This window comes from Coptis chinensis, chromosome 2, assembly GCF_015680905.1.
Source record: "Coptis chinensis isolate HL-2020 chromosome 2, ASM1568090v1, whole genome shotgun sequence".
NCBI classification, from domain to species: domain Eukaryota; kingdom Viridiplantae; phylum Streptophyta; class Magnoliopsida; order Ranunculales; family Ranunculaceae; genus Coptis; species Coptis chinensis.
In genome coordinates, this window is record NC_141457.1 from 66,989,930 (window position 1) to 67,061,581 (window position 71,652).

General features: G+C 36.9%; 7 protein-coding genes and 1 long non-coding RNA gene across 8 annotated transcripts in view; 5 read left to right on the plus strand and 3 right to left on the minus strand.

Annotated features, from left to right (window-relative positions):
• The first annotated feature begins 10,919 nt into the window (after positions 1-10,919).
• LOC147517296 (uncharacterized) lies at positions 10,920-15,937 on the plus strand. The gene is made up of 7 exons (XM_086589586.1): positions 10,920-11,339; positions 12,343-12,414; positions 13,673-13,788; positions 14,673-14,770; positions 14,858-14,995; positions 15,128-15,528; positions 15,600-15,937. The coding sequence occupies exons 1-6, from the start codon at positions 11,210-11,212 to the stop codon at positions 15,189-15,191; spliced, it is 618 nt and encodes a 205-aa protein (XP_086445712.1). The 5' UTR covers positions 10,920-11,209; the 3' UTR covers positions 15,192-15,528; positions 15,600-15,937.
• Positions 15,938-18,355: 2,418 nt separating this feature from the next.
• On the plus strand, positions 18,356-19,965 carry LOC147517297 (uncharacterized). The gene is made up of 3 exons (XM_086593549.1): positions 18,356-19,108; positions 19,340-19,518; positions 19,809-19,965. The coding sequence occupies exons 1-3, from the start codon at positions 18,356-18,358 to the stop codon at positions 19,963-19,965; spliced, it is 1,089 nt and encodes a 362-aa protein (XP_086449675.1).
• Positions 19,966-22,484: 2,519 nt separating this feature from the next.
• LOC147517298 (uncharacterized) lies at positions 22,485-24,712 on the minus strand. The gene is made up of 5 exons (XM_086593550.1): positions 24,686-24,712; positions 23,879-23,985; positions 23,736-23,802; positions 23,284-23,391; positions 22,485-22,517 (listed from the first exon to the last, which is right to left on the minus strand). The coding sequence occupies exons 1-5, from the start codon at positions 24,710-24,712 to the stop codon at positions 22,485-22,487; spliced, it is 342 nt and encodes a 113-aa protein (XP_086449676.1).
• Positions 24,713-29,474: 4,762 nt separating this feature from the next.
• Positions 29,475-30,488, plus strand: LOC147517299 (uncharacterized). Its single transcript, XR_015213832.1, has 3 exons — positions 29,475-29,648; positions 29,744-29,802; positions 29,919-30,488. It is a non-coding gene; the product is annotated as an uncharacterized LOC147517299 (long non-coding RNA).
• A 4,624-nt stretch (positions 30,489-35,112) lies between these two features.
• LOC147517300 (SEC-C motif protein) lies at positions 35,113-38,058 on the plus strand. The gene is made up of 5 exons (XM_086589587.1): positions 35,113-35,356; positions 35,441-35,589; positions 35,674-35,835; positions 36,379-36,494; positions 37,559-38,058. The coding sequence occupies exons 1-5, from the start codon at positions 35,158-35,160 to the stop codon at positions 37,593-37,595; spliced, it is 663 nt and encodes a 220-aa protein (XP_086445713.1). The 5' UTR covers positions 35,113-35,157; the 3' UTR covers positions 37,596-38,058.
• Positions 38,059-41,540: 3,482 nt separating this feature from the next.
• On the minus strand, positions 41,541-43,152 carry LOC147517301 (putative F-box protein At4g38870; the record flags this gene model as incomplete). The annotated part of the gene is made up of 2 exons (XM_086593551.1): positions 41,541-41,920; positions 42,021-43,152. A coding segment is annotated over one exon (1,077 nt), but the record flags the coding sequence as incomplete, so codon positions are not given.
• Positions 43,153-43,560: 408 nt separating this feature from the next.
• APC7 (tetratricopeptide repeat (TPR)-containing protein) lies at positions 43,561-54,366 on the minus strand. The gene is made up of 18 exons (XM_086589589.1): positions 54,210-54,366; positions 54,065-54,136; positions 53,944-53,994; positions 53,582-53,707; positions 53,386-53,448; positions 51,616-51,731; positions 49,862-49,946; positions 49,525-49,584; positions 47,788-47,833; positions 46,843-46,916; positions 45,977-46,027; positions 45,700-45,900; positions 45,558-45,602; positions 45,336-45,429; positions 45,042-45,187; positions 44,356-44,585; positions 44,136-44,196; positions 43,561-44,073 (listed from the first exon to the last, which is right to left on the minus strand). Exons 1-18 carry the CDS (start codon positions 54,276-54,278, stop codon positions 43,990-43,992), a joined length of 1,674 nt encoding a protein of 557 aa, XP_086445715.1. The 5' UTR covers positions 54,279-54,366; the 3' UTR covers positions 43,561-43,989.
• Positions 54,367-69,650: 15,284 nt separating this feature from the next.
• Positions 69,651-71,652, plus strand: part of LOC147517303 (Ankyrin repeat family protein) — a 3,649-nt gene continuing 1,647 nt past the window's right edge. Inside the window, exon 1 of the mRNA XM_086589590.1 lies at positions 69,651-71,370. Coding sequence (XP_086445716.1) covers positions 70,015-71,370 — 1,356 coding nt within the window. The 5' untranslated portion in view covers positions 69,651-70,014. The remainder of the gene's footprint in view (positions 71,371-71,652) is intronic.

The following is a 71,652-nucleotide window of genomic DNA, read 5'->3' on the forward strand; positions in this document are numbered from 1 at the left end:
CGACTTCGTGCCCAGAACGTCTCGTAAAGGTCAGGTCGAGGACATCAACAGGGAACCCGAGCCTATCACTTCACTCCATCAACAAGCCACCCGATACATATGGCACCTCTACGTAGATAGAGCGTGCAACAATAATGGAAGTGGACTGGGGGCAGTGTTAACTTCACCAAAAGGAACCCAGCTACAAAAATCAATCAAGATCGATTTCGCAACGTCCAACAACGAAGCGGAATACAAAGCATCACAGGCCTCCGCATGGCACAGGAGCTACAAGTCCCGAAGCTTAAGGCTTATAGCTACTCCCAGCTAATCGTCAAGCAGATCACCAAAGAATATGTCACTAATGGAGCAAACCTGGCAAAGTACGCTCAGGTCATTAATGACCTCATCAGATCGTTCAAAACGTTCTCATTGGAGCACATTCCCAGGGAGGATAACAGACATGTTAACAGTCTGGCTTTCCTAACCTCAAAGACACAAGAAACATGTCCGACCACAGTCTACATTGACATCCTAGAAAGACCAGCATACCAAAAAGAAAGTGTCAACAGCCTCACTGACTTTCAGCCTTCATCCGAAGAAGAAATCACTCAATCTTGGATAGGCCCATTCCTGAAATACATCTTACATGGCGAGCTCCCATCAAAGACAAGGAATGCTCATGCCATACAATTTCGAGCTCCCAAATACACCGTAATCAACGGACAATTATTCCACAAATCTGCAGGAGGGCCCCACCTAAAGTGCATAATGTCACGCGAAGGCCAGCTCATTTTCGACGAAATCCACAAAAGTGAATGCGGCAACCATGCAGGTGCAAGATCTCTGGCACATAAAGCAATAGCCCAAGGGTATTATTAGCCAGGCATGCATATAGAGGCAAAAAGGTACGTTCTTAAATGCCTCCAATGTCAAACATTTGGCCACAACCACCTAAGTCCAGCAAGGGAGTTGATCAACATAGCCAGCCCATGGCCTTTCCACATGTGGGGGCTAGACATCATGGGACCATTCATCCCACAAAAGAAAACATGTCTCAAATACGTCCTAGCAACCACAGATTACTTCACCAAATGGGTTGAAGCAATCCCATTAGTCCAAGTCAAGGAGGTCAACGTCATCAACTTCATATGGACCAATATCATCACAAGATTTGGTCTACCCCACACCCTTATCATGGACAACGGAACCCAATTTGCTGGCACACAAGTCAAGGCTTTTCTACAGAAATGGCGCATCACTCAAGCATTTTCTACACCTAGATATGCACAAAGCAATGGCTAAGCAGAAACCACAAACAAGGCCATCAAAGAAAACCTCCAAAAGAAGTTGGAGAGCAAGAAAAGCCAATGGCCAGAGCAGTTCGAGAACATTCTATGGGCATACAGAATAACAGCCAGAGCTAATACAAATGAGTCTCCTTTCACACTTTGCTTCAAAATAGAAGTAGTAATACCATCAGAACTCACACTCACAATAACATGTTCTGACATCGTCAAGTCAGGAGACAATGACAACATCTTGGCAAAAGAAGTTGATCTCCTAGAAGAACGAAGAGAAACAGCTGCAATATCCCTAGCTCGGTACTACCAAACAATCCAACGACCTTACAACAAGAAAGTCATCCCAAGATCTTTTCAGAAGGCCCCTACATTGTTGACAAAGTCATTAGAAACTTAGTTTTATTTTGGGTATGGTTAAATCTGAGTTTAAGAATGATTGCTATAAGTTTTAAGATGATATAAATGGTTTCTTATAAAGGGTGTTGCATATTGGGCATATGATACAAATGATACAAACTAGAATGAGAAATACAATATGCAAAATGCGAATAATGCGAAATAGTAGCAATAGGGTCATAGAATGTTGGATCTGCATAATGCCATATGTGGTGCTCTCATTGTCAGTAGGTACAAGCTAGTCAAAATATTACGGGCATCGTGTATCTTGTGATACCAAACGAGTCTTGTGCAACTAGAAGGGTTAACGTTCAGGTGAGCAACACATTTCATTACTAAATGGGGTTTTCTCTACCGTTGAATTTGTATAAAGATTAGGCGATAAAGTAGGGACTGTTCTTGGTACCGGTAATGGACTGCATTCTCATTCATCTTGGGGGTTGGAATACGGTCATTTAGTAGACTTAGATTTAGTAATCTTTCCGACTGAAATTAAGTTGTCCAATGGATTGCTTTCTATGCAGTTTTCTTGCTGCAGTTCAGGCTATCCGTTATTTGCATCGACATCATCTATTTGACTGAATTGTATTGGTTTTTTGGACCGAGAATTTGGTCGTACGGCGTGCTAAATTTTTTGGTGGAAAGTAGATCAAAACTTTCTGATTGGACTCTTACATTTTGCAGATTAGTCAATGCTACATAAAATGGTAATCTTGTTGATACAATTGGAAATATATATTTTGAGGATGAATGCAGAGATAGGTATTTTATAGTCTTTTGTTGTCCTTTTATTTATTAAGCCCCTACAGTAAAGGCTTTAAGAGTGTTTTTTTTTTTTGCAGATTAGTCATTATATCAACAGTAATATATATTCATACCAAGAGAACATCTAGTGAATTGAATGAGCACGCCATTGGTTTCTAGAGTTTCCTCAAGCAAGGAGTGTCTTGTTGGATGCCGATGATAAATTTAAGGTGTTCTGTACTTGTGTAGTATGATGTTCATTTTCATTAGTCTTGCATGTCTAGTTATTTTAAACTGTGTTTTTTTTGTGAAACTTATTATTGGTTAGATGCAAATGCTAAAATGCATAGAGATTATTTCATAAATCATTAATGCATTAGAGAAATCTGCGGTTGAACTCTTGCTCTTCAGCAACAGTGACAGATCGAATCACACCGACATACTCGTATGATAGATAGAACACATACTAGATTATTATCCTTCTCTAGTGTCTAATATAACACTTGATTCCTCATCTTAGGTGAAACACTTCTTGTTACTGCTGGTATTATTCTCTATCTAGGTGACATGCTAGTTTATTTTTGAAGTCAGTGGTTGCCTTTAAATGATCTGTTTTGTATTCTTCGATTAAGTACAGCATATTCAAATAATTTGGGTGATGTCCTTGTTATTACAGATCAATACGTCTTTACTCTCTAAGCTCACCCAAATTTGTTTCTTCACCATATGGAATGTCAAGAAGTGACCGTCGTTCTCATAGAACGACTTGGTGAAGAGTCTAGTGCTCGAAAGAAACTTGAGGAAGAAGTAGCAACAATGCAGCGAGAATCTTCTACTAGGGGCAGTTTATCTCAGGTAATTTATATATTATTTGTACTGCTAGCTTAATTTTGTCATAATTAAAGCTTATGTCATTAAGAACATTTCCAAACTATTTAATCACTAGTTATGAGATAAAACTGCTTATGTAAGATATTGTTAGATAACGAAGGTGACAGAGAACATCATGCGATAAATCTTCTACTAGGAGCAGTTCATCTCATGATTCTAGACGTACTAGCATAGTTACCTTGGAAAGTGTGAGAGCAAGGGTGCGAAAAAAGCTAACCATTTTATTTCTGCAACAAAGTACTATAAAGCATCCAGGATCGACATTCACGAGCCTTCTACTTGGGTTGGCAAAGGTGTTCTTAATCAACTTATGCTCTGAATTTATATTTACAAGCTTGGTCACCGTAGTCTCTTGCATCAACTTATGCCAAATTTATATTTATATTCACATTGAGAGCCACAGTAACTCAATAAGCATTAGTTACATTGATTTAGTCGGGGACGCTACTCAGATTCTTTAGAGCTGTACAAGGTGTGTTCCTTAACCTATTATGCAACTAACCTGACACCTCCTCTAGTATGGGAAAACCTTATTTGACGTGGTTTTGTGTGAACGTTTTTAAGAGGGCATTGAAGGTGTATCCTAGTTGTCCTGGAGCTGTAAGGCTTGGAATAGCTCGTACCTTAGTTTTGAAGGAAGATATGTCTCCATGGTGGTTTGTTTAGTTTTTAGGCCATGGTGGATAACAGTTATTGGGATATGGTAATTTAAATTCTTGTTTCTGCTCTAGCATGTTGGGTTGCCACGTGATTTTTGCATGTTAGCTTGTTTGATATTTCAACTCTTTGTTTCATAGGTAACTGAGATTTGTATGTTGAAAATCTGATGACCAATGAGGAGGAGGATATTTAGTTTCTTGCCAGATCGTTCACATCTTTATGGCTTTTGTGCAGTTATTTTACCTATCATACTTTTGAATGTGGCACTGAAGAGAAAGCCTTGTTTACTAAGCAAATATGTTTGCTCATACTGCAGGCATTTCTAGAGCTGGGTGAATTGCTAATATCGTCTGATACAGGAGTTGTACTAGATGCCTTTAAAACTGTAAGTTGTAAGTTGTATCTTTGTTATGCTTGCCAGATTGCTTGGTTCTGCTTAATCATTTTGGAACATCTTCTAGTTGCATCTTATATACTTCATTGCTAAAGTTGCACTTCACCTACACTCATCATGAGTCCCATCTTCTAGCCTCTGGTAATCATTTTATGGCAAGTACTATTTCTTTTTCTTCTTTAATCTCAATATAGTCTTAGTTATCTATAAATTAAACAGTTGAATAGTTTTTACGTATGATGTCTCTGACTGATTTATGATCATATTTTAACTTTGCAGGGAAACTAGAACTACTTTGCTACCGCCCGTTCGGGATTGTTTGGAAAATTGTATAGAAATTTGTAACCAATAGTAAATCTGAATTTGTAACCCTCAAAACTCTTTTGAAGTTATATATATGGTTCAATAAATATAATATTTTTTTCGGGCGTTTGTTTGTGTTTATTTTACTTATCAAATGGTATGAAAAAACATTGGTAATTTTATTTGCTTCTATATGAAAACAGGAGGTGCAGGTTTAGGGCAGGAAAAAAATTAAAATAATTTTTTTTACCATATCAACACATTAGTAACGGTTATAAACCATTGCAAAGCAAAATATAAATATTAAAGTATTATCAATAATCGTTACAAATTAAACTACGCAACGTTTTTTAACCGTTGGAATATTTGGTTTGCAACGGTTGTTAACCGTTAGTAATTGTCACTCTGCAACGTTTAATTACCATTAGAAAATTTGGTTTGCAACGGTTTTTAACCATTAGTAATTGTCACTCTGCAACGGTTAATAACCGTTGGAAAATTTGGTTTGCAACGCTTTTTAACCGTTGCAAACATTTTCAACACTTTACCCCCACGTCCTATTTACAACGCTTTTTAAGCGTTGCGAAAATTATTCGCAACGGTTTTTTGCCGTTAGTAATAACCTCTTATGATGTAGTGCAAAATTGGCCCACTAGATTTAGCAAATACAATAATTAAAAAGAAAATGATATCGAAACCTGCTGACACAAGAAAGACAAGCAACGTTAGGAGGAGACAAGACTTCGAATGCAGAGCAGATGATTTCATCTGGAAGAACTTGTCTTCGAGAGCTTCAAGTCTGCGATCTTTTTACCAAACTTCTAATTTGTCTTCGCTGTCACGTTCCTCTTGTCTGACATACTTCAGGCTTTCGCCCCTCTCTCTTGTGATCTTGTGACCAAGCCTTTAAAAGATCAATTTCTTTCAGAAATTTAATCAAACAGTCAACATTCATTTTCATGAAGACCTTTTAGAAATCAAAGCTGCGGATTGAAATAAAAACACACTGGCTTAATTCGAACCTGATAATAGATTGAGAGAGTGATAACCAAATTGACTCATAATCCACATCTAAATACCAACCGATAGTTAATTGATCGTCTTTGACAATGAAACAGGATATAAATAATTAAATACTAAATTGTCAGAGAAGTAAAGGTTTTATGACTTGAAAAACATAAGATAATTGGATCAATAACAGTCTACAGCAAGATATGACTACAATATACAACATAGAACCAAAACAAACTTTATTGCTAAACAAGGTCAAACATGATTCTATTGATTGAGGGTGACTGCAATGAGTGAAGATGAATGAAGATGGTGCCATACAGATGTAGAGTATATATCTAACCTTTTCCATGTACATATTTCTTAGCCTCCCAGCTTCCTCGTCCATAGGCTGATCAAGTTTTTGGTCCAACACCCACATACTCCCTCTATTTCTCTCCTCTTCATCGATAGATGATGTAGAAGCCATTGAAACTAGCAATCCACCAACTTGAAACTACTTCTCTAAATAAAAACAAATAACCACTGATTCAATTACAACTTAAAAAACAAACAAACAAGAACCACATCTATCCGCTAACTCAAACAATCACCACATCCCCAAAAAAACAAAACCACCAAACTTGTTTTATTTTCAAATTTACGGTCAGTAAAGCTAAATTCATTAAAGGTGGAAAAATTCACGTCAATTAGCTGGAAACAAAATGAAAATGGTTACAGAAATTAAGACACATATAGAGGCATACCTTGATCAATCCAAAGCCTTCCACTGCTATTGTTTCAATATGTCACAAACTCGAACAAAAACTCAGTTATAATAACCAATTAAAACCAGAATTTGAGAGAAAAGGAGGCGCCTTTTCTCCTTGGCCATATGAGAGGCTAAAAAAGATTCATTGAGATGTCCTAGATTTCATATACGGAAATGGAGACATTTGGAGAGGACGAAGAAGAGAACATAGGTTTCCAGGAGAAAAACTTACTTTTTTTTTTCTAGTTAAACGACTGAAAAATAAGAAGATGAAAAAGAAAACCATTTGTTCAAAGTATAAGTCAGGGAAAAATAGAGCCCTTGACTGCTTTTTCTCTTTTTTGGTTGCTCTTTTTGGTTTAGTACAAGTATGCAAACCGTGCTACGCATCGAGGTTTTTTTTTCCTGAAGTCTTGAAACCCGTCATTCGAGATCGATAATTAGCATGGTTTTTTTTTTTATTCTAATTGTAATTACATAGGGGAGGCACATCTAATTTAATATAAGGGATAATTATGTTATTTAAGTGACATTAGAGAGTGTTTTTTCTAAATTATTAATAAAAGAGGGATTATTCTAAATTCAGGGAGAAAATAGAGAATAATTATATAATTTAAGTTACATTAGGGAGGTCTTTCTAAATTATTAATAAAGGGGGGGCTTCTAATTTTTGTGAGGGAGGTGTTTATAAATTGAACAAATAGGGAGATTTCAATTTGCCTACTCGATAGTGGAGAGTGGGTTACTCAAAACCCGACTATCATTGGTTTAGTATATGGTATTTCTTTTCTTTTTTTATGGTATTATATGGTCTTTCAATTCTAACTAGGGACACCAAAATATATTCAGCAGAAAAAATCCCAGTTTTTTATTTTCTAATTTTCGTTTAAGGGAGGCTAGTTTAGCAAACCAAGTCGCGCCCCTCTTTCATTTCTATTTCACCTAGTTTTTCGATAGTCTTTTTCTAACTAATTAACTTAATTAAGATGTATATTAATAATAACACTTTTGGAAGTCACATTATAAGTGATTTTGAAAACTTAGCAAAGACACTTTTAAAGTTATGTTCAATACATAGATATTCCATCACTTTATAAGTGACATGGTGAGTGACAACACCTTTAAAGTGATGTTGAATACATAAATATTACATCACTTTATAAGTGACACGGCGAATGACATAAAAAAGTGTTACTACATCACTAGCACGATATCACTTATTAAAATGATGTTGTACAACTCTACTACATCAGCTTCTGAAATAAGTTATGTTAAAAAACAATTGTGATAATTATTACATCACATGCTGAGAAAAGTGATGTCTTAGTTTTCTTATGACATCACTTCGCTGAAAGTGATGTAAAATTAGTGATGTCATATGTCATATTTGTTGTAGTGAAATAAAAAGAAAAATGAGAACAAAAATCCTACAGATGAGGTCTCACCAACAAAAAAGAATCGGAAAGCTCCAGAATCACAATGAACAGATGGGTAATAGGATTTTATTGTTTTCGTAGGTATAATTTTCTTCAATGAACAATGGAGAAAATAATTTGACATTTTTATTTGCTTATAAATTATGTTTTTACATGTCTTTTACAAATTAATTTGGTTTTTCTTCATTATGTGAATGCTATTACGATTTCAAATTTATTTATGTCAATTTTATTACGATTTCAGATATCTAATAGTTGGAATAACTGGAAAAAAAAATAAAAGAGGATGAATCAAATCGGATAATGGAATGATAAAGAACAACATAATTCAGACTAGAAAGAATATACTAAGAAATCTAACCTTTCTCCCTGTTAAAGCATAAAATAAATTAGATCCTCCATTTCATTCTTGCTCCAACCAAAATATGAGAAAGTGAAGTCCTCTTCAGAGCTAATTAAGTATCTTCTTGATCCAAGTTGCCCCAAATAATTGATCCTCATACATTCTACACATTTGACAAGCATAGTCAATATTCAGTTTAAGCTTAATCAAATTGTCAGTAGTAGCTAAAATATTTTTAGCAATCTTCCACACAATAAGTGTGATCCTAGGGGGCACATTCAAATTCCAGAATCTTTTAGTAGATAAATAGGTTATAGAAATTAGTAGATAAATTAAAAATGCGACAGAATATGCTAAGCAGTTAACCATATAGAAAACTTCTTTCACCTAGAGATCTGGGCACACCTAATCACTTTAAACTAATTTCTTCAGTTTTGGAGAAAGAAAAACTTTGCTACATATTTTCTTCCGTTGGTGTTCGGAAGTCGAGTGCACGTGCAGAAAAATTGTCCTCACATCTTATGAGGTTTTCATCACTACCATACATACTTCATTTTCAGATTCAAGATCCCGGTATCTCACTATAGTAATACTTACAACGTCGTTTTCTTGAATTGGTACAATGTTTTACCGCATGTCTTCTCATGATAAGCACTGAATTAGATACATGTTTTGCATTGTAACGTTATAAAATCCAGAGTCTCTGCAGCTGGCTATTAGCAATATCAATCCAACTTCTTTTATGTACGTTTGGCAGGTAAAATAGGGATTGCATGACGTACCATTTCCGTAAGATTCCGAGAGAGTGAAATTGAGAAGTTCATGTGGCCCAAATATATCACTGTCTAGAGTGTCTGGTAGAGTCCACCCTGTGAACATGCTCCTGATTCTTCGAATCTCACTCTCATTGAAGGTATTAGAATGGTTACATGTGTCAGCTTGCTACCCTACGATAAAATGCTTTCAATAAGACTAGCCATGCAGCCCGACCTGTGGCCGGGCCTGTTATTCTTAAACCCATCATGTCTGGGCCTATATTTAAGGGAAGCACTTGGAAGTTTAACATATCCATATCCAATAAGTAATCCATATCCATATCTATTAACTAATACATATCCATATCTATTAACTAATACATATCCATATCCATATCCAATAACTAATACATATCAATTGACTAATTCATTGTTTTTTAGAATTTGTTTTTTTTTATCCCATGCGTACATTTGAAATAATGAAATAATGCGTAGCTTTGTTTTTTGTTTTAGCATAACACATGAAAGGACAATTTTAATTTATATTAAATTAGAGAGCAGGCCAAATTCAGGGTTAGTTTGGTAAGAAGGCAAGTAATTATTTTTCAAATATGGACTATTTTAAAAAATTTGCTGATGTGGCAGCCCGACCTGTGGTCGGGCCTGCTATTTTTCAAATCTATTAAGTGGGTCTGTTATTCAATTTTAATTTAACTTTAACGGGCTGGTCGTTTTTCATTTTGGGCTTTAGGCCTTAGTCCATTTTTTTTTTATGTTATTACGGTTATTACCAATCTTACATCTAACCAATCTTACATCTGTAAGAGAAGATACAGATAAGATAGCACGTGTCCACATTTTGGACAAATGTGTTTGAGGATGTTTTGAGTAAAACACCTTCAGTTACTCTTATCCCCCATTTTTTATCTCTTTAATGGTGGTTGAACTATTGGAATTTGGAAATCGATGATGAAAGTTTAAGTAACTTTGAAGAACCATATGCTGGAGAAGGATTTCTCAGCTATCTCGCGTTGTTGATGTTAATCCATGTTTGTTACTACTTGATCTAGGGTGGTTTTAATATTGTTGTTGTTGTGAGTTTGATTGGTGATTAATTATGAGTGGGAGTAGTAACCACTTGATCTCTGTTCATCCTGATGACCTCAGATTTCAATGTAAGCCTTTCTATTATTCTAGGATCTCATTTCTTATTCATTTGCATTTCAATTTAGAATTTAGAAGATTGTTTTTTATATAATTTCATCCATTCCCTTAGGCTTCTGTTGAACTTGGAATTGAAGCTAGAACTCAAGTCTGGGACATCCATTTAGACTTTTTCAGACAATTGGACCATTGCTCTGAGAATCCGAGGCTCTGCACTGGTTCTTGGGGGTAGAACATGAGCCCATTCAGAAAACAGATGGGGCATTGAATGGCCAACCTGTCGACCTCAACGGCACCAATGTAGATCCTGGATGAATCCTGTAGTAATCAACTGAAATCCAAACTCTTGTGAAGCATTCAGAAATGTTACTTCTTCTGGTGACTCAACCTCGCACTTCAGTTTATCCATTGAATCATCTTCCATAGGTATGCCAGTGTGACATAGAGCCATGACTCTGAAGAATATAGTTATGTCAAATATATGGGATCTGTTTATCCATTTTTCTTTTAGGTATTGTTTTAGAAGTTGAGTGAAACACAAATTGCTAAGGGTTATCTAAAAGGAATTACGGTACAAAATAGCAAAATGAAAATTTGATAGGTTTTCTTTTAGGTATTGTTTTAGAATTTGAGTGTAACACAAATTGTTAAGAGTTATCTAACAAATTGTTAAGAGTTATCTAGTTTCTGAATTAATAATTGGTAGTGAACGTATTTGTTGTTGAAAAGTTTGTTATTGGATAAGTTTGAGTGTTACAAATAAATTGGTGTTGGTTGTGCATTACCAATCTTGATGCCATTATGAGCTCTTTCTGTCCAGATCTGAAAAAAAATATGACAATGTTAAAGATTACTTTAATTTTTGTTTTTGATCTATCAAAATTATTATTCATACCTTCGTGTCTTTGTGCCAAACAAATTCTAATGGGAAGTCAACATAAGTTAACTGTCGAGCTTTTTCACTTTTCTGATTAGTAAGCATCCATTCTGTGAACATTGTTCTCTTAGCCTTATCACTTTGTACAATCTGAAATGTATTAGAATTATCACGAAATACAACATTTTGTTGATTCTCAAGATGATAATTCATTCTCTCAACAGATGGATCTCGAAACTGAATGTCAAAATCAAAGATTCTCCAGCTTGCTTCGGATGCGGAGATATATCGAAAGTCCAGATAACGTTTGATTTCATCCGCTTCCTGAATGGTACGTTTTCTTGTATTTTTGTCGTACTTATAATTCTCCTCAATAATGCCTGTAGCTCGATCTGGACCTTTGGTAATATACTTGAATAAGTATTTAATCATCCGTGTACGATTGCAATGCTCAACATTAATGTGACACTGAAATTCCTTGCTGAGTTTAGGATTGTAAGGAACAACCCATCTATTGTCGATCTCAACTGGGTTATAGCGACCAACCATTGCAAAGGCGCTTGTTGTTTCTTCTTTCGTATACAACAAAACCATTTTCGTCAAATTTAGTCTCACTGCAAAAATCTTTAGGGAAATGTCTAGAACATCTGTTCTCTTTCATGCAAGGAGAACCCTTTTTCTTTTCACCACACGGACCGTGAATCATTGTACTGACTATAGTTTCGTAAAGTATTGGATCTGTATCTTTGTCAGGTAATTCTGCTGAAATAAGCCTGTCTATGTCGGATCCAGTTTTAGGTTTGTCTTCGGGATGCAAAAATAGCAAAATGTGAGCATGTGGCAAACCTCTTTTCTGAAATTCAATAACGTACAACACTGAAAATAATAATAATTAGATATTAGTAAAATATTTGTGAGCATGTGGCAAACCTCTTTTCTGAAATTCAATAACGTACAACATTGAAAATAATAATAATTAGATATTAGTAAAATATTTGTGGAATTAATAATATCATTGCATATTGTTTCCAATTCTTCTTTACTTAGATTTATACATGTAAAATAAAAAGGTAATTTTAAATAGTATGTACCTGCAATGACTCTACCAAAATGATTCCCATAACGGAGTCTTTTCATTATGCAATCCAACTTTATTTTGAAAGCCCGACATCCAACATCTGGTACGTCCTCTGATTTTAATCCAGGGTCATACTTTAAAAAACTATTTATTTCTTCCCAATGTGGATTGCAAGTTACAGTTATGAAAAGATTAGGGGGCCCTGCCCATCTACATATCGCAATAGCATCTTGATAAGTCTGCACCATATATCTAGGTCCTTCTGTAAATGATGATGGAAGGATCAAACGCTTTCCAATCGATGATGCCGAGGAATCTCCTGTAAAAGGTAAATATTTCCCGAGTTTATCATATTTAAATTTTCTATTATATAGATACTAAAGATAAATGTTATCTGAAATATGATTGATATTTATAATACCTGCAACAACTGCATCCATTAAATGGTTGTACAGATCAGATCTAATGGTAGCTTGATTTGAAAGATACCATTGTAACCTAGAATGTTGAATGCATGTATAACCATTAACAATGTAAGTTAGACGAAGACGACCACCTATCCACAATGTTGAACTTTCTCTAATTCTTCTTTGCAAACGGAAAGCATAAAATTGTCTCATGGTAACAGTATACCTCTTTTGACTATTTTGCACATTGTTTATATCAACTCCTCTTAGCAAAATCCCAACTCTATAACCATCTTCTCCACGTGGGAATAATATAGGGTATTGCATTGCCATAAATTTAGGATATAACTCATTTATTCTCTGTAGAGCACCTCCTTGAGTCTCAACAATTATGTCCCTGTGATCAGTAATTTCTAAATCATCTCCTACTATCAAAGATGCAACTTCAGATGAAGTTGGCAAATTGTATAACCTTTCATCAGTGATGTGATTATTAATGAGTCTTAAACGAACCGGAAGGACATCATCTTCTTGAAACCTGTCTCTTGCCGATCTAAACCACTCAACAATCACATTGTTTTCATTAAACATCTTTATCAATTGGTCAACAATTAATGGATCCGCAGTTCCTTCTTCTTTAAGAACAACATTCATTCTATTTTGACGCTCATGTTCAGTATCATAGATATACAATTGAGCAAAATGAGGGGGCTGATTTTCTAAAGGAAGAAGCTTTAACCAATTTTATGATGATTGACCACTAATTCTGTATGTGTAAGGACCACCACCATTATTTAAAGTCTTGTCTATTTTACTTTGTAGAAGTAAAACTGAAACATACAATTGTACACTTTCGCATATTCTCTCTGAAAAGCGATAGATTTAGATCCTCCTTGCAAGTCCATAAGTTTTGTTAACAAAGGAGGTGCAGACTCTAATAAAGGTAGCTGGACTTTTCCATTTTGACAACAAATTGAAAAGGTAGGTATACCTTTATTTCCTTTGTTGTTTCTTTCTTCTTCCCAAACTATTGCTCCACAATATGAACATTCTTTATTTGGGGATCCAAAGTAATTAGTACCTATAAAAATAAATGTTTGTCAGTATATTGTCATTCCATAAAGAATAAACTTGATTGAAATGGGTACCTTTACTATCAATATAAGAATTTAGTCGCAGGTCAATATTATGACGATATCTTCGCAATTGATTCTCTCTACGTTTGTCGGTTGAATTTTTTGATGCTGAGATCCTTTCACGACGCATTGAATCAGTATTTGGTGGAACATTCAGAGGTACTACAAAAAAATCAATTACATTTATAAATTTTATTATTCTAAAAGCAAATATATAAAAACGTTATAATTCTAACCTCTATTTTTTTTGTTATATTTCTTGTGGGCCAATATACTATATCTTCTTAATCGTGCCAATTTAGCATCAGATGACTTGTTTGCCTCCATTTAGATGAAGCAAATGCCTGGATAAAAAAACAAACACGCGGTAAAAAAATACTCATCTTAGTTCAAACACATAAGTAAATACTGGATATGTGGTTTTTCTATAAAAAATATGAACTCCCGATGATTGCTTCTTTTGGAAGAGGCAATTGAAGCAATCAGGAGAGGGGCACTTGGCACTGATGATTGAAAGATTATTACCTTAAAGGTTGGTGAAAGAAAGATTGGAGGAAAAGAAAAATTCTTCAAATCAAATGATAGTCGCTTCTGAATATGAAATCAAGAGAAGTATATATTTTACCTAGAAGTAGTGAGATCGGTGATTGAAGTGTGAGAAATAGAGAAGGAAAGGGTTTTAGTTTTTTATTTAGGTTTAAGTTTTTAAGAATTTGTTTTCATGTCCGGCTAGCCCTTTTATGTATATTTTGATATGCTTAACGAAGGGTTGGGTTATGTATATTGTTTTACCTTTTTTTTATTTGTTAATTACAAAAATAGCCTTTGCGTACATGTGAAATAATGAAGATCCACTTGTGTTCAATCCATGGAGATGGAAGGTTGATCATTGAACTCTATACATTTTTCTTTTTCTCCTTTTTTCTTCGCTGTGCAATATCACAATTACATTGCTGCTAAAAGATAGTTGCAGTTACATTTACTTTTTTACTCTTATTGTATACTGGGTTCTCATTTTGCATACAATCATATGTTTTATGCAGGGAATGGAAGTGAATGGTGGTGCTTCTAAACATTTCATGGGTTTTGGAGGCGGTCTGAGATTCTGTGTTGGAACATACTTTACCAAGGTTCAAATCCTGTAAGCTATCAACTTTGTGATCGTCCTGGTCACACGGTTCCATTTTGTTATTTTAGATCGATTTGAAGGTTGTTTTTTTGGCGACAGTGATCCTCCAACTGTCATGTTTACTGCTCCATCAAATGATCCTAATTGGTACTTTGCCTCCGCTGTCACTTTTCAAATGATTACTGACATGACCCAACTCTTCATTGTATTCTGTCATCTGATGCTTACTGAGTACAGGTATGAAACAAACATATAACATTATAACAGTGTCAGATGGTCATGTAGCTACAGATACACATATTGATTGATTAGTAAATGGCATAATAAAATAGAAGATTGATTTATTTTTACTACAATTGGATTTACCAGGTGGACAGCAGTAAAGGGAGGAGATATTGTCCGAACTCCTGGTGGTTTCACGTTCAGATCTTGAAGAAGAACATATGATCAGGATGACATAGGACTGACGCCAACTGGCAATTCAAACCAACAGAAGTGAAAAAGTGACTTCTGAATAGCACATCCAATTTACTGCGCTCTCTGTGCACTCTGAGTACTTAAAACCGACATCAGTATAATTACATAATGAACATTTACCCGTACTTAACGCACATGGTGATATAACTTTTCTTTTATGTTCTTACAGCAAGAAGCATCAGAGAATTGGGCAGCCAGTCCACAGCACTAATCTTACCTACATCTTCGATAAAGTCGGGATCATGCTCCATGGGAAGCACAGCTTTTGCACCAATATGGAAAAAATTGTCAAGGTTAGCACATACCAGTCGAATCTCTACCTCTCCTTTTCATGTTTTATCTGATACTTCCATTGGTTGTGCAGCATGGAGGTATAGTAATTGAGGATGAGAATGGTGCATGTCGTCACTTAAGGCACTATGCTTTGGAGCTCAATGAGAAGAAGAAGAAAAACCCAGCACCGCTGCTTGTTCTCCGACCTACATATAGTAAAGTTTAATCAGAGTATGCTAATAAGGAATTAGCATCTAGCTAAAGTCTAATATGTAGGCATTAAAAATCAAATTACCGTGAGTGTCCATTCATATGTTGAGCTACGCTAGGCAAGATTTTTTCCATTTTTTTTCCTCCTATTTCCTTCAAATATACATGCATATGGACAGATTGAATGGGATAATAAACATTTTATAAGTATCTAACAAATTTGACACGGTTTCTAATTATCAGTAGAAAAGCAGAAAAGCTTAGTTTGTTATAATTTACAGTATGAATTTTTATATGAACAACATGAAACAATGATTGATTTGTTGGAGAAAACCTTGATTGATGTTAGGAAAAAGACCTTTCAACTCAGCAACAGCACATCTGTTTGAGGAAAGCACATCCCAACCACTTTAACAAACAACCACTGAACCACATAAACAAACAAATGGAAAACTTGGTCTTTCAGCTCTTTCAATTCTTTTTTGCAATTAAAATTTTTCAAATTATAAGCCTGGAGCATTTGAAGAATCATTTGATGGTGACAAACCCTACCCGGCATTGAATCCTTGCTGTGCAAGCCAGCATGGCAATTCTTTCCTTGGACTTTCGACTCTTGCTTTTGCAACCCGTGTTTTCGACATCAGACTCGCCAGTCCTTTAGCTGATCAGCGAGAACTCAATGAGAAGAAGAAGAATGAGCGTTATGAAGGGTTGGGTTTTCTTTTTTTTATATTTCATAATTACTAAAATAGCCCGGCCAAATAGAAATAACGGGCGTAGAATTGAAATAACGGACGTAGTTTTATTTTATTTTTTTTTCAACACAGATGAAAAGACAATTTTAACTTATATTAAATTAGAAAAGAACCAAATTCAGGGTTAGTTTGGTAAGAAGGAGAGTAATTATTTTCTAAATAGGGACTTTTTTAAAAAATATGCTGACGTGGCTCACTGTGAGCATATTGGGAGAAACTGATATTAATATAGGTAGGATTGCAATACTACGAACTAAAACTTTTAGTAACCACAACAACATTCAGATCGATCGTAACCAAAATTTGCTCATTAACCAATTATACACTCGCTAAATACAACCGTACCTCCATAAACTACAACTCTGACAAAGCTTACACCTTGCTACAAAACAGAATACACGCACTGAGACAGAGCAATGCCTTCCCGAGCCTCCCAAACAGCGTTATCAGTGTTCACTAACACTGATGATCAGGTATTGAAGTATGTGGCAAGGTTGTTTCTGGTGCCACATGGGGCTTTTTATACCGCATAATAGCAGACCATAAGGTCCTCAGCAATCCACCATTTGCAAAATGTGGGATAAATATCCACCCCCAGTACGGGTAATACGGACCTGGGAGTTTGAGCAATATGAGGAAAAATGCAACAGAAACCAGATGCCAAGGGAACTCTCTTTCCTGATCATCACATAATGCAAAGTAAACTGTGAGTTTATCACAATATTATAAATAAATGAAATGCACAAATTCCATCTACACCTTTTTTTAATTAAAAGGGGGGCAAGTGGCTGTAGGCTTTGACTGAGAAGTAGTGCTGGAACAATAGGTTAGTTTCCTCCTAACCAAGCCAATAAGCCAGTAAGGTAATTTCTATACCGCCTGTCAAGATTCACATAATATATCCACTTTTTGCACCTTAACTGGAATCACTTCAGATCAGTTGTGCGTAGATAAGATGAACTATGGAAGCTATGGTGAGTCTGCAATACATTTGCTTAAAAATTATTGGAAGATATAGAATATACTCATGTTGATTTCTTTCCATATGTAGATTATATGATTTTGTATTGTAGGAAAGTGTAATCTCTATGAATCAATAAATACGGCTATTGTCTATTAAGAAGATAAGCCTTTCTACCCAATCTACTTGGTATCAGAGCATGTCTCGATCCAATGAACTCATTTCCTTATCTTCTTTTTGTTAGAAAACTTCTCTATGAGGCCAAAGTGTCGAAGTAATCATCGGTTAAAGACGACTTGGATAGACTGTAGAGAAGATGTTGTGTGTGTGTGTGTGTGTGTGTGTTTTTTTTTTTTCCCCCGTACTGAAGTTTGCTGATTAATATCAACTCATTGCCACATGCTGGTCAGTGCCTCTATATTGTCTCTAGCTGGTCGGTGTCTCTTTGTTGGAAAAGAATAACTGGAGATCGTTTCTTTTTCTCTCTAGCAAACCTTGTTCTTCTTTGTGGGCTTCTGCAGTTCTGTTTGACGCATCTTCAGGTCAATTTTTTTTTTCGGTTCATAATGGCCGGTGAGACTGTAGTTAATTCGTCAATGCATCATCGCATTACTAATTCATTGCTTAGTGGCAGTAATTTTCCTGCTTGGTCACGCTCAGTTAATTTATTTCTTGGTGCTCGAGGGAAAACTGGTTGGTTGCAAGGGAAGGTACCAAAACCAACAGATTCTACCAAATTGGCAGAATGGGAAACTGACCGGTGTAAGATCTTAACCTGGTTATTTAATTCTATGGAGCCTGATGTTTATGAATTATTTATGTTTTATGATACGGTTGATGGGTTATGGACTGGGTTGAACGAGATGTATGCACATTCTCGTAACCAAATCCGTAAGTACGAAATTTATGGGCACGTTACTCATGCTAGTCAAAAAAAATGACTCGGTGAAGGTTTATTATGGAAATCTGAAGAAGGGATGGGACGAGTTAGCTCATTACAAGTCTCAATTTCTGGCTAGTATTTCTGGTATGACTCCTGTTATTGCTAAGGAACTCCACAAAGCGTCGGAAGATGAGCAGGTATACCAATTTCTTTTGGGCCTTCGAGATGAGTATGAGACCCTTCGCTGTCAGATTTTGGGTACTTTTCCACTACCTTCTCCGAGTGAGGCTTATGCTATGGTAGAAAGTGATGAACGTCGCCGCCATTTAAAAGTCACACCATCTTCAGAGACACCTACTCCCATTGATCAGATGGCATTTGCTGTTAATTCCGGATCTCGATTTCAGGCTTCTTTTGCTGGAACTCGCAAAAAGGAGCCATTCGTTTGTAATCACTGTGGGAATACGGGACATACTAAAGACCGTTGTTTTAAACTGTATCCGGAGTTGAGATTTAAGACTGGTTCTCAGAACTATTCTAAGAACCGTGCTCCTCGTACTGCTGCAGTGGCTGAAGCATCTTTTGAGACTCCATCAGATGCACCTGCAGACATTAATCAGCTGAGTTCTAGGATTGATCAGCTTTTCACTATAGTTCAGAATTCTCGTGTCCAGAATTCAACTGTCCCTACAGACTATGACGCCTCGGGTACTCCTAACGCTCTTCATGTTAGATTGATTACGCTAAACCCACATGGGTTCTTGACTCGAGGGCTAATGACCATATGGACGGTGAGTCTAATCTTTTACATCCACTGTATCATCGGCCCATCGGTTCATGCGCTTTGCGATGGGTCATCTACCCCTATTCTAAGTAAGGGGGAGGTTTGTCTTTCACCATCTATTACGCTTCAGTCTGTCCTACATGTGCCAAACCTTTCCCTTAATTTGTTATCTGTTAGTCAGTTAGCCAAAAATCTCAATTGTGCTGTCATTTTTCTCTCTGACCGATGTTTTATCCAGGACCGGAGTACGAGGACGATTTTTGGCATGGGGTATGAGCATGACGGACTTTACTATTTTGGGGAACCTCCACCGGTCACTGCCTTACAAGGCTCTGTGTTGCCAGCTTCTGGCTCTTATGTTTTCTCTTTACAGTCTTTGAACTTATGGCATGCTCGCTTAGGACATGTTAACTTCCAGTATCTTTGTTTGTTATTTCCCGAATTAATAAAAGCTTGCAAGTCTCATAAGTTTCATTGTCACATTTGCGCTTTGTCTAAGCATACTCGTTCTAGTTATATCTCTAGAATGCATCGTACTCCCTGTGCATTTGATCTTGTTCATTCTGATGTTTGGGGACCGTCTCCAATAACATCCACGGTCGAGGACACGGTACTATGTCACTTTTATTGATGATCACCAGGTGTACTTGGGTTTATCTGCTCAAGCAAAAATCTGAGGTTCTCTCTTCATTTACCAATTTTCTCAGAATGGTTAAGACCCAGTATAATGTTACCGTTAGGGGTATTCGATCTGACAATGCCAAAGAGTATGTTTCAAATGCCTTTGTGTCCCAACTTAATCAACAAGGCATTCTTCAACAACTTTCCAACACCTACACACCTGAACAAAATGGGGTTCTTTGAAAAAAAACCCGAGTCTTCTTATGGCAATCGTTATTTTGCCTTTTACGAGGAATGAATGTTCCCAAATCTTATTGGCATATGGCTGTTTTGACTGCAAGTTATCTTCTTAACCGTACACCGAGTCGTGTTTTGAATAATAAAACCCCCTTCCGTCTTCTTCATCCGGATAGAGTCTTATTCCCGATAGCTCCCAAGGTGTTTGGATGTACTTGCTATGTCCAAAATCGTAGTCCAAGTCGAACAAAGTTGGATGATAAAGCAATTAGATGTATATTTCTGGGATATGCTGTCTTCTCAAAAGGATATCGTTGTTATGATCCCCACACTCGTAAGTTGTATCATACCATGGATGTGACTTTTTTGGAGGATACACCATTCTTTGTTCCGAAACTCTATTTTCAAGAACAAGATACCTTTATGGACTCTTCTTTTCCACCTGGAAATGAAAACTCTATCCCTGTTTATCCTTTACCTGTTTTTGATACTAATTCACAGGTACTTGAGCAGCCTTTACAGGAAGATGTTCGTCATTCCCATGTTCCACCCCTGCCAGACTCCTCTGCTCCTGGTGCCTCTTCCCCAGGTAACTCTAGTCCTATTTCTGAGTTTATTACATTATCTGGTCCACATGTTACCCCACCACCACCACCACCACCACCGCTACCACTTCGTAAGTCTTCACGGGATAGGCATCCAACTGACCGTCTCATTGTTACCTGTTGCACTCACCATCCTATTAGCAAGTTTGTTTCTTACCAGGGACTATCTAGCTCTTGTCGGGCTTTTTTGGCTGCAACATCTTCGGTTTTAATTCCGAGATCAGTTTCTGAGGCTTTGCGTGATCCCCATTGGGTTACTGCAATGCACTGTGAAATGGAAGCCCTGGAACGGAACCATACATGGGATATGGTTTTCCTGCCACTTGGTGAGAAAACAGTTCAATGCAAATGGGTGTTTTCTATTAAGTATTTGGCAGACGGTACTATGGATCGTTACAAGGCTCGATTGGTTGCCAAGGGGTTTACCCAGGTTCCTGGCAAAGATTTCGGTGATACATTTGCTCCAGTGGCAAAACTCTCTTCTGTACGGCTTTTGATCTCATTAGCATCTTCGTATTCTTGGCCTCTGTATCAGCTGGATATCAAAAATGCTTTCCTTCATGGTGATCTAACAGAAACTATTTATATGGATCCTCCACCTGGTTTTCGCGGTGAGGGGAGTTCTTGAGAAAGTGTGTTGTCTTCGGAAATCTCTATATGGTTTGAAACAGTCACCACGTGCCTGGTTTTCTCGTTTCAGCCAGGTGGTGCTATCTCTTGGTTTCCGCCGCTGCCAATCTGATCACACTTGCTTCGTTCGAATGAACAAGTTTGGCCATCGTGTCCTCCTTCTTGTGTATGTTGATGATATTATAGTTACAGGTGATGATATATCTGGTGTTGCTCAGGTAAAATCTGATTTGAGTAAGGCATTTGATGTGAAAGATTTGGGGCTCCTTCGCTACTTCTTAGGTATTGAGGTAGCACGTTCCCGACATGGGATCTCTCTATCTCAGAGGAAGTATATTCTAGACTTGTTGGAGGATACAGGCATGTTAGGATGTAGGCCAGCTTTGTCACCTATGGATCCTAATGCAAAACTCTCTTCTGAGTCTGGAGAATTACTTTCTGATCCATCTCAGTATCAGCGTTTGGTTGGGAGATTGATTTACTTGACTAACACCAGGCCTGATGTAGCCTTTGCGGTTAGTATTGTTAGTCAATTTATGCATGCTCCCCGTACATCTCACATGGATGTTGTTTATCATATCTTGAGGTATCTCAAGTCATGCCCAGGACTTGGTTTGTTCTATGCATCAGGTAGACAATCAGGACTGTCTTGTTATACAGATGCAGATTATGCTGGTTCCAAGACAGATAGAAGGTCAACATCTGGTTTATGTACTTTCTTTGGGTCACACCTGATATCTTGGAAAAGTAAGAAACAAAATGTTACCTCCAGATCTTCTGCAGAGGCTGAATATCGTGCAATGGCTCAGGGAACCTGTGAGCTTCTTTGGTTACGTTCTCTTTATGGTGAGTTAGGATTTCCAGTAGGGCCTTCTTCGAAGTTATTCTGCGATAACAACTCAGCTATCATGCTTGCTTCCGATTCTGTACTTCATGGCGGGATGAAACATATTGAGGTAGATATACATTTCATACGAGAAAAGGTCAAAGCTGCTATTATCATTCCAGTGTTTGTTCGATCTGTAGAACAAACGACTGATATGTTCACCAAGCCAGTTGGACCCTCATTGCTCAAGAGTTCTATTGTCAAGCTGGGATTGATAGATATCTTCGCTCCAGCTTGAGGGGGAGTATTGGAAGATATAGAATATACTCATGTTGATTTCTTTCCATATGTAGATTATATGATTTTGTATTGTAGGAAAGTGTAATCTCTATGAATCAATAAATACGGCTATTGTCTATTAAGAAGATAAGCCTTTCTACCCAATCTACTAAAATAAACAGCCTTTATGAACTTTGATGATACTCAGATTTGATACTCTTATAAACACAAAAATGATGGTTTAAAAAGTAATACCTGATATGAGTAATGAGTGTGAAGATCAACTGATGACATGAAGCAAGTCTGTGAAGGGTAAATTCAAAGGCAAGTCCAAGATCGAAGACACAATGGAATGATAGCAATGGGGAATGCAAATGATTTTTAGAGCCATTAAAACATAATATCAACACTACAACAAGTTGCAGCAACTATTTTAGGAGTTTTGTGCTCAAGAACCACCAATGATCTTCTTTTGGTGAAATTGTAAGTAACATTTACTTGCTCAGCAATCGAATATAGGCAAGTTACTCAGTGAGTCATAATTATTTATGAGCATTCTTTCCAACGATTTATTTATTTTACTTAACTGCTCAAAGCTTCACTTGCAAGGAGCTGGATCATTATGACCAAGAAAACCTCTACAAGCTTCTGCAATTCCTAGACTCATTGGACAATTATGGATTTTTGTTCTCGACACTTTGTCAGCTAACAATCTTTCCATTGTTATCTTTATTGTGCCTATGTGTGTTATTGTTGTGATTGCTTAGATAACAAAATCATTGATTTGGTTGCAATTTTGGATGTGAGATTGATTCTTCTTTACTTTTGAATAAGAAAACTTTTCGAGTCCGCATATGGTCGTACCTATGCAGCCAAAGGTACAAGTATACCTTTAGAAACGGCTGGCTTGCAACAGTTGGTGAGAAAAGACGACCCAATTTAAAATGCAAAGGACATTGAGAAACAAAATAACAAAGGACTTACCTCTTCAGCAAACTTTATCAATATGGTGGTCCGAGGTCGAAGCTGACCATCCACTGATACAAAATGAGCAGTGACTACAGCTAGAAAACTTGCACCATCCAATACACCCTACACAAAATACCAATTTTAACAGATATTAACCACCATGGAGCAGCATTGCAAAATGGAGAAAGTAAATGGTGGGACAACAAACCTCCTTTTGTGAGAGATATGGAGAACCACTTTACTACTTACTTCCGTTTCATAAGTTATATGTAAGATGTAATAGGTGGGTACACAACTGATGATACTCATTCTATACAGTTCTTAACACTTCTTATTCTTTTTCCTTGTAACTTTATTCTTTTAATCAATTACCTTTAAGCGAAAAAAAAAAAACCACCATATTTCTATGTGAAATTAGAAAAAAGGTTTTAAGAATATGAAAATCACTAAACTACATATAGACTAACCTTTGCAATACCAGCAGCAAATGCACCGCAATTGAATGTTCCCATGTCTTTTGGCACAGATATAAACCTTTATAGAAAGAAATTAGCAACTAGACTCAAGGTTGGCCCCAAATTTTACTCCTTTAAATTGATCCAGTAGTCACAGGATTAAAAGTGCAAATATGAAACAATAACGATTCACAAGGAGCTCCTTCTCACTGATCATATATTCATCTTCATGTTCAGTGCCTTTCTCAAGAGAGTCGGCAACCTATAACAAACCAAAAAGCATGGGTAATAAGATGTCTGAGCTTTAGTTCATAAAGCATACAGATATTATATACTTTCTTTATTACAAAAACCAAGTGCGGGGTTAGGCAAACCCTTTACAGGTTTTATGGCTTCAAGTTAGTTAATCAGCATAGTGTCAGTAGCATCATCCCTTACAAGTATATATGCACCCTTTCATGGAGATACGCAAAATACCAAAGTTCGTCATTGTTAGCACATATTGCCCCTAGACCATCTGTTGCCTTCACTATATGCATGCTTAAACATACTGGCCTCAAAGGAGTTAGAAAGACTCTTAATATGCTCAGCTAGGCATTCATAATTCTAGCAGTTTGTAAGGAGTCAGTTTGCACTTCAAGTTTTTGAATACCCATTATAATTCCCTTCATCAACCACAAGGCCTTCCCTATGCCAATGATATCTTTCAAATTTAGCCGTGAGGATTCATTCTCCGGTCATGAAGTACATGATGCCACACAGTTTGTATGTTGTCGTGCCCAGTACTCTACCTTAGTTGCTGCCAATTCCACGGGGAATATTAAACCTCTGAAAATGGTTTGATTTGGTCTCTTCTATACTACCACCTTACTTTTCCATTGAAATGCCAAAATAGGCATGTCGTTGTATGGAAATAAACTCTGCAATTATTTGTTGGCAGTGAAGATGAGAGCAATGTGAACCATTGAACCGCCTTCAAGTGTCCCCATTTCTTTTAGTCTGAAGTAGGCAAGGAGCATTAGTGTAGTACCTGATAGTTGATATCTGAATCCCCCCATCTTCAATCAGAGTTTGACGAATGAGTGCGGGCAATGAAGAAAGACGGAGTACGAATACCAAGTGGACAAGATGTAATGGAAAAACAGGAGGCTATACAGAAGACAATCAGTTATGTTTACTCATCGAAAACTGTGAAAATAATGTTGCAGGAGAAGAAATCTGCATCATCAAGGCCATTGAATATTGAAGCTGAAAAAAAAAAAATCCTGAGGAGAGAAATGGAGGTGGCAGAGAGCAAGCGGAATAAGGCGGAAGTGGAGAGGATCCAGGCCAGGCTGAAGGAACTGGAGGCAATTTCTAAGCAGAAAAAGGGATTGGACACCAAGGCTGTGAGGTTGGCGGAAATGAAGAAGAAAAACAGGACGGAGACCATCAAAATTGCATCTGAAAAGAAGGCAATTAACACGGGCTTGAAAGAGGGTGAAGAAGGATATAATCCATTCTCTAGGAGATGGACGAGATCAATAAACTATTATGTATCAAACACCGCAGGAGGAGATCAGGTTGCAGCTTCTGCAAATGGGGACGTTGCTGCTGAATCAGGATTAGGTGTAGGTAGTGGATCAGTAGTAGCAGGGGTCACTGGAGTTGTATTTACTTTAGGCTGCACCACATTTCCCATGGCAAAGATTCCACCTCCCTTTGTTCCATCTAAGCAATGAGCAAACATCTTTTTCATTGATCCAGCTGCAGCCATCTGTGACATCATCATGGAATTACTTGACTATCCAAAACCAAGTATCCCATCAAGTGTTGTACGGAGTTCATCAAGATTTCCCATCTGTCGAAGACCACACCTATATAGCATTATATACTAAAATAATTAAAAAGAGAGCACAAAGAAAGTCCACTCGACTTGCATCAATTGCAACCCATTGAAAGACTATATGAAGCCCAACTAATTTTCAGTCAGAACTTAATACCAAGAAGTTAAGACGACGAATACTGACTCTAAGGATCGAACACTATCACACCAGTGACGCAACATATTGAGTTGATGCTTCAGATGATGGCGTGAATGTAATAACTAAATGACTTACCCATATATAATACTTGAGTTGCCTGTTGTTGTAGCGAGATTTCCAGATACTCGATCATACTGAATGCTATCTCTCACAAAGTATCCAATAGTTGAGCTTCCATCTCCATACTGCAGGTAAGATCCACAGCGCACGACAGAAGTGCAACCAGGATCAGGACCATTCTTATTTGCCAAGCAAAATGGGCGATCACAGTAAATTAATTGTCCAGTCGCAGAGCTGCTTGGATTGTATAGTTTGAGATGCACTTATTCCCAAAAAATGAGACCCCTATAATAGTTAGAAATTGTACATGATAACCTTTAAGGACTGCTATAAGTTCCATTGAAAGCAAGAAAAAAACATACTCCAAGGCTACTCTTCTTTGGACAGTCGCTGCATCCACAGTAAATTAATTGTCCAATTGCAGAGCTGCTTGGATCGTAAAGTTTGAGATGCACCTATTCCGAAAAAATGAGACCCCTATAGTAGTTAGAAATTTTACATGATAACCTTTAAGGACTGCTATAAGTTACATTGAAAGCAAGAAAAAAACATACTCCAATCCCTGAACTTCACCACTACCATGAATAAGTCTAACAATGGCTTCATCGACTAATATACCAGCTAGAAGCCAAATCATTTGAATGGAAACTAATGCACCAAGGATCTCGATTCTGAAGAAGCCATACGATTGACGTGTAGTTGCCTCCCAACCTGATGCCCACAAAGAGAACAAAGAGATGGCAAATGCAGCTACGTCTGAAAGAAGATGTACCACATCAGTTAAAATTGCGAAACTGTTTACTTTGATGCCACCAACAACTTCTACACCCATAAAGATGACACAGAGTACAGCAACAATTAGAAGTTTGTGCATTGATGCAGATCGTTTTTTGGCATCTTTTGAGTTGCTTCCACCGTCTGAAAATCCACATGCTACTCCCGCACAAACTTTGTTGCTTCTATCTCTTCATCTCCCTTTTGGTAGATCACCACTTATCTCTACGATCAGTCCATGATGGACGTCCACCTGAAAGAATGCCAGTATAAGAGATTACAACCACGGAGTGGGAGGTAACACATTTTCTACGTCAAAATCTAATTCCAGATTTCAGACAACAAGTAAAATTTCGGCTTCAAAAGCATCAGGTCAACATTCAGAAACGTATATGTAACATAAGTTAGAACACTCAAACTAATACGAGAAGCATTAATAACAAGCGGGAAGGCCCTCCACAAAAGCGGGTTAGAGGTGGTGGTTCTCTACCTCTCAAAAAACATTTGCTTACGTATGTCTGTGTGTATGTGTCAGTATTCGATATTGGCTGTCAAAACTCAATGAGGTTATTCTGGTCCTGCCACCCAGTTCATTTCAAAGTATGCTAGAGACATGGATGTAGAGCTGTAGAAAAACAACAGAGACGAACCAGATTACGTCCATATTCATAAGCCAGTATTGATACTTCTGCTGTTTGTCCTGTGAGAATAGCAATCGCCTTGCAGCTATTTGAAATAAGTGATGTTGTTTTGTAGTATGTCTTTTGCATGTAGTACTCCATACTGCAAAAGCAAAAATTGCATTTTAAGAACTACAAGAAAGGTATGTGTCCCGGATTCAATGAAATATAACAATAATGATATCATTATTATTTTAGTAAATAGACCAACATCTTGAATATTAAACAGTACCCCTTCCACAACATCAAGCCACATATAAAAGATAGAGAATAAAATCAACTTCCAAATGTATCAAATACTGATCAATCTATAAACAAATCAATGTACTTGTAATCCTTTAGTGGAGATTGTGTGCCTCAAATTTTGGTAAGAGTAAAAAGAAGAGAGATGACAATGTGACCAATAATATTCTCATGCTCAGCCTAGGTAATGATTGATGAACTTTGGTACTCAGTCTAGGGTTTTGTTGCATATGGGCCAGGCAGGCATGTTTCAGAAAAACTAATGTGCATATCCGTTTTCAAAAAGGAGGCTATCCTGCGTTGGAAACAGTTAGCTGACCAACTGTGATACTCCTCTCCTTACAAGTGTATCCTCATTGCCAATTGTTCCGCTGCGCCAAGCTGTAAAGTTGCCAAGGACGACAGGGTACAGTGGGTTCGAAGAGTATAATTATTCCTCACTCAAAACGGTCTTGAATATGATTAAGAAGACAGTATATGGTAAGAGGATCAGAACATGGCCCATTAGAAGGTGAACCTGACTAGATGCAAGCATCATGGTTGACTACGCCTAAGACCAAATTATGAGATACTTTCTTATTATGATTATTATACTTTTAATGCAGGAAGCAAGTAAATACATCAGTCAATGGGGACAGCTTGGCCTACCTACAGCGTTGCTCAGATGTGGTTATCATTTGCATGGTTTCACCAGTAACCAAATGCTCCACAACTTTAGCAAGTAAACTAACAACCTGTAGACGCACAATAATGAGGATCCAACTACAAAATTTTAAAAACAGTTGAACAATTTGTAAAAAGTTGCTTTCTAAGGTAGCCCAACTAACAGATCATAAGAAAAATAGTGAGCTACAACAGTGGTGGTAGCTCACCCCTCCCTAAGCAGTCAATGCATGCCCATTAGACAGGACTAGGAGTCTTCAGCAGGATGTCGCAAATCTTTTAAACAGAAAAAAGAAACTCATAAAAATAGTGGTATTATTGGAGTCTTCAACATGATGTCCCCTATCTGGACCAACTATGTGCGACAGACCATTTAGAAATTTTCGTAAGCGCAAAGAATTTATACTGGTAACATGGGAAGGATTGACAACTACTGAGAACGTATATAGATATATTAGGAAGAGAAAAGAACCTTGCCACTTTATTTTTCAATGAAGCAAGTGCTACAGAAGCTCTAAAAAGTAGGAAATCTCCTGCTATAACAGCTAGCTGCATCAGAATTCTGAGAGCAGCAAACATGATTCAATGAGTCATAATTACAATTCACTCTTAGTTTCTATTGTTGTACGTAATTCAGTCAAACATAAAATTAGCCTAGCAAGAGCATCAATTTTTCAACGGTTTTTACAGGTAATTGTGCTACCGTGATTCTATATTGAGAGCATCGATATACTTAATTAGTGCTTATTAATTAGAATGAAATTTACTGTGAGAGAAATGGCTATGGGGGTCTTATTTATTGATGTTGAGGTTGTTGGTTCTTATTTTCTCAGGTGATGCGTTAGTTTGTATAGAATATACTATTAGTATCTTTGTCATTTTTTGTTTAATTTTATGTCAAAATATTTGCTTGCCAACTAATTGTCACGACGAACGGGTGCTGTTATTAATTTACCCATTAGTTTACAAAAAAGTTTACGGTACTAAACTTGATATTGCTATGGATGAAGAGTATAAACCATCCAAAGCCTCCGTACTATAGTACTTGAAAACGGTACTATATGTTTAAGGTGACATTTATATGCCCTTCATTCGTTCTTAAATGAAGAAGAAATTTATATATATTTGTCATGTTTTTTTTCCAACTAAATAAATATGTACATTTTGAAGGGGTGGGCATGCTACCAACTTTACACTAAATCTTTCTATGAATCAACTGTTAAGCCAAGACTCAATGAGGGTGATATTTTTGTCACACAGGTGATAAACAGAACCTCAATTAGAGCACAGTTTGTGGATCAAATCCAAAGTTGACTTTATCCATATCCTTTCGTTAGTTGTAGACAACAGAGTAGAATAATATAAATGTTAAAAGTTTATGTTTTGCTTCTGATCATGCAGGCAGGACTAGCAGGAGTGTTCAATCATACAGAAGTTTTTTTTCTTACATCAATAACACACTCTAAGACAGGTTTTCAAGTGTAAGTAGCAAACTTTTCTTCTAAATAACTTTCTTAAGTTGAATAAGTAAGGGTGGGATTAAGGTGATATTCAAATCATGTTGGCTCATGTGCAGATGTTGTTCCTTAATCAGCTCACACTCCTTCCTATGCTGATACTTTGGGATGGGTCATGGTATATAAATTAATCATTCTATATATGTTATTATTCCCTGCGTTTCTTTGATATGAGTTAGGAATATCGGTAACAATATGTAGCCAACATCCTTAGATCTTTTTGATGATTCTCAGGCATCAGATATGTCATTCACAGCTAATTCTGAAGAGTTAGACCTAAGAATCAAGCAGAGGACCAAAGGCGACAACAGATATCTCGATGGAAAGACATTTGCATCAGCTTCCATCCTATGCAAAGTCGTTAGAAAATCATAGGTTTTCTCACTTTGTATTGATATCTTCATCGGTGCTATCTTATCATAATCATCACATTGAGAGTTTGAGACTGTAGTAATATGATTACTCTGGCTTTCAATAGACTGGCTAAGGAGACTCAAGTCTACACAGAGGGAACAACAAGGTTCATCTATGGCCATGGAGCAGTTCACAAATCGCATAATGCTTAGTGAGAAATGGAAAAGTGGGATCCCCTGTTGAACCCTAGAGAGTTGAGAAAGATGCAACATAATCTTTTACTTCTCTTTTCTCTTTTCCCTTTTTTGCAATGCTATGAGGAATTGATATAAGTTTGTAATATGGTGCTTTCCTATATGATTATCCGTATCCATATGCCTTCAACAAGGTTTAAAACATTGATATCATTGTACACCTTGGTTATGGGGAATCCTATATATGATAATCAAATGTCTAATAATTATCAAACATGCTATCTTAGTTTCACCATTAGAGTAGTATAAAACACATACATAAAAAACTATTTGATCACTATACAAATTTTAAATTATTTACAGATTTTTATTTATATTTTGATTTATATGTTGATTTATATACTTCAATTGTGGCTTCTCATTCACCCCAAATTTCCAAAGAAATGGTAAAATGGTTTGCCTTTCAGTCATATATGGTTGACATATATTTTCGGGGAGTACTCACTGAGGTCCTTATATGCCTTTTGGGTTTTGAACACTAAAACACACACCATAATCATATTTTATCACCAATTTGCGCTTGCATATGGTGATTCTACTATCAGTATAGATAACTACAAGGAAGAGTCCCACCATGCTTTAACTTCTAATTGTCAAATAAAAAAAAAATTATAGATATGTTCAAAATTAGAGTCATACTAATACTAGAATTCTAATGAAATAAGAAAACTTTTTTTTTCCTTTCCAGCAACCTATATATATACAAAACATACGATCATATCTCCCAACCCCCAACGCATATAAAAAACACAGGTAAACTTTTGGTTCTCAATTATTTTTTCTGACATACATGTTGAATCAAATATTACATATCTAATTGAATTCCTCTAAATTTTTTCATTGCATAGAATAGAAGATATTGAATCAAGGCTACAGAAAGAGTAACACAAACGGTTAAGGTAAACAAATTTTTATTTTTACATCTACTTCAATTTTATTTATTAATATTAATAAACATGTTTTCTTTAATCAATGAATTCAACATCAAAAATATATGTTATTGCCTTCTATTAGTTTGTGTTCAAGTAGAGTGAACAAAGGAACTATCGTTCCTTAGAAGTCACACAGTATATAAGAATTGAAAATTTGAGTTATGCAAATGGTTTCTCAACTATCTATATATATATTGATAAAATCCATGGAAAAAATGCTTTTCAAAACATGCATTTAAGCACAAGCTACAAGACGAGAAATTAACCCTCAGGCAGCACAATTGTAGAAGCACCCAAGCACAATAGTACTTAATGTAATCGTTATGCTAAAAATATTAAATATGAAAACAATGGATCATGAAATATGAAGGACATTTTCAACCACCCACTACACAGGCTTCCACTGCCTATGTATGATGTGAAAGAAAACATCCTAAAACGAAGGACAAGAAAAAAGACATAAAACCGATTGAAACTTTCTTGAGAATGCTCTCAAGCACAACCTAAGATGTTATAAGTTGATGCCTATCATAAGCTGATCCCTCAGGCAGAGATGATCACCCAAACTTAATACAAATGACTTTCATCGCAAACATATGATGTGCAAGGAAACATACTCCAGAGGAAAAAAATAAAACATGAGAGAAAATATATTTAAAATAACATAAATATACTATTTTGGTTCTCACTTATTTTATCACATACATGTTCAATAAAATATTACATATCTAATTGAATTTTTCTAATTTTTTTCATTGCATACAATAGAAGATATTGAACTTCATTGGATTGTCAATATGGATCTACAAGAAGCAGGAGAGGTACAATATTTAATAATAAGTATATATTGATTTTTTTCCTAATGTGTATTACTACTATTTGAACCCAACACTTTTTCTTGGTTATTTTATGTGAAAAACATAAAAGGATCACTATGGAGATGAGGGAAGGACAATATTCAAGAAGAATGAAAGTGTCATTCAAACCCATGCTGGAAGATATTATGAGACAACTCAATTTGAATCCACCTATTTACAAAAATTATTTGAAGAATGGAATGTATAATGCAAGTGTCCAGGTAAGCAACGATGTAGTGGGTATTACAAATATTAGAGGAGAACCATCACGATCACTCGAAGAGTCTGAAAATAGTGCAGCAAGAAGCGCAATTAGACTCAAAAGTAAAGTGTATCTTTTTGAAGTTGGTGACTACAACTTGGAGAAGTTGAAAGAAAGCCAAAAGTTCGTAAAAGAACTACAAGAAATAATCGAATTTCTCGATAAATCAATGAATCTCAAACAACGAACAAAGGCAAGTTTTAAATTTCATATTATTTTTCATATAAGGTTGGAAAAATTTACGAAGATCGCAGAATATCCAGTATAGATATTAAAAGTATTATTTTAGACAATACCAAACTCATGATCAAGGAGAATAAACAACGGTACTCGAGTCTCAACAGATTCAATATAAAGGTAAACAAATTCAAAATTCATATTTGTTTGGTTAATTTTAATTTTTAAGTGTTTGACTAACTATAAATTGATCTATGAAATTATGTAGCGAAATCAATTTCGAAAACTTATCACTCAAAACTTCAAAGATATGCTGATTTATTGCACCAAAATATTAAAGATGGACGACCCAGAATTTCACAACGAAATATTGAGAGAAAATCAATACATATGTCAAATATCAATTGATTTTCCAATCCGAATGTTTAACATCAAAGACAATCACCAATTCGAAGGAAATTCAACAACAAGCCTAGAAGATTCAAAAAATTCAACATCAAAGAAAGCAATTGATTTTCTGCGTAGTGAGATAGGCTTCGAAGTAGTTGACTATAACTACGAACAAATAGGAGAAATTTGCAACAAACTTGATATTGCAGGAAAAAAAACGACACGCTTAGAAATCAGTGGATACAAATTCAGGAAGAAAAAATTAACAGTCTGAATGAAAGAAGAAATTGAGTATCTAAAGGCAATTATAAAAAGGGAATGGGAAAACAAATAGTGGTTTTTAGAATTAGGTGAGTTATTGTTTTGTTGCTTTAAGTAATTATTTTATTGAACTATCTTTTTCAGTTGTGGTTTTTTAATAATTCTACCTATCTTTGTCGCTATTATGCTTCATTTTCCACTACTTTTTGTTTTAGTATATCAATACTTTGAATGGATGCATCTACAGTCATTTAACTGTGGAGACTTCCTAAGGTATAAATACTTTCTTGAATTTTAGTTTTCAATTTCAATATTGTTATAGCAGTTCTTCTTTTCTCTATAGGAAATAGTGCAAGTGGAAGTACTTATAACAAATGAAGGAATCCAGCTGCTATTTCTCTATGTAGGAAATAGTGCAAGTGTATATGAACAAACCTTTGTTGTTTTGGCACCTCTCAATAAAGTTTGCTTGCTTGGGCACCTCATATTCTAGCTAGGCAAAGTATTAAAAGAGAAATGAATAGGTGAGCTCAAGCAGAAAAGTTCCACAATCTGGAGTGGTGCAAACAAGGCACTTCTCAATTTAACAGAACAATTTTTTGGAAGAGTGCGAAATGTAAATAAATACACATATGGACAGACAACTGGACAAGAGATGGATGCATAAAAGAAAACATAAAACCTGGCTTCGGTATTTGATATGACGCCCACTGTGTTTAGGCATATAACTCCCCATAAAATCTATCATAGTTATAACATGGTTCAGAACATAAGATGCAAACGTATTAGATTCTCTTTATTGTTATTTTTTACAAATTACTATTAGATTCTCTTAGATTCTAAAACAACATAACTGATAACCCGTTCATATAACAGAGGTATTTAATTTTTATGCTGGGTTCTATTATTTCGATTACTCTTTCTATTTTCATAGAAATTCGACTTTACATGTGAAATGATGTCGTGACCTTAAATAAAACAAACAAATAAATCAAACAAAAAATAGCTACATTAAAAAAGACTAAGATGCAAAAACATTAACGCAAAAAAATACCTGATCTTTGATCCTTTGACTGTTTTATTTTCGGTCGGACAGTCATCGTCACTGCTAATGATAATTGGATCATTAATATCTTCTAAAATATCATTATCAGTAATACTGGCTAAACCTTTCATGTTCTTAACTTTGGTTCTCACTTTCCTAAAACAACCCCCTATATCTCCATTCTTGGTAATAAAATGATTCTTCCAATTTTCCATATATTAAACACATTAAATTTTTTTTTTTTTTTTTTTTTTTGTTGCCATATGACGACTAATAATTTTCCTTAAAATAACTAAATCATCTTCACGATAACCCAAACAACCAGAATCAATTAAACTTACTAAACTGCAACCACATATCCTTCAAAACAAAGTAAACAAATTAAATTAGACAAAATATTAGTTAGATGTAATTTGGTGTAATGATAAAGAACAACATTCTTAACTATTTACAGGTAAAATAGGTACACTTAGACTGAATAATTAATTTATATACATATGAATAGAAAACTATGCAATCCGGACTCATCTTCATATAGTTCAGAACACCCAAGTCCCCAACACATTTGGACTTTATGCATCAATTTAGTTCGTATTACAGATTACCAAATGGGCTTATGACTTAAGTCCACATTTTTATACAACCCACATTTTAAGATAGTTTGGCAGTAACATTTTTTATACATAATAATAAACTAGAAAAAATCATATAAAAACGGTCCCCGTTCGTTGAAAGGATCCAAAAATCTAGTAGAGACTAATTTGTGCCTCACTGATCGAACTTGAAAATTCGCAGGTGTACGCAAGATTGAAACCAACTTAGCCGACGGGCTCAACAAAGCCCAAGTCCAATATTTCCGGATGAAGTACATTTCAAGCCCGACCCAAACACCTCATCTTTTTTCAAATAACAGAACCCCCCTGAAAACCCTAACTCAAAAAATGTCTACACAACTTCTACGTGGAATTTACAAAAATACCTTTTCATCCACTTCTTCTTCATTACTACAGACCCGTTCAATTTCCAGTACACCCCATCTCAACAATTCATGGGTAGACAAAATCAAAGGAGTATTCACTGGTCCAAAACCTTCCACTAATGATTCTCAACAACCCAACTCTCAATCCTTCACTCTACTCAGTAAGCATTATTTAATTCAACATTTTTGTTTTTTTTTAAATTTTTGTAAATTTTATTTGATTGTAAAATATTGATGGGGTGTAGAATTTGCTGATGAAATGGTGACGGCGAGAAAGGCGGGGTCGTTTAAGAAATTTATAGTGGGTAGAAGTAGTGACGCTACATTTGCAACTGCGTTCGAGAAACAAGAAGCTATAATTCGGTATTTAGGAGGTTTTGATCCTAGTGGAGAGGTACATTTTATAGTACAATTTTTATGTGCAAAGTGAAGTTTTTTATGTTAATGAATAGCTGCATTTTTTTGGATTTTTTTGTAGAATATTAAACCTAGTCAGAAACAGGAAGCTGCGAAAAAATGTAATTGTACTATACAAGATGTTGAGAATGCATTGTCCAAGTTTACGTGGGCAAAAGAAGCACAGAAGAAGATAGAGAAGTTGCAGGCTGAAGGGAAACCAATACCGACGAGTTTTTCTGAGGTAAATGGTATAATCAAGTTTGAAAATATTTACTTTTGGTAATTCGAGTAGGTAAGAGGGGGTAAAGAGGAGTATTACCAAGTGGGCCTTGTAGGTCTAGGTGAATGATTTGGTTATCTATAAGATTGTTATTCGTGTACATTTATAAGAAGCACAGATTGGATGGTAGTGTTATTATTAGCTAGAAAATATGTTAGGATGAGAATGTTGGAATGTCAAGAATTTCCAGGCTTGGTGTTACTTGACCTTAAGGTGCATTTGGTTAAATTGAATCTAGAACCTGCTTTTTCCATTAGAGTTTATACCAATAATACAACTGCTTCTTATTTACTTTTGTGTGTACTGGAGACCATGTAAGGAGTGTGATAGACAAAGTCTAACAAAAGAAGCTTATAATTTCCAGTGTAGGCAAGTTCATGCTTTGGGGTTACCTTTTTGAGTTATTAGGAGTAAAATCTGAGGTCAAACATTTGATCCACTTTATCTTATTTACTGAGAACATGTTAAGGTGCAAAATTTGATTGGTATTATGGTATCATGCAGATACAAAAGCTGATGGGATCGACACCAATGGATCTTGCTAGGTCTAATTTAGCAAAGAGTGGGCAAATAAGTAGGAATGCACTTTGCCCATGTGGTTCTAAAAAGAGATACAAAAGGTTTGAATGTTTGCTACCCTGCCTGATTGTATATATACTGTTACATATCATTATTCTCATCGTCATTATGATTATATATTTATCTTATTTATCTTATTATATTCAATTTTTTACTACTACTCCTACTCCTACTCCTACTACTACTACTGTTATTATTATTATTACTACTTCCATAATTAGATTACTATAATTGTTATTAATATTGTTATGATTATTACTATTGTTGTTGTTGTTGTTGTTGTTAATTGTCAGGAGCTATACGCAATCAGTTGAAATCTATAAGATATCAGTAGCAGTAGATCACTTCCCCTACAAGCTAATAATTAAGGTTCAAATTCCAAATCTAATCCCCTCTAAAGCAAATAGTGAAATTAGTAATTAAAGGAAGGCTTGAATTAGCCTTTGGAATCTCTAGAATTGAACGTGAGAGAAACCAAAAAGTGGGTGGGAGTGATTGATTTTACTCCATAAAGGATGATACTAGGCACTCACCTACAGACACAGGTGCTTCAATTGCTTCACATGGTCTTGGGTCCAGTTGGGAATTTTCTCGACATGAAATTGGCCCTATGAGGGTTAAGTATAACAAATGCCTTGTTGGGCAGAAGTTGTCATTTTCCAAATGCCTGAGTAGATCGAATTGTTAAAAAAAAAATTATAGCACTCCAAATTAACTCGCCTGCTTCTCTATCAAGAAATAAGAAAGAGAAGAAAAAAACCATGAATGAGTACTTTTATATACATCCTAGTTTTGGTTTTCAAGACTTACTATGGGTAAGGGAACAAGTGCTTTTGTACTAGATGCATTGTGGAATGATTTTTTTTTACTACACCTCATGGACAATAATTTTCTTAGAATTTCTTCACTTCGTACAGTTTCTTTCTGTTTATAGGAATCCGTGGATTTTACTTTTAGATTGATCTATATATCTATTTTTGAAACTAAATGGACTTCAAGAGTCTTTCGTTTTACTGTTTTAATGATAAATAATATACTGAAAATAAGACAATCACATATTTGATTTATGATAATATCTCCTATTTTTTGTTTTTCGGTTCTAAAGGTGTTGCGGGAAGGATGGAGAAGTAAAACAAATGTGATTTTGCAGAAGTCAAATGTTGGAATAACACTTCTATGTTGATGAACAAGGCAAAAAGTACAAGTATTCCATTTTAACGTTCAGCTGAAGTGAAGTAGCCATTAACAGAAAATTGCTAAAAACTCAATTTGTATCAGGTCCACTTCTTAGTATTCTTCACTTTTTCATCTTTATTGTATTATCGCGACTAATGACCAGATAACTTTTTTAACAGCTCACTTGAATGAAATATATGTAGTGATAGGTGTTTGTAGATAGAGAGAACAGATGAAAAACAGAATGCCGCATCTATGTAATGTGTTCTCTACCCAAATAAGAATGGAAATTCAGATGGGCATGGTTGCATGAGTGGACCTCAGACCATCTGCCTTATGACTGACCTGCTTGGTTCATCTTACAGTTCTTGGTGTTCTTGTTAACTATTTGTTGGATTAAGAAATGCTATAAATGACCCTTTTTTTCAACTCGGTTTCTTGTTGTATTTATATATGTTTACTTAATTACTTATATGCCATGCGAGGATCAGTAATTGGGAATATTACTGAAGGTTTGGTCCTTGGTCTAATTTATTTGATACAAGACCTGCAAACCAATGTATTAGAGGTTATTGGTACCCAAATTGCTAATATAGTGCGTTAGTTCGGAAGAAACGTTGAACTCAGACTTTCATTCAAAATTTCTGTTCATACATTTATTTTAGTAGATAATGCTAATGTTTATAGTTTAATACTTAACTTCACTTTTTGAATGCAGAAGGTCTACAGTTAGAATTTGAATTAAAAACATCAAAATTATTCTTCTTTAATCAAGAATGTTAAGAGATGAAAAGCTCTTTTGGTTCCCCCACCCGAAAATTTATGAAATTATGTGCTTTAGAACAGAGGTAAAACCAAACTGATTCAACCCCGTTCTTGCACCACCAAAATCTTCTCAAAGTACAACAGAGAACAGACGGAACAATATGAAAATTGAGATTATCATTTTTTTTTTAAAGTAAGGGTTATTTTGACTCCCCCCCCCCCTTTTGAAAACGGCATTAAATTTGCCTTCCCAAATTCAGGAAAATTAGAGTTGCCCCTAGACTAACTCACCGTCATAGTCAATTGCATTGACCGTCATTTTGTGGTCAAGGCAGTTGAAATGTCTTAAATACTATTTTTAATTCCCCTGAATTTGGAGAGGGCAAGTTTAATTCCGTTTTCAAATGGAGGCAAGTCAAAATAACCCAAAATATCCCTTTTAAACTAGAAAATGTATATGACACGTGTCAAAATCTAATTATCCACATCCAACGATTCACATCACTCTTTGGTAATTAAGCCTTAAACCTTGAGTTAATTAATAGAGGTTATTCAATTGTAATGGCGATTTGGGGGGCATATCTAATAACACATATAATAGTGATATACATGACACGTGTCAAATTTAATTGCTCACATCTAACAACTCACATCACTCATTGGTAATTAAGTCCTAAATCTTGAGTTCATTAATGGAGATTATTCAATTATAATGGCGATTTGGAGGGCATGTCTAATAACACATATAACCGGAGGGTGGGGGTAATTAAGCCCTAAATCTTGAGTTCATTAATGGAGATTATTCAATTGTAATGACGATTTGGAGGGCATGTCTAATAACACATATAACGGGGGGGGGGGCATATCTAATTTCTAACTTAAGATTTATTTTTTAATTGTTTTTTCTTGCTACCTACACCCCCTCTTGTCGACACATGTCTAATGTATTAAATGTTTGTGACTTTTAGATTAGATAGGACGAGATGTCGACACGTGTCTATTTCTTTCTCAAATATAAAAATGTGTCTTGAATTACAAAACCAACGTGTCATTTTGACTTGCCTCCCATTTGAAAACGGAATTAGACTTGCCCCCAAATTCAGGGGAATTAAAAAGGATATTTAAGACATTTTAACTTCATTGACCACGAGATGACGGTCAATGACAGTTGAATTTATTTTTTAATTGTTTTTTCTTGCTACCTACACCCCCTCTTGTCGACACATGTCTAATGTATTAAATGTTTGTGACTTTTAGATTAGATAGGACGAGATGTCCGGGGGGGGGGGGCATATCTAATTTCTAACTTAAGATTTATTTTTTAATTGTTTTTTCTTGCTACCTACACCCCCTCTTGTCGACACATGTCTAATGTATTAAATGTTTGTGACTTTTAGATTAGATAGGACGAGATGTCGACACGTGTCTATTTCTTTCTCAAATATAAAAATGTGTCTTGAATTACAAAACCAACGTGTCATTTTGACTTGTCTCCCATTTGAAAACGGAATTAGACTTGCCCCCAAATTCAGGGGAATTAAAAAGGATATTTAAGACATTTTAACTTCATTGACCACGAGATGACGGTCAATGACAGTTGAATTTATTTTTTAATTGTTTTTTCTTGCTACCTACACCCCCTCTTGTCGACACATGTCTAATGTGTTAAATGTTTGTGACTTTTAGATTAGATAGGACGAGATGTCGGGGGCATATCTAATTTCTAACTTAAGATTTATTTTTTAATTGTTTTTTCTTGCTACCTACACCCCCTCTTGTCGACACATGTCTAATGTATTAAATATTTGTGACTTTTAGATTAGATAGGACGAGATGTCGACACGTGTCTATTTCTTTCTCAAATATAAAAATGTGTCTTGAATTACAAAACCAACGTGTCATTTTGACTTGCCTCCCATTTGAAAACGGAATTAGACTTGCCCCCAAATTCAGGGGAATTAAAAAGGATATTTAAGACATTTTAACTTCTTTGACCACGAGATGACGGTCAATGACAGTTGACTATGACGGTGAGTTAGTCTGGGAGGCAAGTCTAATGCCGTTTTCAAATGGGAGGCAAGTCAAAACAACCCAAAAAATAATAATCTCCTCGATGTAACGATGAACTGTGAAAATAGGCTTGCAGATAAGGGTGGAATTTGAGTTGAGCGGCTCGGTTTCGGCTCGTTTAAGCTCGGTTCGAGAGCTCGTTCGTTTAACTATATGAGCCGAGTTCAAGCTCAAATTAAAGCTCATGTAACATATGAGTTTAATGAAGCTCGACTTGTTTAGCCCAAATAATATTTTTGTAGTATAAAATAATCAAGCTGCTAGTATAAAATAATCGAGCTACTCGGGCTCGGCTCAAGCTCGCTCGTTTAACTATATGAACCGAGCTCGAGCTCAATTTAAGGCTCATGTAATAAATGGGCTGAGTTTGAGCATAGTAAAGCTCGGCTCGTTTAGCTTGAATTCCACCCTTACTTGCAGAAGCTGCAGAACCACGTTCCTCGTCTCTACAAATGGACTAAAAAAGAAGCTCAACAACTACAATGTTATATCAAACCAAAAGAAATGCATTACAATCGAAGGACGCAGACCATATTTAACTGCTCGTCTGCTCCTCTACAACAACCTAGTCACTAGCTACAATAAAAGAGCTACGAGCTAATAGACAGTAAGCAAGCCGCCTTCTTAAGAGCTTTCAGGTTATGAAAGTCAATACTAACGCACGCAAAAATGCATAACATATAATACTGATTTTTTCGTTACAACAAGCTCTACGCAGTCCGTGACCAAACACCTCAATGGACCTTGAAAGAACAGTTGCAGTCCGATGCCTCTTATCATGTTAACCTCTAGAAAGCTGTACAAGTACAAACTTGGGATCCATCACTAGATTTTGCTAGTAAAATTTCACCAGGTTGAGTGCAACACGATGTACACTTTCGGCAAAGCAATACTTGCCATCATAACCCATTCCCTTCCCTTAAAATCCTTTAGCATCCACAAATCTATAATTTTTTGTTTAGATTGATCACGAGTTCACGACCTAAATAATGATATCTACTAAGCACTAACATCTTTCTAACTCAAAATAAATTTGTTACCTGTAGATAAATATGTGACATTTTAATATAAATAAATTAGCACAAAAACACTCTTCATTTCAAAAGGCACTAAAAAACAAGCTGTTGAAATAACTGAACAAGCAGAATAGCACATACAAAAGAAATCCAAGTACAAATTGCAGCGCGCTTCGATCACTCTATAACACAACCGTCAAAGCAGACACATCCTGATTTAAGATTTTATCACAAATATCTTAAACAAATAAAGTTCTGTAAGTGGTTTATCACCAAACTACTCAACGGATTACCAAAGATCAATGGCAATCCTTCGACTTGCACCCTGTTAAGTCTCCAGTCAGAAGGCCATAAACTTGGGAACCATCACTTGATTTTGCTAACAAGATTTCAGTATTTCACCACGTCAAGCACAACACGGGATCTTAGGGCTCATCGAGCTACAAGGCAGAGTAATACTTTTTAAAATACAAACATATATAGTTTATACATGCTTATGAATGAAAAAGCATAAAATGCGAAATCAATGTATATACTGACCATATAAGTGGACATGCCCTGAATTATGACTTCACTACAACAAGCCCTACTGAGCTCACAAGTTTTTCAGACTAACAAAATTCTCTACGTGGTTCGTCACCAAACAACTCAGCGGATCTCCAAAGGTCAATGGCACTCCATCAACTTTCATCTTGTTAAGCTTCCGAGTCAGAATGCTGTACAAGTATAAAACCCGGGATCTGTCACTAGATTTTGCTAATACGATTTCCCCAGGTTGAGTGCAACACGGGATCTCAAGACTCATTGCCTCTTGAGGCAAAGCAATACTTGTCATCAAAACCCATTCCCCGCACTTAAAGTCCTTGGACATCCACAAATCTAGTATTCTTTTTCTAGATTGATCACGTCCTAAATAATGATAATCTACCAAACACAAACATCCTTCTAACTCAAATAAATTCATTACCATTCGGTCTAGTCCACGTTCAATTCTCCTAGGGCCTTGAATCACTCCAAATTTCTCATCAGCAAGGTTGAACGAGATTACTGACTCTTTATCAGTACTGTACCAATAAAACGTTCCATCCATGCAAAAAGACCGTGTCGAATGTTGAGAAAATTTACCAGCTGGTCTACTCTTTATTTGTCTCCATGATTCAGTCCCTAAAGTATAGACCATGTAATTAAAATTACGACCACCCCAAGCCAACACTTTATATTTTTTAGTCAAAGGGTCAAACCCAAACTCAAAACTAAATCTAAAAGTAAACCCATCTCTTTCGGTCAGACTAACAACTTCTTGGGTAGTCAGATTACATACCTCTAAATTATTGACCATAGGATTACGAAAACAAATCAAACCGTTACATGATTTAGAGTCAATACATAGGACACCATGTGTGGACTTGCAAATAAGTGAAGCTGCTCCAGTTCCAACAATTGAATAAAGATGTAGACTGGTTTCTTTTCCAACAGTTTGTGTTAGCCTAACGACAATGGGTTTTTTTACTGAACGATGAAAGTTGTTGTCATGGATTATGGAAAACCAAGATTTTGATACACACTTGAATCTACATAGGGACTTGACAGGGACTTTGCTGAATATATGGGATAATAAGGTTACTAGGAATTCTAGGTGTTGAGGTAACAAAATCTTGGCCAGGAAAAGGGTTTAGTGCCATAGAAGAAGAGATCTGAGGCATAAAGAGAAGTAGAGAACACAATTGAGTGGGACAGTGATATATATACCCCTCTTTATTTTGGGCCCAAACAAAAATTGGGTTGAAAACCGAATCAGGGACTTCTTCTAATTTGGTTGAAATTGTCCTTGACTAAAAAAGACCGAATTTGATTTAATGGCAACACTTAAAAGGTGAAAAACTCTTTAACACTTGCACAGCTCTGGCATGGATCAAAGCATAGAATTGATTTAGATTCAGCAGAATAGTTTAAAACACTTCTGGTACTATTTCTGATCAGTTTAATGGCAATGCCCAACCCTCACTCCACAGTCTACATCTATTCGTTCTTCATTCATTTTGTAGAGTTCATTTAAGTTTATATGGAGGTTCTTATCCAATTTTTACTCAACATTTCATTGGATGTACAAGATCAAGTGACTGGAATCCATACAATACACAATTTGAGTTGGTAGGAAATGAGTATCTTACAATGTCTAACAGCAACCAAGAACAGGGACAGAATACAATGAACTACTCATTTAAGTTACAGCAATAAACTACAGAAATAATATATAACCTTCTTTGTCTATTCTACCAAACCCAGAGTTAGAAACGATACTTTCCACGAACGAGATTTTCCATTGATGCTCTATAAATCAACACAATTGAACAGTATTGTGAGCCTCAAGTTTGCTTCTTGTTCTCTCCACCTTAGTTTCTAGGAGTCAGTTGCTTGATCAATGAATCCAACACACTGATCATCTCAGAATTCGGAGTCCTCACCCTTCGAACAAAAATATCTGCAAAAGTTTTATTGTAGGTTTTTGTTATAAAAGTTCAGCCTCCTCCTGTTCTTCTGCATCCTCCACATCATTTTCTTCATCTTCTTCAGGTGCATCTGGGTCCACTCCCTGATAAATACCACTTTAGTCCACGGCTACAAGACATGAAACTAAACAAGGTAAAGACAAACCTTCATCTGCTTCTCCAATCGTTCCAGACCCTTCTTAGCAGCTTCATTGTAAGGATTTATTCTGGAATGCAGAGTTAAGTTTGTTATTAATAACAGAAATTACACAAAATCAGGTGGACAATCACATTTGGCAAAGAAACTATAGAAAGATAACAAGAGTGGGCTACTGAACTTCCAGACTGTAAGTAGTAAAAAATAATATCAATTTCAACAAATCTACCTTAGAGCAGCTTGATAATGTGACAAGGCATCTTGCAGCAAATTTGCTGTAGCAAATACTTGTGCCAACTTGACATGGAGAGAATCATCCGCCCAATCTTTGAGATATCTCTCAAGGAGTGCCACAGCCTCCCCATTTCGTCCTTCGACTACATGGAGCTCAGCCAGTGCTAAAGCTGCGGTAAGGTAACCAGGTTCTAGACGAAGGGCCGATTCATAGAACTTTTTAGCCTGTTACAAGTTGAGACATAACATCCAGATGAATGACTTTTCTGTAACTATGATAAAACATAAATAACTTAAAGGAGGAAATAAATGCTGCCCTTAATGAATTTTCTCAGACAGTAAACATAATGAACTGTAAGTTAAGACTCTGTTCTGCTAAAAATATAATTTGCCTCTAACACATTTAAATGAATGATACGTTTGCATCCCTACAAATTCACTTAGCTCTCTCTTCCCTTGAAATCCTTGAATACAAAAAGAAGATAAAACATCCTGGAATCACCCAACTTTGATATATTTTAAAAAGTGGAAATTTTAATTGCAATACCGTAGATGATTGGATTCTGTGAGATTTGCAGTGCTTTTGCAAAAATCCAGAAGCCAGATAAAGGAGAGATTGACAAAAAAAAAAAAAAAAATTGATCCTTGGTATTTTTGCATGCTACTTTCCTGGCTACCTACCTTCTCTCGTCCACCTGAATTGCTAGCATGCACATCACCAACTAACTTGAGAGCTTTTGCGGACTGAGGCATAGCCTTCATGGCCTCCCTGGCGGCATGCAATGCTTCTTTTGTCTTAGAGAGTGCTAAATTAGAATGAACCAAACCTAAAACGGCACAACTCTAGGTCACATAAGGAAATTTATCAATTAAGAAGCTACGGACCAAGTAAAAGCAACTAGAAAAATGTGATGCGTGTAAATGCAGGTAAAAGACTAACTAATCATCTTAATAACTCCATCGTGACACACGTACCTTGATATGAACGAAGATCAGGCCTTAATTCTTGAGCTGCTCTAAAGGCTGTTACAGCTGCATCATGGCGACCAAGCAATATACACAAATTACCCTGACAGGAGCTTAATGGTCAGTGAAATTCTAAGACCTAACATAAAATCGTGAAACAAGTTGTCATCTAAAAAGAAAGTCTTAAAAAAAAAAAAAAAAAAAAACGTCGTCTCAAGTAAAATTAAATACCTTCATTAAATGACCTGGAATATGTCTATCATCAATACGAAGGCTCTGATTGCAAAACATATAATTTGAAACCATAAGAATAGTTAGGCGATGCCAAAAGGAGGGGGAACCTTATTCTTTTAATTTACGTGACATTACTTACCTTCTCTGCAAAAGATAGACCCCGTGCCTTATCTTTCCTCTCCCATAAGACCGACAGAGCCACACAGACTTCTACTCTAGTGGCATCAATGTCGAGCAAATCATGCACCAATTTATTTAGCTTAGAAAAATCTGACTTTATCTTCAGAAGCAAAGCATATTCATCCATGTAGGTAACAATATAGGGATCAATTGATCGAACCTGTGATCAATTAAAACGTCAGATATAGTATATAGGAAGATGATGCATACGACTCGTAAATTATAAGTCAACTAACCTTTTCAAAATTCAATATGGCTTCATCATTTTTGCCAATAATAGCTTCAACCTTCAATAAAACTTCAGCAGAGTCAATGAGAAAATCAGACCTGACTTTTTGGTTTTGGTCATATAAATATATCAATAACTAGAGATTGGACTCCTTCCCAAAAAGTGCAAGCTGAAGAACCAAATATACCATAGTTGAAAGGATATACATATCCCCCCCTTTCAAATATTTAGTAACTATCACAAGTAGAGCAAATGGTAAGCTAAAATCAACATTATTCTCCATAAAAGTATTTCATGTATAAACCAACTTAGAAACACATCTTTGGTATTTTTGTCATGACATGCACAAACAACTTAAGGAACTTTACATATTGCCTGAACAAGCCTTTCCACTTACTCAAAACCCATTATACTTTTCAAAATTACAGATAATAGATTCACTTGTTAGTAATAGCCTAATAGGCCCCTATTCTCATTGTGTAACTTCAATGTTATCAAACATCAGAGTCAGAGGAAACACATTCAGATCCAAAATAGGGAAAGTAATAAATAGAAACACTTTGGATCACACATGTATATTTTTTATTTTCATTGAGATCTATGGAGCCTCAGAAGGTGTTTTGTTGTGTTTTCAAGCATATGAAGAAGAGTGGTTCAAATTACTGATGAGCATCACACAAGGCTATTTCAAAGCTAAACATTTATGCCTAGTTAAAATTTCAATGGTACACCTAAACAAACCTAAGTGCGTTTAATGACTATATCAGAAAAATACTACCCATATTTTAGTCAATAAAAATTTAACGCATAGAAACTATACTGGATTTAACTGCTTAAGAGAAGGCATTGCTTTCATTACAATAAGCTATTTACCTTCGCGATTTCCAACAATATATGTACATTACTAGGAAAACGTTGAAGAAGCTCAGCAAAAAGGTCTAGACCACCTGCCAATCAATAGAAAAGAAAATGTAAAGGGGTTGAGAAACATATTAGTTTTCTTACTTCCTTAGAAGACTTTGAACCAGAAACTACATACAGTTTTTCTAGGCTAAGTGACATATGTTCATGTAACTTCCAAATTCTAACATGTCGCCTTTTGATCAACATGTCTGTTCTAATTTATTAAGTCCAGGGACAAACACAACACTAGGGAAGAAACTATTTTCCAACACTAACAAATCTGTCAGAAACACATTGACATGTACCAAATTCATAAAGCATGTCAAAGGCACTCAAGAATTACATATGAGCGTTGTTTCTATCTACTATTATCTAAAAATAATCAAGTTATTAATGACTGGACATGGAACAACATAAGAGGAGAGTAAACCATAGCCAAAAGTATAATAAAGTCAAGCCCTCAAGACACAATGGACTCCCACTTAAACACATTGAGAAGGTGCTTCAATCAATAAGGGAATCCTTCGATCCATAGACCCCACATGAAGGAAAATGGACTAAGCTCCAAATGCACCTCCAGCCCCAAGAATGGACCTTCAAGAACCATGAGGCTAGAAATATTTCGCCATACACCCAACACACCTCAAGGAAGAAACTCTACACTTATGCTCACCAGTGTTACAATGGAGCCACAGGGCTCTTTATACTAAAAAAACAAACTTTAAATATGTGATGGTCACTCAAAACGTTGTTCACAAATCACAACGAAGAAGTTTCTTAAGCTAAAATCCAGAATTCAGAACAGGGTTCAAGGCTTAAAAAGCAGACATTCTAATTATAGCAAATTCCAATGAGCCTTCGATTACAGCAACAAACTGGTAATAAAACATGGAACTTCATTCAATTTTACCATACCTTTGTAATCATTTGAAGCAACACAACATTGGGCCTCGGCATAACGCTGCATCAGGAATACAAGATTACAACAGAATTGTATCAGTCAGTAGGATATGTCAACAAAGGAGAGACCAAACACTCAGCAGCAGTCCCACAATCCACATTGGTAGAGTAATGGCGAGATTTTGGGTAGTTAAGGCCCAAGGACCTCAAAAGTAACTTCAGTGGTAATTTTGAGTCACGACTGTTGCAGTAATAATGGCATCAGAGAGATTAAGGCCCACAACCATGTAGGTGCGGGACAGTATATTTTTGGTGCTCTACCTGCTGTCCATCTGAGGAATCGTTGGACAGTGGAGTATGGCATGTGATCCCTCTCCTGGCGGGACGGCAGAAACTAAAAGGTGTAGTTTGTAATGACCCATACTCCCACATTGGTAGTGCAATAGGGAGATCTTCGAATAGTAATGGCAAGGAACTCAAAAGTAACTCCAGCTAGCACTTTTGAGTGAGGGCCTCTGGCAGTACAAGCACAATTTTTCTAGATTCATTGAATTAATTTGGCCTGTTACTAAAGTAGTAAGAATCTCTATGTAATTACAGCACCTGTTTTTTTAGCTGATTCCATGTTTTGTTCTTGTTATCTGATTTCTCAATTTGCATCATGCTGAAACACGCGGTTTGGCGAGAGTTTAAGAAAATTAGGTTTTTATCAATCAGGAATTTGGGCCTGTCTCTTCCATTTAAGTCTGCCACATAAGGAAATTCATATGTATCAAAAGGATTGGACCGTACTTCAGGGGCTTGGTAGTGCAATGGGGAGATCTTCGAATAGTAATGGCAAGGAACTCAAAAGTAACTCCAGCTAGCACTTTTGAGTGAGGGCCTCTGGCAGTACAAGCACAATTTTTCTAGATTTATTGAATTAATTTGGCCTGTTACTAAAGTAGTAAGAATCTCTATGTAATTACAGCACCTGTTTTTTTAGCTGATTCCATGTTTTGTTCTTGTTATCTGATTTCTCAATTTGCATCATGCTGAAACACGCGGTTTGGCGAGAGTTTAAGAAAATTAGGTTTTTATCAATCAGGAATTTGGGCCTGTCTCTTCCATTTAAGTCTGCCACATAAGGAAATTCATATGTATCAAAAGGATTGGACCGTACTTCAGGGGCTTTCTTCTTCAATGTGGGTCTAACTAACATGGGAGATAGAGTCTGAATGAGAAAGGGCTCCCACTTGAGTGGCCTTTTGTCAAGGGCCCCAGCTCAAGGATTAGATCAATTTACATGATTTGATTTTGTTTCTTGTCAAGCAACCTTACAAACTTCTATCTAGGCTATTTCACATTTTAATAGGATTGGGCATAGAATTGTAAGGAACTCAATGAATTCTTGTCGGGTGGTTAGGGAATTCTTGTCTGAATTTTGTTTACCTCTTAATGGACAAGTATCCATAGCATATTATTACTGAAGACTTTGCCCATAAATAAATAAGGGTTAACTAGTATTACCACCACCCCCCCACCCCCCCCCCCCAAAAAAAAACATGGTCATAATTTCCCCATCTTAGTGGGGACCCTAATTTGTGTGTATTTGGGGGGGAGACCCTAATTTCCCCATCTAGTGGGGGGGTGGGTAATACTCGTTAACCCAATAAGTAATTCTATCAGAACAGATGCATTTCTTACATCCAAACATAATATCACTATGCATATTTTGTTGAGGACGAAAAGACAGTGACAGGGGGGTCTTACTTGTAACCAACGGCTGGTATCAAAGTGATCAAAGGGAGGTCTTCCACTTCTAGCCGGTGTCTGAAACAATTAAGGGAGAATATCAGCATATAATAATATACCTATGCAAACTATATACGTTAGAGGCCAAACTATATACACTACTACTTGCAATATAAAGCTTAATCAATCCCTCATTAGAGGCCAAATCTACAATACCAGGATTAAATCGATTTTTTTTTTATTTACTTATTTATTTTTGCAAGTAATACTGCAAAAGTCGTTAGTATTAATGATTCATTGTTGCACAATTAAAAACTAATTGGCCAACTTCACAAAAAAAAACTCAATAACAAACCTGAGGAAACAATGAAATGATATCTTTGGCCAAAACACCTAATTCAGCCAAAGCCGTGATTGCCTCCAATATATATGGACAATGCCTGCCAGAATCAACCCGTATGTAAAATGGAGTATATAGTATTAGCAACTTAAGATCTAGTAACCGAATAGAGAGATACTTTAAAAGAAGTTTCATAAGCATAAACATTGACCAAGAGAAGAGAGAGGGGCCACATACAAATTACAACCAAGACTGACTATTTAAAGTTGATTACTAACGGATTACTTTAAACATGGTGTGTCCACATAACATAGGGAAAGAGGGTGTGAACTATGTTTTCAGGATCTGTAAAAGTACAAGGAAAAGTTTCACCATAATTCTTCCAGCTACCAGTTTTTATTTCGTTTGCCTGTTTCAAATTGCCAGAAATTTAAAATTCTAAGGTAACTACTTTTTGAGATTATGGTCTCACATCGGGCCATTAAAGCCTTGCATCATAAAATATGATATTCTGGGCCAATTGGTTTTAAGTTCGAAGCTCTAGATTTAACATGGTACCAGAGCAGGCTATTGTTTATGGCCCAACATTTGACATACTTCACATCATCCAATAAAATTGATTCACTTGTTCAGCTCAGAGTCACGCCTACACATATGTCAGATAGAGTAGCTAATGTTGAAGTATGTTGGTATCACTTTCAGTTTTGCTAGAGTTCTAAGGGACCTTTTCCAAGTGCAATTTACTACAAAGGCCAAAACTTGTTAAGGCCGTAACCGCCGTATCGTCTTTTCTCTCTTCTCTAAACTTTCTACGTCTTCCCTTATTCAACAGCTAAAATATAATTTTACTGTTACTACAAATTATTCAGTGCAAACCGTTATAATTCCTTCCTTCATTTTTATTCTTTTTGCAATTAGCCATACCTCTTTCTAAGGATGAAACAGCAAGGTTGTAAATCTGGCTATAATGCTTGACCTTTATGAATAAGAGGTCATGTTTGATTTCACTCGGAGGAAAGGTACTTCGCATTTTTTTTTCTTTTTCAGTTTCTTTCTATTAGAAGGACTGATACAGTAGAAGGCCGGGAAGAGAGTAAAATACTCTTTTGATCCTTCCACTTAAATGTAAGAGCAAGAAGTGTAGAGATATGAACAAAAAGATTAGAGGTACAAGACCAGACAAGAATTACATAAGGTGATGAACAGTGGTATAACTGGACAATAACAAGGCTTATAAATCTGACAGCAAAAGAACGTTGATAAAAAGGACTCAGACAATCACGCTACAACTGTTCATTCCGCACAGAACAAGATACATGTTAAAAGTTAAAACACTTTGACCATTTTCTTTCGCTTATGTGTTATCATCTTAGTGAGCATGTGATAACATATGAGACCTCTACTAAGGACAGCACAAACTACAGGACAAAACTAGTAAAATGCACTGAGACTACAAGTGAATTTTTCATTTTTTATATATAATGCAATATGATAGAGACTATCACAATGGTTCCAAAAAGATTACAAGGACATCTAAGATGCAATTACATTGTCCCACCCAAAAGTAATGTCTTCCAAGCTAAGACCTCTCAATCTTCATTGTAAGCCCATCCCAAAAGACAATAATTTACGTTGCATACAAATTTGTGAAATATGTATATAAAGGAAAGGTGTATGAAAAGAGGAAACATCAGATCTAAACATAGGACTTACATTTTACTCAGATTACAAAAGTAGCATCAAATAGTTTAAACTTTAAACTGACAGACCTCAAACAATCTTTGTAACAAGCAATGGCTGAACGATTATGCCTAGATTGTCGATATAGCTTCCCCATAGTTAGATTCATTCTCACTGTTCTTGCTTTGTTTGGTATACCCTCCATCTACACAGTAAAATAATGAAATCACATTTTAGATAAAACAAAATTCAAAAGTCACTATAGCAACATAACGGTCAAGAGATAGTTAATGTCACTATAAACATAAAAATAGCCAGATAAAGAGACTAGTCCATGGATACTAAGCTTTATCTTAATCAAGACAGTAAACTAGTATCGACACGATGTTCAAACAAACAATATCAATGCATATATATATATGTGCTACTGTGCACCATATTTGGAGAGAAGAAACTTCAGGAGATTTAGAAATACAACACAAAGCAACGATCTGATCACTGAAAGAATACCGAGAGATATGAAAATATGCGTCCAAATGCAGCTACCAAAGACACCAGATACTCCTGAACTAAGGGCTCTACTTGGAAGAGTTGGCATCCAAATGCAGTATGTTACTAAGGAACCCATTTTTTGGCAATTGCCAATGACTAGCATCAGGTGGCTAATGTGTGAAATTGACTGCTGATGGAGCAATGACAAAAGGACAAAATTTTGGTGGAGTTATCAGAGACCAATAAGGTGACACAAAGCTTTACTTTTATGGAGGAGGTGGTCAGAGATCAGTTCTCTACCAGGAATTAAAAGGTATAAAGATGGGACTTAAACGCTGTCAGCTGATAAATGCAACGAAAGTCATAGTGGCAATACTCGTCATCTTACTAAGGGCTAATAAAGCCATAACAGGAGCAGAGAAGGAACAATGGCATTGTTCCGATACCACAGCTGCCATTAAGTTCCATTCTTTTTATCCTGTCAACTTCAGTTGTGTCTACAGGGCAAGTAATAGAACAGTCGATAAGCTGGCTTCTATGGGAAATTCCACTGGCACAAATTGTTATTTCTTGGTACCTCATTTGAATGAATGCTTGAAAAAAAATCGTACAGGAAGACAAAAAAGGTGTAACCTATGCAAGGTTAAGGAGTAAATACAGGTTGGGGGTCTGCCTAACCCCACAACCACTTTGTTCATAAAAAAATATTAGCAATTCAGTATTTATTAATAATGATACTCTGCAAGTCACTGACTTTAAAATAATAGCAATAGATTAAAAATAGGAAATAGTCTGTAGGAGTTGCTTTGTGAAGACCTGGGTTAGAAAACCGCCAAGTCGCCAACACAATTAAACACTTGATAACACAATTAAAAAATTCAACAAAATTAGTAATGATGATATCAATGGTAATAATTCCAGTTCTTTATATTAATATCGTTTGAACCTACCATATATATATCACCTTATTTTCCTACATCTGGATATGCTAGTTACTGGACGAAACTGATTAAGAAAGACGCTTAAGTGCTTAACACCAACCCATAGAATATAGCATTAAGCTGGATGATATGTTATTGGACAAAACTGATTAAGAAAGAAGCTTAGCACTAACCCAAAAAATATAATATTAAGGTGGAAAGATATGCCAGTTACTGCATTAATCTGATTAAGAAAGAAGATTGGCACGAACCAAGAGAATATTAAGGTGGAAACCCCAATATCACTAAGTGGGAAATGGTTACCGTGAATTGTATAACATCACGAAATTTGATTAAATTGAACTTATACCGTAGAGTTAAAGAAGAAAAAAGAAAACACACGGCAAATATCAGCGTAAGTAAGATAGTTAGAAGTTGTAGAGAAACCTCAGCAAGGGCAGCTCGGTTCTCATTCAGTGCACAGTGGCAAAGGGTAATCTTGAATTTCACCTGGCAAGAATATGACAGTCATAGTTACATATTTACTAAATATGCATATTGTGATGTAAATATACGATAGCGAATGAAACAATTAAAAGCATTACAAACAAAAAGAGGATAAGAAAAAACACGTGAGAGCTACCTCATTTTCATTTATTGCTGAAATATTTGTAGAATTGGGTGAGGAAGACCTGGCTAATGAACTTCTAGAACTTGTACTTTGCTTGGGAATAATCTTGCAATGCTGCAACGCTTGCTTGTATGTATACTGTTAAACAAAATTATGTAAAAAAAACTAAGTATGATCTGGTGCATAGAAAAAACACCATGAATCTCTCTATGGTGTCAACCTTTTCGCAAAAGAATTAATATTCAAATACAAAAAAACTCAATGAGCTATATTATGAACGAAACTTCCAAGTTATTAACTTCCCAACCATATTTATCTACCGTTATCACTCACAATAATACAATAACAAAAGTAAAAAATAATAATAATAATACCATTGCTCTTTGGTACTCTTTCTCGCCAAAAATGGCGTCACCAAGCAGCACCTACAACAAATAAAAAAAATTAATTTAAACGAAAGTAATAATTAGTAGATTAGTTAAGTAAATGACTGACCAAACTTTCAGCTTTAAGATGAGGTGGACTAGATTCTGAATTTGTACTAGATGAGGAGACAAGAAATGAACCCTGTAAACACAAAATTAGTTATGTGAAACTCAATTTCAGATACTTTGATAATGAGTCAAGTAATAATAATTACGAGCATGTAGGCTGAGTCATAGAGTCCCTGATCAACAAGTGAACTAATCTGCTCTTTCGGTACGTCCATTTTCTCTCTCTCTCTCTTTAAACTTCTGTCTCTCCCCCGCGAGTCACTCCCTGCCCACACTCTATTTAAATAGGATTTGGGGCCATCTTCGTAGGCCCAATACAAACTGAGGCCCAATCAATGGATCGAGAATGTGCCGTTTGATTTGTTACAACTCTGCATTGCTTCTCACTGTCTGCATGCTGGATACTGAATATTGTTTAAAGATTTTCTAACCAATCATGGCATCACTTTTGTTGGAGTGGGCATTGATGGATTCGTTAAGAAGTTTGAAAATAATAGGAAGATGCAAGTCGGTAAAACGATGGACTAACTTGATAGTGCTAAATTGATTTGAATCCATTTAAATCCATCTTTTAATTCACTTGAATTTAGAGTGGTAGCAAACAATCACTAGATAGTGCTAAGGCTGTCAATGGATCGGTGTAGATGTGTCATGGGTTTCTACCTACGACCTGATGTTGAGGTTGAGAGGGAATGGATGCACTCTTGTTTGGGATAAGAGTTGCCTACGTATCAAGTTTCTTGGGTGAACTTGAATCAAGCCTTACGTAGCTCATCTCTCTACTTATAGATGTTTGCTCTGACTTTCCTTATTTGCTTCAGGCCGTTGTCAAGTGTAAATCCATATTTTGTGCTCTCTTGATGATTTGTCATTACTCCTGCTGTTACAAAGTAAATGTCTCATTCATTGGTGCGTTGACTGAGCTTCAGGATCGCAGTAGATCATTTTTTTTCATGTATAGCTGTATTTGATATTTGGGACAACCTGAGTTTGGATCGTTATTACATCCTTGTGGCGCAGTACGATCTGGTGGTATACAAGCTATGAGGATACGACCTGATGGATTTGACAAGTGTGATGTAGTGAATGTTTGAGAACGGAGGGTATTTACACAGCCCCCTTTATTATTTACAGGCTGTTTGACTCGTTAGGATGAGATGGTTAGAAAAGAATAAAGTTGAAACAGTGAACATGTGTCGCATAGCTGGTGGCTTTTGAAAATCGAAAATTTTGGAAATTATGCGGGAAATAGAGATTTTTTATTCGTGGGCCCAAGTCACGCCGTTTTTGTTGGCGTTGTCAGTATATGTAATGATTTTGGGTTTTTGGGTACGCCAACGTTTTTTTTTGGATTTTGTGCAGTTATACGTCGGTTCGTTTGCCAAGACTCTTCATTTGCCATCAGTTATGAAGAAAGAAACTTAAGCTAGCCATCTTCTTCTCCAAAACAGGTGCGTGCTTTTGTCTTTCCTTTCTTGTCTGTGATTTTGATTTTGTTAAAACAAAATTTTTGATGTATATTACTTCTAATAGCATGAGTGGTGAGGTAGGGATGTTTGAATCATGGGAAATGGAATGGAGTCGTGACAATGGTGTCGTTAGGGCTAGTAGTGAAAATGAGGCATCATCGTCTTCCTTATTGGAGACGATGATTGAGGAGGTGGTACCTAGGTCAATGTTTGATAATTTTGGAGATTTGAGAAGGGAGTTTGGGTTGGAGATTCCCGATCTGATGATATACGATCTGAGTAGTGAGGAGAACATTTTTGGTTCAGATTATATTCCTCGAGATGGTGGGGTTGTGATTATGTATGGCCAACTGAAGGCTAGGTTAAGGTTGTCGTTCTCACGTTTAACCTTGGACGTTCTGAACTTTTGTGGGAAGGCACCTTTGCAATTGTGGGTAATAGTTGGAGGGTGTTTCATGTTCTAGATCTGTTGAGATAGAGGGGTTACAATATTTGTTTGTCTGATGTGCTAGAGCATTTCTCTGTGAAAATGTCTTCTGCTATGAACTTTGGTTTACAAGTGATGAGGGGTAAATCATCGGTGATTGTTGGTGTGAGTAAAGAGGAATGGTGGCATAGGCCTCTATTGATTGTGGGGAGTTATTGTCCTCCTAGATGTGTTTTGGAGAATTGTTGTGTAAGGACTGATAGTAGGTCGCTATCTGTGTGGGTTGTCTATTTGTTTAGGTCGTTTGTTTGTGTAGGTAATTTGTTTGTGGTCATGAATTGATGTTATTACATTTTGACGTTTGTTTGTTTTGCAAAGGTCGTCATTTGTGGGCGTACATGTACGGGAGCTATTAAAGAGTTTGCTAGGCTGAGTTGGGAAGAAAAAGCGTCTTTGTTGGAGGAGGTTGCACACTACTTCAAAAGACGAGGTGGTGCGAAGATAAACTTGAATAAGGCTGAGCAAAAGAAGAGGGCTCGTCGGTTGATTTGTGTGGATTCTGATTCGGATTCAGCTACTGAAATGGAGAGAGATGAAGGGTCCAATGCTAGGGGAGGAGCTCGACTGGTGGTTCAAAAGGTGGTGCTGCTGCTGGCAGTCGTGATGTGTCTAGACGAGCTGGGGAGGGAGGTGAGGGTATTTCTTCAGTTCGGAAGCCTTTTTTGAAGAGACGAATTGAAGGTGGTGATCCAAAAGGGGCTAAGAGAATGCGATCGGAGGCTGAGAGTGAAGAACGACCTGCTACTAGGGGTGGACGTTCCTCATCAGGTCGGGTTCCTCTTAAAAGAATGGATTTGAAGGAGTTGGCGGCTAATGTTGTTGTGGCGGATGGTAAGGGTAAGAAGAAGGCTAGTGATGTAGAGCCTATTACCCAGAAGTGTAAAGGGGATGGGAGTGCTTCCCAGTGTGACGAGGTAGGTAAGTCTGACATTCTAGATAGGGCGGTTACTTACTACAACCCTGTGACTGGTTTGTCATGGTTGGTGAGACATAAGGACTGTAGTTTCAAATTGTCTTTGGTTGCTAATGGGTGGTTGGAGAGTATTGCCCTAGATGGAGATAGGCATGCGTTAGAGAATGGGAAGGATTTGGAGGCGAACCTGAAAGACATGGATCGCTCGATGTGTTTTGTAAGTATATCTCCGACCTACGATTTGTTTTGTGCTTTGTGATATTGACTCCTAACTTACTTTGTTGTCTTGTCAGGTTTTGGCGATGTATAGGAAGTTGATAGAGATGCAACTATTTCTGACCTGTACAAGAAGGAGCTGGAGGTTGCCAAGGAGACTTATGATAAATTGGTGGTTATGCAAGAGGTTGAACGAGCTGAAGTGGTGGGGCTGAGGGCTCAGGTCGGTGATTTGGCTGGGAAGGTGGCTATATTGCAGCCATCTCTTGACTCTTCAATGGTGGAGGTAGCACATTGGATTGCTGAGAGCAAACAATCACATGCCATTGTTAAATGAGCTCAGAAGGAGTACAATGACCTGGTCGATCTGGTAGAGAGCGGTGATGTCTACATTCTAGTGGAAGATTATATGGAACTAGAACGTAAGTACAAAACCTTGAAAAGGTCTGTCGAAAGTAGGGCTGCAGCAGTAACTGTAGGAAGTACTGTTGTAGATGCTAGTAGACGATCTAATTTGCCTACCGACCTGAGTGCTGCACCACCTGCCGAACCAACTGAGGATGTTGCTACTGAAGTACTTAATGCAAGTGGTGATCCGGCTGGTGGCTCTGTTGGTGAAGAGGGCTACAATCTGGACCCCTTGAATGTGGAGAATATGTCTTGTGTCAACTAACTTATCTTTCTTGTGATATGTTTGATGGTGGATGAAGTTTTTGAACTATATATATATATATATATATATATATATATATATATATATATATATATTTTTTTTTTTTTGTTGTCGAATCGATAACTTCTATTTTTTATGGGGATGCTGAGGTCGTTTTTCCAGAATAATTTGGGGGCCTCTAGTATCTAACAGACTTTGTAGTAAGTAAAGTAGTTAAATTACTTACTTGTTTTGAAATGAGATTATCAATGAATTTTGTATGAATGTGATTGCTTCCCTTGCTTCTTGTTTTGTTATTTGACGACCTGTCCTGCATAGTAGTAGATTCGACAACCTATTATATTTTGGTAGATCGCCTGATGCTTTTAGGTCGTAAGTATTTTTGCACGACCTGATAGATGCGCGTAGTTGGCACCTAGGTTTCTTCGTGTCCTTAGGTGTGTGTGGATTGATTGAGTGGTTCCTTTTGGGAGAACTTTTTATTGATTTTTTTACTGATAATTAGCCTTTGAGTAGTAATTATAGTTGAGTCAAACTTAACCTTTTTAAAGGCTTTAAGTTAATTTGTGGTCCTTTTGGGGGTACCTTGGATTGGATTTGATTGATAATTAGCCTTTGCGTGGCAATTATAGTTGAATCATGCTTAACCCTGGCGTTAGTGTTAGGTCGGTTACTTTGATATCCCAGATTGGGCAACGAGTGCAAGATGCGTGGTACTCATGTAATGCAAGGAGAACACTTATACGCGAAATGCTGATGAAATTTTATTCATATTGATTGATACACCTGGAGAAGAATTATTGGTAAAAGCGCTTGAGTAGAGTTGTATTCCAAGGTCAGGGAAGCACATCACCGAGCTGAGTTTTGATCCAGTAAGCTCCATTTCCAACGACTCTATGAACTATGTATGGGCCTTCCCAAGTTGGGTCAAGCTTGGCTAGTGCTAAGGTCCTTTTGAGGACTAGGTCGCCACATTAATTGGAAAGATATTGGGACAACCTTCTTGTTGTAAGATCATTAGATGGTTTGGTGGTACCGAGCTAGGGATACTGCAGCAGTTTCCCAGCGATATTCTAGGAGGTCAACTTCTTTGGATATGATGTTGTCGTTTTCTCCTAATTCGACGATGTCAGAATGTGTAGTTATGATTGTAAGTTCTGATGGTATTACTGCTTCTGTTTCGAAGCAAAGTGTGAAAGGAGACTTGTCGGTACTGGCTTGGGTTGTTGTTCTGTATGCCCATAAAATGTTCTTAAGTTGTTCTAGCCATTGACTTTTCTTGCTCTCCAACTTCTTTTGGAGATTCTCTTTTGGATTTGTTTGTGGCCTTGCCTGGCCATTGTTTTGCGCATATCTAGGTGTAGAAAATACTTGAATGATGCGCCACTTTTGTAGGAATGCCTTGACTTGTGTGCTAGCAAATTGGGTTCCGTTGTCCATGATGAGGGTGTGGGGTAGACCAAATCTTGTGATGATATTAGTCCATATGAAGTTGATGACGTGGACTTCCTTGACTTGAACAAGTGGGATTTGCCTCAACCCATTTGGTAAAGTAATATGTGGCTGCAAGGACATATTTGAGTTCTATTTTCTTTTGTGGGATAAATGGTCCCATGATGTCTAGCCCCCACATATGAAAAGGCCACGGGTTGGCTATGTTGATCAACTCTCGTGCTGGACTTAGGTGGTTGTAGCAAAATGTTTAACATTGGTGGCATTTGAGAACATACTTCTTTGCCTCGATGTGCATGCCTGGCCAATAATACCCTTAGGCGATTGCTTTATGAGCAAGAGATCATGCTCCTGCATGGTTGCCACATTCGCCTTTGTGAATTTTGTCAAAGATGAGATGGCCTTCGCGTTGAGCTATGCACCTTAGGTGGGGTCCTCTTGCTGATTTACGAAACAATTGTCCATTGATTATGGTGTATCTGGGAGCGTGAAATTGTATGGCACAAGCATTCCTTGCCTCTGCTGGAAGCTCGCCATGTAAGATAAATTTCATAAATAGGCCTATCCAAGATTGGGTGATCTCTTCTTCAGACGAGGGCTAGAAGTCCGTGAGGTTGTTGACACTTTCATGTTGGTAGGCGAGCCTATCTAGGATGTCAATGTAAACTGTTATTGGACATGCATCTTGGGTATTTTAGTCTAAGAAAGTCAGGCTGTCTACATGTCTATTATCCTCTCGGGGAATGTGTTCCAAGGAGAATGTTGTGAACGAGCTGATGATATCATTGATGACCTGAGCGTACTTGGCTAAGTTTGCTCCATTTGTCACATACTCTTTGGTGATCTGTTTGACAATTAGTTGTGAGTCACTGTAAGCTTTGAGCTTTCGAACTTGTAATTGTTGTACCATGCGGAGGTCTGTGATTAACGCTTCATATTCCGCTTTGTTGTTAGATGTTGTGAAATCAATCTTTATTGACTTTTGTAGCTGGGTTCCTTCTGGTGAAGTTAACACACCCCCAATCCACTACCGCTGTTGTTGCAAGCTCCATCTACGTAGAGGTGCATGCCATATGTCTGGGGTGGTTGGTTGATGGAGTGAAGTAATAGGCTTGGGTTCCCAATTGATATCTTCGACGGGGAAGTCAGCAAGGAAGTCGGCAACGACCTGACCTTTGCGAGATGTTCTGGGAAAAAAATCGATGTGATGTTCCGAGTTCTTCAGCCAATTTGGGCATGCGAGATGTTTTGTTAGTGGAACTCAAGACCTGCTTGATGGGTACATCTGTTAAAACCTTGATGTCGTGAGCCTGGAAGTATAGTTGAAACTTGCGAGCAAAGTTGTCACACCCCAAATTTCTAGAAATTTTAAAATAGGGAATTATCCAAGATATAATTATCTCAATCGTCACCCTATTCAATCATCTGAAAACCAGGATGAAACGAAACCCTAATAACATATTATCAACCACGATATTAAAATATGAGATCGAACTTAAAACCAAAAGGGACAATCATTCAATCACATTATTAAACTACCAAGAAACTAACCAACTCTATTATATTTGTTTCAAAACAAAACCGTACACTTTAGAAAAACTAAAACTAGAAGACTCCAAGAGCAAATCAAAATCACGTGTCCTCATCCACTGCACTCCACCATCTATGTTTCCAAGAATACACCCACGTGCAAAACAAAGCAAACATGGGTCAGCAAATTGAATTTACTGGTATGAGTAAGACTAAAAATATAAAATAGTATAGCAGTATATTTAATCTTTCAAATCAAAAAATATACTATTACAATCATTTCAACTTGGAAGACAATTTAGTTCCGTATTCTCAAAACGGCATGCAGTTTCTTCCTAAGTAAGATTTCAACCCCCAATATACATTTCCAAGAAATCTCATAATATAATTACCACTTACATTCCCCTTATTAAATACACATATGATAACTTATTTAAATATGAGTTTGATACACTTTACCTTTAAGCTATCACATCGTTTTTGGGTAGGACAACGTCTTTGCATAAAAAGTTAATAAGTCCCACCCTCCTGCAAAACAAAGTTAGATTTTCCAAATATAATTATTTACAGTATATATCTATTTCACTCTCACTGCAACTACCATGGGTATACATAATCAGATTGAAAATTTCACAAATATCAATATTTATATCACACCATCACATCTTACAAACCAGATATACATCTTTTACTTAAAAACCACTCGTCTACTTATGAGAATGGGGAATATATTACAACTAGGGAGTACATTCATCCCTTGGGAGTATCAACTCACACAAACCATGTAAACATTTTCTTGAAAGAAATCATGTACATCATAATACATAAATATTCATAGGCAATAACTCAGACACACGTAAAATTAATATTTTACTTGGTTTATTAATTATCTCGTTGACTCATTTATTAAAAGACACAACCCAACCTTTAATTCCTACTCCACGATTTGCACTTCACATTTGCCAAATCACACATATCTGTGTGCCTCACTCATACCGAGTACCACTACAAGACATATGTCCCAAGCGGGGATATCGCCTCCAGGAAATATATTTTCATATTGTAAACTCATAACTTGTGAGTCACAACCATCTCTGGGCTTTTCATTAGGGCTGGAAATGGAGCGGGTTTGGATCGGATCAGACTATATCCATGCCCAGATCCATTTTTTCAATACAAAACCAGATCCGGATCCATGACCCGAATGGATCCAAAATAACATACCATATCCGAACCATTTATGTAAATGGGATAATCGGATCCGACCCGACCCGACCCGAATTGCGAACCACAAGTTCTCAATCACCCACGTGTCTACAAACAAGAGAGACCTATTATTATTTGGAAGATATATTAACAAAATTTTATATTTTGGATTCGGATCTAGGAGGATCCGAACCGTTTAGAGTAAAACCATATTTGAATCCGAATTAAAAATGGATAATCCATATCCGACCCATTTTCTTATTCGGACTCATTATTAAGGTCCAAACCCGTTGAAATGGGTTTGGATCGGGTCGGATTCGGGTCAAAACCCGCACCATTTCCAGCCCTACTTTTCATACACATACACAAAGCCTCTCTTGGGCATAACAAAATATCATGTCATTTATGGCACATTCAATGAATACCTTGGGTCATTCTCGCCACATTCAAGGAATACCCATCATAACACTAACCGGTCATTCATGGCACATTCAATAAATACCTTAGGTCATTCCCGCCACATTTAAGGAATTCAAACCTACATTCTCGTACACTCAAGGAATACAGCCCACCCGCAAGGCGAATGCCTTAGTTCCTCTCTAAGACGACTTTTCACATGACATCATTAGTCACAAACATTTCCTTTCATTTCTTTTCATCAAAGAGGCGTGAAGAGATCTAAAGATGTGGGCGACACATTAAATTTCCACCGGACACTTTTACACTAGATTTTTACACTCAAGAGTTCTCATTTATTATAATATTTTTATTACAAAACAAATATCGTCTCAAACAATAGAATCATTACTAACGATTCCAAACACAATAACTAATCAACTCACCTCATTATCAATTATATAAATCATAGATATCAAAAGGTTCAATCAAGAATAACGCATTAGTTAAATGTCTCGTGAATACATTTTAAACAACCACAATCACGTACACAATTAAGTACTAACATTGTACATATATAATTATCACAATAACTAATAACTGATACATAATATATATAATATAGTATAGTGGCTACACTTTTGCTCAAAGCTGCCTACGTATCCAAATCTTTTAAGATTGGAATCAAGCCTTTGTAGTTCTTATCAGCCACATAGTCAAAATCAAAGTCCATCTCTGCCAATATATATAATTGCATAAAACTACGTCAAATCTTTATTAGATAATGACAAACAAGTTTATACAAGTTTAGACAACATCCTATTATTGGATTTGTCCACAAAGTTCAATATGTCAACAGTCCAAAAAGTCAACCATTCAAAAAGTCAATGGTCAACAGTCAAAGTCAACAGTCAACCAGTCAAAGGGTCAAGCCTAACAGTCAACATTCAAAGGGTTAATTCCCAAAATTAGTTAATCCAAAACTCATCCCATAACCCATTAACTAAACAGTGAACTCATAAGTCCTAAACTGGCTTGCCTAGCCTGACCCGGTTCAATAACTTAAGTCTTAACCCAGCCCATAAACAGATTAAGCCCAACTAGAAATAGTTTTTATAAACCAATCCAACCCTCACAACTTTAAGCCCACAATATAGGAACTAAGACCCAAGACCCAACTAAAAGAAACTAAATCCCAGCCCACTTAAAATGAAGGCTTGCCCAAAGAAACCAAAGCTAAAATTTTCGGCCCAAGCCCAACTAAAAAGACTTTAGAGCCTGGTCCAATTAAGATGTCGTCTTCTACCTCCTTCTTCCTCCTCAATAGCCAACATTACCACTGAATCAACCAAAACCAATCTCACTCCCCACCACAACAAAACAATTCAGTTTTGATCCCCCTAAAAAACCCAGCTCATTACCACCTTAAAAACCCAATTCCATCACTTTAAAAAAAAAAATCAACGGTACCTCGACCCTATTAACACCCATAGGAGCTTCAACAACACCTACTCAAACCATCGAACACCACTGAAACAGTTCGGTTTTGTTTACCAATAAAAACCCCACCCTATGATACAATAAAAACTCGATTCCCCTCGCTTACCCAAAATCGAGTTCGGCTTCGTCAACAACCCTCTTAGAGCTTCAGCAGTACCAAACTCATAACACTAAACATATCCAACTCAACCAACAACCAATCAAAATCATTTAACAACCCATAGATAATACAAGCATTTCAACAGCTTACACAAATCAATACGTATACAGTTAACCATTTTTAACAATTACAATTAGACAAGATGATATTCGACAAGCTAATCGACATCCACAGTACATAAACAATAATCAAAATCAATTAATATTTGACCGGATCGACAATATGTATTTCAATTTCGGCAGGCATGTAGAATAAGCACAGAACGAGCAGAAAAATTTATGAGCAGTGACAGAAGTTCGTAAAAATTTTAATGAGTTTATACGTTTAATGAAAAGATAAAAATATCTACTCACCGGTTATACGTTCTATCAGTATCTCCAGCAAGAAACCTCCTTTTTCTCTCTCAGTAAAACTCTCTCTCTCTCTGTTAAAACTCTCCATGTAAACTACTCTACGTGTTTCCCCATTTTTTTTAAAACCCCCCGAAAATAGGGAATGGGGTTTATCCTCTTTACCCTATCTCTTTCTAATCTTTATCATTTTTATTTTATCTATTATTATTATTAGTATTTTTATTTTTATTGTACTAATAAATATATAAAAAAAATGGGGTGTTATAAGAGTATAACAAAGATAATATTGTTTTCTCAATTGGAGAGTAATGTTTTTCTGAATCTGCCAATGTCTTGCAGGTGAAATAGACTGGTTTTTCGATTCCCTCGCTTTCGCGAAAGAGGACCGAGCTGATGGAAAAATCGGTAGTTGCAAGGTAAAGCCCAAGTGTTTCTCCTTCATTTAGTTTAGACAAGACAGACAGAATTGATAGGTAAACCTTCAGGTCGTTGAAAGCTTTGTGGCATTTGTCTGTCCATGTGAATGTTGCACCCTTCTTTAGTCTTTGCAGGAAATGTCTGCATTTGTTAAATGCACGTGAGATGAATCTGTTGAGGACTAAAACCATGCCAGATAGATATTTGTTGTTTGGAAGTTGGTTCTTGCATTTCAATGAGAGCTCATATTTGTTATGGATTTACTTTAATACGTCGTTGTGTGACGAGGTATCCTAAGAATTTCTCTGAGGCTAGCTTAAATACGTATTTTGCTAGGTTGAGCTTCATCTTGTTGTGGCGTAATCTTCCAAAGGCTTCTTGTAGGTGAGAGATGTGGTCGTCCACCTTGGTGCTTTTGACTACCATGTCATCTATGTAGACTTCCATAGTGTCGCCTAGCATGTCTTTAAACATTTTTATGACAAGTCTCTGGTAGGTCGCGCCGGCATTCTTTAAGCCGAATGGTAGGACGTTATAGCAGAACGTTCTTTGTTTGATTATAAAGGACGTCTTTTCCTGGTCCTCTTCTACAACTGGTATCTGATTGTATCTGCTATATGCGTCAATAAATTATAAAAGTTTATGACAGCAAGTTTGGTCTACCAGTATGTCAATCCTGGGTAGGGGGAAGCTGTTTTTTGGGCAATGTTTGTTGATGTTTGTGAAGTCGATGTAGATTCGTATCTGGCCATTTTTCTTAGGAACGGCTACAATGTCAGCTAACCAGCAGGTCGGGTATTCAACCTCTCTGATGAATCCAATCTCTTTGAGCTTTTCTATCTCTTCATTGATGGCTTTTCAGAATTTGAGTGCTAGTTTCCTAGGTCATTGTTTGATAGGCTTTATAGTTGGATCTACATTTAATTTGTGCCAAGTGACCTGAGGGTCGATTACTGGTATATCAATATACGACCAAACAAACACATCTTTATTAAGAGATAAAAAATTGACAAGTTGCTTTTTGAGCTTGGGGTCTAAATCAGCCCCTACATAAACAAATTTTGGGTCATCATCTGTGCCCAAATTGACTTTCTCTCCTGGCTCGACTTGTGCTTGCTTTCTTTTGAGCTTGTCTGTTGTTGCTTTGGGATGTCGTTTGTCTAGATGACCTGAGTTTTGGCGTTGGTTGTTGTGCTTACTTGATTGCATCGGTGAGTTTCTAGTTGGTTGCTTTTGAGCTCCATGATACCTCGGGGTCCGGGGAACCGCAGGACTTGGTCTAAGGTTTATGGAACTGCTTGGATCTTGTGAATCCACCTACGTCCTAAGATGGCAGTGTATAATGACTTGACATCTATCACACTGAAGCGTGTTAAGGTCTGAACCATGTCCTCTTTTTCTCGAATGAAGACTGGTAGGATGACGTCTCCAATGGAATCTGTGTAGTCTCCATTGAACTCGTAAAGTGGTGTATTTGACTCTATTATCATCGAGTCTGGTAGGTGCATATCCTTGTATGTTTGGTAGAAGAGAATGTCGTAGAAGCTGCCTAGATCGATCAGGACTCGCTTGACTGTACATTCATTGATTTTGACATGCACTACCAGAGCATCATTATGAGGTAGGCACACCTTGTCGAGATCTTTCTCGGTGAATAATATTGAGGTCATAGATTGAGAGCTAGCATGAGTGATCACTTCAGCTTTGTTGGATAGGTGGTAGATTTCTTACAGTGCTCCTATTGCGCCTGCGCTTTTCACGACTAGAGGTCTCGTTGCTGGAGGTGTCTGTAATCATGTGGATTACCTTTTCCTCGTCATGATCGGAGGAGTGCTATCACCTGTTGTGCCTTGACCGACCTAGAGATTTAGATCGTCGGGCTGTTGTGCTTCTGCTCCCTCCGCGTGCAGGTCATTCATGACTACAACTCCTACTTCTGTTGCGGTTGGCATTCAGTTTATGCCTGAGGTTGCTTTTTGGTAGGAACTCTTTCAGATTTCCCTCTTCGACTAAGTCTTGGAGGTAGTGCTTTAGGCTCCAACATTCATCTGTGTCATGGTGATGGAGTTTGTGGAAGTGGCAGTATGGGCGTCTTAGTATTGCTATCACCTTGTTGATGTTTGGTTTGAAGTAAGGTGATGTATATATTTTCTTCAGGATATGGCTTGGCGTCTTGGAGAAGTTGGAGAGTTCTCTTTTGGTGTACGATGGCTTATGGGAGTTGGTGCCCTTGTTGTTGCCTGAGTACTGCTTGCTTTCTTTGGGTCCCCATTTGTCGCTTATTGTGAGGACTTTTTTGCCTTTACGCTGGGCCATCTATTATTCGTACTTCATGTACTTGTCAACTCTGTAGTGGTATAGGTTATCTAGGCGTTCTGGCTTATTGTGCATGAGAGACCCTACTAGTTCGGAGTCGTCTAGGAGGGCATTAGTAAATGCCAAGGTTGCAAAGCTGTCCTTGAGGCCTGGCTCCATTGATAGCAATTCTTTTTTGAAGCGGCCTAAGAAAGCCCAAATAGTTTCTCCGTGTGCTTGCTTTAGTTGGAACAATGAGTCCAGGTCAGATTGCTTCTTCCTGTTGTGGACGAACTCAGCTGCAAATATTTCAGTGAGCTTGTCGAAGTTGTGGATTGAATCAGGCGCTAGCGTATAGAACCAGTCTAATGCTCCATCTTTTAGGCTGGCTGGGAAAAGTCTGTATCTTAATTCTCAAGTAGTCAAAGTCCGGGATTTGTAAGCGTAAGGACTGGCTAAACCGAGCCACGCGGTCGACGGACACGAAGCCGCTATCATACATTGGAAACTTTGGCCGGATGAAATCATTGGGAGGCTGCTTGTCCCGAATTTCAGCGATGAATGGTGACGCTCTGTAAGATTGGAGCATCTTTTGGACGATCTGTGATGCACTGGCCTTTTTGCTTGATTTTTCCAAACGCTGGGCGAAGTCGTCAAGGCGTTGATTTATGGTGGTTGTCAGTGCTGCAATGCTGTTGTTATCAATAGCGTCAGGATCCATGTTGTTGGTGTTAGATGTTGTTTGTTTGCGAAGAGTTTGATTCTCTTGTTGAAGGGCTGTAAAAGAATCTTGGAGAGTATTTATTTGATCTGCTAAAGCTTTGAGATGTCCTTCCATGGTGGTTTTACCTAGTTTAGTGGGCTTGAGAAAATTGTATGAATGTTTTTTCTCAAAGAAACGAACTAGCAGACGGTGCCAATGTAGATGTGTGGATTTCTACCTACGACCTGATGTTGAGGTTGAGGGGGAATGATTACACTCTTGCTTGGGATAAGAGTTGTCTATGTATCAAGTTTCTTGGGAGAACTTGAATCAAACCTTACGTAGTTAATCTCTCTCTACTTATAGATGTTTGGTCCAACTTTCCTTATTTGCTTTAGACCGTTGTCAAGTGTAGATCCATATTTTGTGCTCTCTTGATGATTCGTCATTATTCCTGCTGTTATAAAGTAAATGTCTCATTCATTGGTGTATTGACTAAGTTTCAGGATTGCGATAGATCATTTGTTTCTATGCATGGCTGTATTTGATATTGGGACGACCTGAGTTTAGGTCGTGATTACATCTTTGTGGCGCAGTACGATCTGGTGGTATACGACCTGATGGATTGAATACGTGTGATGTAGTGAACGTCTGAGAACGGAGGGTACTTACAATCGGTTTGGGCCGAGTTATAAAAAATCTGAACCGGAACCGATAAGAAAATTGGAAATCCAAAACCGAACCGAACTGATAATATTATATTTCATCCGAAACCGAACCGATAAGATATATTGCAAATTGAAACCGAACCAATTTGAACCAAAAACCATAAAATCAATTAAATCTTAAATTAAATCAATTAATTTCAGTCGCACAATTGATAACAAATTTAATTATAAATATTATTAAAATATTATTTTATCTGTTTGATAGAGGGCAAATCTGAAACCAAACCAATATTTTATCGGTTCCGTTCCGAATCGATAGAGGACAAACTAAATTATCAAAACCCAAACTATTTTTTATCGGTTTGGTTGAGTTCGGTTATAAGGTTATTGACAGCCCCAGTGCCACTATCCAGTCAGCCACCTTACAAAAACACAACAGTTTTTATCTTGCTTTACCAAGAAAAACAACATTTTAGTGTGGGTCGAGATTCCAACAAATCAACAGTCAACTTGATATTTGAAATCCCATACAAACAGGTAGCATTTATGCAACTAACAAAATGGCTTTCCAGACTTTCCAGCTAGCAATTCACCCCCAAAATTACAAACAATAAAACAATAGCATGATGCTTGTTAGATTCTATCCACATGCTGCGGTTGCTCACTCGTGTCTCGTGTGTCAAGCAACGCTGTATACTAGTTTCCGTTGATCTAGTATTGGTCCGATTTTTGTTGATTTAATCAATATTTCGTTATATTTGTTGTGGACTTGTGGCACAGCCGCACAGGGTAATGGACAGTAGAACTTCTTAACCGAAGTTAAGAGTGGAGTTTGAGTTGAGGGCTCGGATTTCGGCTCGTTTAGCTAGGTTCGAGTTCGCTAGTTTAACTATATGAGTCGAGTTCGAGTTCAAATTAAAGTTTGTGTACACATGAGTTTGATGAAACTCGGCTCATTTAGCTCAAATAGTATATTTATAGTGTAAAATAACCAAATGACTCAGACTCCGCTCGAATTCGCTTATTTAACTATATGAGCCGAGTTCAAGCTCAATTTAAAACTCGTATAATTAGCGAGCTGTGATAAAATTCGGCTTGTTTAGCTCAAATTCCATATTTGTCCGAGGGGAGGTCATCTTGAGATGGGATCACACTATCACATGGTTTGTTGAATTTGTTCTCGTTACTTTGGTAGTACAAATTAGTAATTACCACGTCCCACACTACGACGTTGCTTTTGTTCTCCACAAAATAATAAGTGGACACTCTTTTCAGTCAGATGTATACAGTGCACAACATGACAAAGACCAGTGACACCCAATTCCCAAGGTAGAGTGGACAAAATATTTAGGAAGAGACAACTCCCTATATAGATCATCCAGTTGCCAAAATAGCTGTGAAAATCTCGCTTATAAAATTAAGTCTCACCACCGTCACTCACGCTTCCTTTAAAACAACCATCCCCTCTTTCTTCACTTCTACTCCAAAGAAAAAAAAAACTAAAAACATTCCCATGGCAACGCCAATTCGAGCAGAAGACTACACACACAGTCCAATTCACTACGCCATAATACGCAACGATCAAAAAACCCTCACTCGTCTCATTTCCACACTCCCTAAACTCACCGATCCATCTCAAATCCACACCGAATCCGACTCACTGTCTCAAGAACGCCTCGCGGATCAAATCGCCTCCCTCTTAGACCGCCGCGATGTTCCCCATCGCGAAACGCCTCTCCATCTCGCTGTCCGTCTTAACGACAATTTCTCCGCTAAATCCCTCGCCGCAGCAGGCGCAGACGTCTCTCTTCAAAATGCAGCTGGTTGGAATCCGTTACAAGAAGCCGTGTGTCGAAGAAGTTCTGAAATCAGCCTCACTCTTTTACGTTACCATCATAAATCCGCTTGGGCTAAATGGCGTAGACGTCTTCCTCGCCTCGTCGCGGTTCTTAGCAGAATGCGCGATTTCTACATGGAAATTTCGTTCCATTTCGAAAGCTCCCTAGTCCCATTCGTAGGCAAAATCGCGCCATCTGATACATACAAAATTTGGAAACGCGGTAGTGATCTTCGAGCAGATACTTCTCTAGCCGGATTCGATGGATTGAAAATTCAGAGATCAAATCAAAGTTTTGTATTTCTTGGAGAGGGTGATGCCAATTTTAATCTTCCATCTGGTGCATTACTAGTATTAAATCGCGACGAAAGGAAAATATTCAATGCATTTGAAAATGCAGAGGCCCCAATGACGGATTCCGAAATTTCTGAATTTTGGTCACAGACTACTGTCTACCGTCCCGGAATGGATGTAACGAAAGCGGAACTTGTCGGTAGAATGAATTGGAGAAGACAAGAGAGAATGGAAAATGTGGGTGAATGGAAAGCTAAAGTTTACGAAATTCACAATGTAGTTTTCAGCTTTCGATCAAGAAAAGTCTCGTCGAATAATGCCAACCACGACGACGATGAATTTATACCGCTAGAGCTCGAGGAAGACGAAGAAGACGGGTTTCTAGTCGCGGAGAATCCAAGATTCAGTACCTCATCATTTGAAACAAGAAGGCATAGTAGTTTTGTTCGTGAAGAAAGAGATTTTGTTTTGAGTAATGGAAGGAAAAGTTTAGATGTTAAACAACCATTACCATTGATGGCTGCTGATAAACGGAGAGTTGCAGCGTTACCATTAGAGAAAAAAGAGAAGGAATATGTGAAGAATTTGAGACCGTCAGTTTGGTTAACGGAACAGTTTCCTTTGAAGACGGAAGACTTATTGCCGTTACTAGACATTTTAGCTAACAAAGTTAAAGCTGTTCGTCGTCTGAGAGAATTGCTTACTACTAAATTCCCGCCAGGAACATTTCCAGTAAAGGTAAGGGTTAAGTTTGGAATTTTCTAAATTTAAAGTAGGGAGCATATCTGTGTGTGTTTCTGGTTTTTCTTGCTTTGAGTTTTGCTTTTCCTTCTTTTGATGCTTTACTTGACCATTGAGAATTGAGAAGACAATTCACTGAAAATGGCGTGTAGAGAAAGTGGGTCCGTTTTGTCTTTGATCAATCAAATATACAACACTTTCGGGGCCCGCCTGTTATCTTTGTCGACCATCTTTTCTCATTCTCCTATACTGTAATCCTGTTTAACTGGGAAATTGTGG

Excerpts from the sequence above, each read along its gene's own strand:
- LOC147517296 (XM_086589586.1), top strand. The coding sequence starts at position 11,210 with ATGATAATTCATTCTCTCAACAGATGGATCTCGAAACTGAATGTCAAA. Across the intron at positions 14,771-14,857 it reads TTTACCAAGGTTCAAATCCT|TGATCCTCCAACTGTCATGT; the intron begins GTAAGCTATCAA and ends TTTTGGCGACAG. Across the intron at positions 14,996-15,127 it reads CTGATGCTTACTGAGTACAG|GTGGACAGCAGTAAAGGGAG; the intron begins GTATGAAACAAA and ends TGGATTTACCAG.
- LOC147517297 (XM_086593549.1), top strand. The coding sequence starts at position 18,356 with ATGCTAGTCAAAAAAAATGACTCGGTGAAGGTTTATTATGGAAATCTG. Across the intron at positions 19,109-19,339 it reads GGCTAATGACCATATGGACG|GACCGGAGTACGAGGACGAT; the intron begins GTGAGTCTAATC and ends TGTTTTATCCAG. Across the intron at positions 19,519-19,808 it reads TTAGGACATGTTAACTTCCA|AATGGTTAAGACCCAGTATA; the intron begins GTATCTTTGTTT and ends CAATTTTCTCAG.
- LOC147517298 (XM_086593550.1), bottom strand. The coding sequence starts at position 24,712 with ATGGGGACACTTGAAGGCGGTTCAATG. Across the intron at positions 23,986-24,685 it reads CACTTGAAGGCGGTTCAATG|GTTGCCGACTCTCTTGAGAA; the intron begins GTTCACATTGCT and ends GGTTTGTTATAG. Across the intron at positions 22,518-23,283 it reads TGATAAAGTTTGCTGAAGAG|AGTATCAAATCTGAGTATCA; the intron begins GTAAGTCCTTTG and ends TGTGTTTATAAG.
- LOC147517300 (XM_086589587.1), top strand. The coding sequence starts at position 35,158 with ATGTCTACACAACTTCTACGTGGAATTTACAAAAATACCTTTTCATCC. Across the intron at positions 35,357-35,440 it reads TCAATCCTTCACTCTACTCA|AATTTGCTGATGAAATGGTG; the intron begins GTAAGCATTATT and ends GATGGGGTGTAG. Across the intron at positions 36,495-37,558 it reads TCTAAAAAGAGATACAAAAG|GTGTTGCGGGAAGGATGGAG; the intron begins GTTTGAATGTTT and ends TCGGTTCTAAAG.
- APC7 (XM_086589589.1), bottom strand. The coding sequence starts at position 54,278 with ATGGACGTACCGAAAGAGCAGATTAGTTCACTTGTTGATCAGGGACTC. Across the intron at positions 53,708-53,943 it reads AAGAGTACCAAAGAGCAATG|TATACATACAAGCAAGCGTT; the intron begins GTATTATTATTA and ends TTTGTTTAACAG. Across the intron at positions 46,917-47,787 it reads TGCTTCAAATGATTACAAAG|GTGGTCTAGACCTTTTTGCT; the intron begins GTATGGTAAAAT and ends ATTGATTGGCAG.